The sequence below is a fragment of the Mauremys reevesii genome, linkage group 2, assembly GCF_016161935.1.
Source record: "Mauremys reevesii isolate NIE-2019 linkage group 2, ASM1616193v1, whole genome shotgun sequence".
Taxonomy (NCBI): domain Eukaryota; kingdom Metazoa; phylum Chordata; order Testudines; family Geoemydidae; genus Mauremys; species Mauremys reevesii.
The window spans coordinates 212,462,961-212,535,049 of NC_052624.1; the positions used below are offsets into that span (position 1 = coordinate 212,462,961).

Here is a 72,089-nt window from a genome sequence, read left to right on the forward strand (position 1 = left end):
TGGGTCCTGCCACAAATAATTATCACCCTATGCTATCACAAGTTAATTTTTTTTATAAAATAATTTAAACATGCTCTAAAAACGTTTCAATTTTATCTGTAAAAAGTTTCTACAGGATCAGTCATTATCAAATAAGAAATTTCCCATCCTGTCAAGCTGTGAGGTCAACATGGGAGTAATACTGTACCAGATACTTCAACTAATGCTTATTTTTTCTAAATAGAATTCATTGAAGGAGCCACATTCCACAAAATACAGTGCCTAGAAGGGGGGAAAAAATTAGACAACCACACAGTCTTTAGAACATTATATTTCAAAAAAGACAATGATAAAAAAGTACAAACATTTTCATGAACAAAACAAAAATAAAAGTATGATAGTACACAGGAAATTGCCAGCAATTGTTTCAGTGCAGTTTTCAATAAGCTTGCCTCAGCTACCTCTAAAAATAAAATCTTAAGTACACTTCCTCTTGCTGATATGCAATGTGTCCTTTTAAATTTTTATATTTGGCTTGTTTGTAATCCACTATAAGACTAATATTATTTTAAACAGAAGAGTACAAAAATAGCCTAAAAGATCTAAGAATAAACATTTTGCATTCATTTGTCAATATATTCTTGGTTTCAAGGATAATATTTAATTTTATATTTTTCTCATTGTAATTTAAAATATGACAGATGGGAAGGAAATTTAGATGAAAAATATCCGCTAGTGTACTGACTGGACTTGAGACACTGTTAGTGTTTTTATAGCATTTCTCTCTCAATTTGTAAAACCCTTTCAGCATCTCGAAAATATTTTTTCTATATGTCGTGTCCTCTGTTGAGGAACAGTCAAATTTGCTGTCTGTCAGGAACCAAAATGCCAGCATGAATTCTTTTCTGTTTTACTAGAATTAAGCATGTTATCAAAAGGAATGTGCATAGTTCTCAGCTCTGCACTTCATTTCTTTTGTTTGAAGGCACTGTTTATGTTAAAGTCTGCTACAGAACAGTACTGGGTTCAGACAGAGTGTACACACATTATTTTGGTGTAATATCAATAATAAGATGGCAGCCTTTAAAACTTCCTGACACTAAAAGGGACGTATCTGGCAAAAGTGATTGGTAAACATCTTTCTTAATGTAAGCGGTGTCAATTTGGGACATAAGTAGTTTGTGTCATGTTAAATTAAAGAAATTACAGTTATGCCTTGTTAACCCATTTATATATATAATTGTGACTATGTATTAAATCACATTTTCTCTCTCAGACAGTACATGATTAATCAACACTTAATCACTTTGCAAAGTTCCAGGACTTCGGCTGAAGAATATTCATGTGTATTTTTTAAATGCACCAGGAGATATTAAATAACTCAAATCAAACATTCATTTCACTGGATGTCTTCCAAATGCATAACTGAGAAATGGACATGTCAATAAAAGCATGCTGGAGAAACAAGGCACAAACCTAAACTACCAAAAGATGCATCACAAGCAAAGGTGCTAAAATTGATGGCACTGAATACCAGAAAACACTTCAAAATAAAGTTAGACATTTAAAAACTATTCCTTTTAACAATCCTGAAGGAAATGTGTTCAGCTAATGTGACATATGAATATAGCTGCTTATTTAGTATACTAGTTATTGAGTTCACATCTACTCATCTGCCTCTCAAAATATTCAGTATGCTCAATTACAGAAATATATCAAGTAGTAATACAAAAACTCAAGCATGCTTATTTTAAGGGTTTGTTCAGTTTATGTTAATCTTTTGTTATTTTTCCTGTACATTAAATCTAGTCAATATAGTATGCTATAGAAATTATTTAAAGATCATTCCAATACAATATGAAATATCTCCTACCACCTGCTTTCAACTATGTCAATCAAATCAGTAATTACCACCTTTCTGCAAATTATTGGAATGTCTACAAGTATACTCACAATTTTCATTAAAGAATGGCCAGCGGCACAACTTGCTGCTGGGATGGCCGTAAAAGAAAAGGTGCTAACAGCAAACACACACCTGCATCCCACTATCTGCTGTGGTAAATCCAGGAGGCACACAAATGGGCAGTGAGTTTAGATTGGTGTTTCTTGTCAGCACTCTTGCAGGAACACTATATAATAAATAATTTATCAATACACTGTTTTTTATTCTTCAGGGGAGCAGAAGAAAGTCTTTGGTTCCTAAATCACAGAATGATTATGACAGTCACAAAATAATCTCATAGATCATCTTGGTCAACATTTAACTGATTTGTGTTGCATTAACAGAAAAAATAAGTGTTTCAAACTACCTCCTTACATCATATTACCTATGGATGTATAAAAATATTAGGCAAAGATAGTGTTTCTGAATGAGATGCTATTAGATAGCATAACAATATAGGCAAAGCAAAAGGAAAATTAAGATTTATGATGAATAAAAACAGAGAGGCTAGATATTCATGCATTTAATACCACAAAAATAGACAATTATCTGGGATCTATCCTGGTCAGTCCTGAATACCCTCAATTTCACTGCAAGTCATGGAGTTGAGGGTGCTTAGCACTTTACAGGAAGTGCTCAGCACTTCAAAGGATTAGGCCCTTAATATCTATGCTGATTAATATATTACAGGGAGATTTTCAAAAGCACTCAGCACTGGCTTAATTCTGGTCCCATTGATCCTATTATAATCAATGGAGCAGTTAGGCCAACAGTGTGCTTTTAAAAATCCCACTTTACAAAGTTTAGGAATATATTTTGCTATCAATTCTTTAAAAAATTAACCTTAACATTTGTCTTCCAGTGAAGATACATTTTTGGCTCTTCTGATTCTTGAGGAATAAAAGTGCTGTTTACTAGGAATAAAAAAGAAGATACTACCAAACTACAATACACAGACTTGAACACTCTGTTTTAGGCATAAAATCCCTGACAGTGACACTAGTGGCACATGTGGAGACAATTAAAGTAAGAGTTCCTGTATATCATGATATGCAACAACCTTAAGATTTTTCTAAAATGCACATGCAATATGCATAAACTATGATTTAGATGGCAAGCAGGGAATCATAGGATTTTACTAGTAATAAGTAAAATTAAAAGCTTTCCTCCTAGCAAGCTTACATGTTAAATTAATTCTTCTATACAGATATGCAGCAGGCCTAAAGCTCAAAACTCGTATAACAGTTTACAGTCATAGCTGGCCATCAATTACTGATAGTTCCATCATTTCATACAAGGTATAAACTTTGTTTAAACACAAATATTTACATTTGTTCTTTCATGCTACTGAACACAGAATGAAAACAGTAACATACCTAAATATATACCGAAGCATAATTTACCATATTTAAAAAACTATTTAAGCACATTAATTTACATCACATATTTACAAAACACATTTTAAAAAGGAAACAAAAAGCATTCGTTTAAGTTACAGTTTTTAACTATAAAAATTTCCTGGGAGAAAAGGCCTCTCTCTTGGCTTCCAAACAAGCTACAGATCTGTTTTCTGCAGTATATATAGTTGAGTGGCTTAAGATAGAGAATATGGTGAAACAAGGCTTAAATATAGTAGTCTCATGCTGTAAACATTGAGTAGTAGCTGCTGGCATTTCTTTTCATAATAGAATGCATGGTAACACATGCAGTCATTTTTCTTCTCTTCCCAAACATCCTTCATCAAATAGTCAAAAAGACCTAATTTAAAGTCTTTTAATAGGTCTCTAATTTGTATTTTCCAGTGTTACAAGTTTGAACTCCAGGAGTGTAGCTTGCCACTTCACTTCCATCAATAGTCTCTAACAGGAGCTAGCTCTGGTATGAGGTTTACAGTTATATTTTTATAAAATCTACTGACGAGTATTTTAGGAGTATATATTAAATTGTTCAACCCATCAATGTACTGACGCTCTCTGGAATACCTCAGGAGTTTATACCTGTAGGGTAAGGGGAGAAGGAACAAGGAAAAAGGTTTGTAAAGAAACATGTCAAATTGGTATCAACTGTGTTATTGTAATTAAAGACAGGTCATCATTTATTTTGAAACCCCTGTTTTACAAAAACTCACTCTGGGAGCACTTTGTTTATAGTAATTACAAACATCAGCTTTAAATGCATGAATTTTTGCAGTTTTATAAATTAGATGGACATTCAAGTACTGTTCATATTCCTAGACAAACTACATTGAGATTGACTACACAGCCAACATATGATTGTGATTAATGCATATTAAGGTTTGTGGTCTCAAATTAAGAATGTCTACATTACAACTAGACACCCGCAGCTGGCCCATGCCAGCCGACTTGGGCTTGTGGGGCTCAGGCTGTGGGGCTGTTAAATAGTGATGTTGACTTTCAGGCTTAGGCTGCAGCCTGAGCTCTGGGACCCTCTCATCTTGCGGAGTCCTAGAGCCCAATCATAGATGTCTAAACTGCAATTCAACAGCCCTGCAGCCTGAGCACTGTAAGCCTGAATCAGCTGGCTTGACTCAGCCGCAGGTTTTTAATTGCAGTGTAGACAGACCCTTAGTGATACCTCTGTATTCCTGCCTCAGATCCCCAGGCAGTGCTGCCTCACTATGGCCTGGTCTACACTACGAGTTTATATCGAATTTAGCAGCGTTAAACCGAATTAACCCTGCACCCGTCCACACAACGAAGCCCTTTATATCGCTATAAAGGGCTCTTAATACCAATATCTGTACTCCTCCCCGACGAGGGGAGTAGCGCTGAAATCGGTATTGCCATTTCAAATTAGGGTTAGTGTGGCTGCAATTTGACGGTATTGGCCTCCGGGCGGTATCCCACAGTGCACCATTGTGACTGCTCTGGAGAGCAATCTGAACTCAGATGCACTGGCCAGGTAGACAGGAAAAGCCCTGCAAACTTTTGAATTTCATTTCCTGTTTGCCCAGCGTGGAGCGCTGATCAGCACAGATGATCATGCAGTTCCAGAATCAAAAAGAGCTCCAGCATGGACCATATGGGAGATACTGAATCTGATCTCTGTATGGGGAGATGAATCTGTTCTATCAGAACTCCGTTCCAATAGACAAAATGCCAAAGCATTTGAAAAAACCTCCAAGGCTATGATAGACAGAGGCCACAGCAGGGACTCAACACAGTGCTGCGTGAAACTTAAGGAGCTGAGACAAGCGTAATGGAAAGCCAAAGAATCAAATGGACGCTCACAGAGGGAGGGAGGGGGGACTGAGGACTCTAGCTATCCCACAGTTCCCGCAGTCTCCGAAAACCATTTACATTCTTGGCTGAGCTTCCAATGCCTGAAGGGTCTAAAACATTGTCGCGGGTGGTTCAGGATATATGTCGTCAATCCTCCCCCCGTGAAAGAAAAGGGAAAAAAATCGTTTCTCGCCTTTTTTCAATGTCACCGTATGTCTACTGGATGCTGCTGGCAGATGCAGTGCTGCAGCGCTACAAAGCAGCATCCCCTTGCCTTCCTGATGGCAGACGGTGCAATATGACTGGTATCCGTCGTCATCATCATCCCGTGAGTGCTCCTGGCTGGCCTCAGTGAAGTCGGCCAAGGGCTCCTGGGCAAAAACAGGAATGACTCCCAGTCATTCCCTTCTTTAAGCTCTGTCTCCTGAAGGTTCAGTCCTGCCTCAAATACCATAGCAGCTGGAGGCTGTCTCCCCCCCGCCCCCAACATTTTATCTCAATAAATCAGTGTTGTTTCTTATTCATGCATTCTTTATTATTTCATCACACAAATGGGGGGGATAACTGCCACGGTAGCCCAGGAGGGGTGTGGAAGGAGGGAAGCAACAGGTGGGGGTTGTTGCAGGGGCACCCCCTAGAATGGCATGCAGCTCATCATTTCTGCGGGATGTCTGGGGCTCTGACCCGGAGCGGCTGTTTGCCTCTCTGGTTCTTTAGTAGACTTGCCTGATATTCTTGGCAGGACTGACTCTACCTTTAGACAAAACTTAAAGAAGGGAATGACCTAGGGAGTCATTCCCATTTTTGTCCATGCACCCCTGGCCGACCTCACCGAGGCCATCCAGGAGCACCCATGACAGCAGCAGATGGTACAATATGACTGGTAACCATCTCTGATAACTTGCAAAAGGCAAGGGGATACTGCTGTGTAGCACGGCAGTACCATGTCTGTCAGCAGCATCCAGACATACAGTGACAGTGAAAAAAGGCTGAACGGGCTCCATGGTTGCCGTGCTATGGCGTCTGCCAGGGCAATCCAGGGAAAAGGGTGTGAAATGATTGTCTGCCATTGCTTTCACGGAGGGAGGATTGACTGATGGCATCTACCCAGAATCACCTGCGACACTGTTTTTTTCCCCCATCTTGCATTGTGATCTCAACCCAGAATTCCAATGGGCGAGGGAGACTGCGGGAACTATGGGATAGCTACCCACAGTGCAACACTCCGGAAATCGACACTAGCCTTGGTACATGGACGCACACCGCCGAATTAATATGCTTAGTGTGGCTGCGTGCACTTGACTTTATACAATCTGTTTCCAAATACTGTAAAATCGGAATAAACCTGTAGTGTAGACATACCCTATGAAGCATGGCCAAGCCAGGAGTGCCACGGGGAGGCTTTTAAACACTGATGCTCTAACTAGCATACAGCCACCACATTACTTCAAAGGAACAGTGACAGCAAGTGCCAACTGACCAAAGACAACTCCTGAGACATGGGTTCAGTTTCTCTCATGACACTAAAACTAATTTTCAAGTTATGACTCTGTTCATTTTATTGAGTCAGAGAGAGAGTGATTGCTTGGATTTTTTAATGCCACAAGAGTCCCAACTAATAGTGATATGGACTGTTTACTTAGATTTATCTATGGTCTATAATCATATATATTAATCATTAGCCTAGTTTAATTACAACCTGGTATCTGAATGTTCCTGATGCACAAAAGGTCAATGATTTTTAATGATATGGAGTATTTGAAAAGAGTGGTATTTCATTGTTCAGATAATTAAAGTTGAAACACTGTGCTAAATTTCTTAAAGAACCCATTTTAAATTAATTTTAACTCACTATTCAACAAATATATTTGTACATTCTCCTAAAAAATAATTCAGTACTCCGAGAACGTACAGAAATGTTGGTAAGGATACACAGTATTTTTCATATATAAAAGGGAGAGGGGAGGAATCACTTATGTGCAAAAAACTCAACTCAACCTTAACTATGAAGCCATATTAGTGTTTCCAAAATAAACCATGGAAAGCTCTTTATGCATATACTCTCCAGAAGCTCAAAAACCACATCACTTGTACTTGTACTTCCACCTATACAAATAGGTTCACTGAGACACATTGTCAATGTAATCAGGCTTTTGCCAGCAATTTTTTAAGCAGTTATTATATGAAAGATACCAGACTGCTATAGCAAACAGGTTAGAGGAGAGTATTTTCTTTTCAGTTTACTTTCTTTGTTCACTGTACTTTGTGAAGTCAGCTTTGTTGTTTCCCTTATGTAATCAGTATCCCCTGTTGTGTGAGTACCACACATTAACAGTGGGCTGGTGGGGAGAGTGGGGAAACAAAAACTAAAAACAAAACCAAACAGGAAAATGTTATTGTAAAACCACAGAAATCAGCAGGACCTCCCACAGTAGATCTCTCACCTGAGTTTAGCAATTTTAAATAAACTATATTTGAAGTTTATATGTCCCTTGAAAAATGGAATGTATCAAAATAAAAGTCAGTATAGCACCTTACAAAAGGCTCAGAAGTTTATTAATAGTTCTATATCATTGTGTGTGTGTGTGTGTGTGTTTGTGTGAGAATATGTTCCAGATAAAAATCTTCTGTATTCCTTAGGTTTTAATGTTTGAACACATTGCCCTTTTTCTTACCGTCCTAAAAATTGGACTTCACCTCTGTGATGATGAGGAATGGACTTGTACTTCCCTAGGTCTCCCTCTGGTCTTGTTACATTGTATCCAGAATAATGAACCCTACAGTACAATAGTTAAAGATAAGTGTATGAACAAAAATGAATTTATAAAAAAAAATTAAGTGATTTACAGAAAAAGTGAAAAAAATAGCATTAGTGTTCAGATCTTAAGCCAACTCTTCCATTTGCTGACAACCTTTCCAATAAAAGATATGATCTTTGCTTTACTGTTTTTAATTTTTAATTTAAACAAACAGTGCTATATATAGTGACAAATAGCAACTAGGCCCCTGTCCCAAGCACTTTCCAACCTACTTCACACAGCAAAGAAAGATGACAGAGTGGGAGCATATGGAAATGATGAGGACTACAAGAGTAGAAACTTGGGATATGCTTTTGTTACGACTGTTCCTTTTAGAACTACATAGCTGTCAGTTTACAGCTAATTTAATCATAAAAATTAGCAAATTAATAAAAATAACTTTTAAAGTTTGTTTACTGTGAGCATTTAATGGTGTTTTTATATAGTCAATTTCACCGTTCTGTTGATGGTCAACTACAACTCTGTGTCATAGGACAGTATGATGTCACTCACACTGCTCTTGGACATGGAAGCAACTTATGTGCTAGCTTTTCCCCAGACACTGTAAGAAGGTTTTTAGTAGCAACAGCAGCAGCAAAGCTGTGGGGAGAAGCACATGCACAGAGAAAAAGGAGAGAGGAGCACAAATATGCTTGGTGTTATTCCTATTGTAACACTCATGCCTAATAGGGAGACATCTCTTTAAAAGACCCGGGGGGGAGGGGGAGAAGGAAGGAATGGTGTCTGGGTCATTGTTGCTAGGCAGATGTACAATCAGCATTCATGTCCAGAACGTTCTGGAACTTGGTGTGGTAGTTTTGGGCATGCCTAATAGGCTTCCTGTAGCTGGACTAAAACTCCATTGAGTCAGGGCAAGTAGTCAAGGCAGCTGTGTGGTGGCTAGAAAAAGCTCAGCCACAGTAACAGAAAGCAAGCTGTTTTCCCCCAACTCTGAAGCATTTTGCAGCAGGTTGGTGATATTGTTAACTTTCCAACAGGAAACCAGCAGTGTTAGTTATAGGAGAAATTTAGAAGGAAAACTTAATTTTTTAATTGTATAACTTGAATGTTGTTTTAGTCAAATTGTCTTAATTGGTATGGTTCTAAAACTCTTTCCTCAATTAAATGTGTTGATGGGGAAAGAGTCATACATATTTTCCTATTATTGCAGTGCTTTTGACTCATGAGACTATATGGAGTTGATAAACAAGGACTGTAACTAAGACTCTCAACCTAAGCTTTTGGACCTCTCAGGTACATCTCACTGTCTTTTTGTGGGGCAAACCTTTTAGATTTAATTTTTGTATATATATTTATGTATAACTATGAAGATACATGCATGTGGATTATGAAGTAATCTTGTTATTTAGTAGAAATTAAGATAGTTTCTTTATCATTATAAATTTTTATAAAGTTGATACTAAAGAATTAAGCTAATTTCTCCTCTTCTTTTTAGACTTGATTGTGTGAGGGAGGTTTACTCAGTGCAAACCTTGCTGAAAATCCTCAAGGAATGCATTCTGGGTCTCCATGTGCTTTTCTATAGGAGTTGTGTTGAAGCACTAGGAAAGGGGCAATACATTCTAGCCCATCCAAAGGTTACACTACTAGGCACACCCAAAAAAAGCCTTTTAAACATCAGCAAACCAAGCATAAAACCCTTCCTAGATATTTTTTTAAAAATTCAGAACATATTATTTAAGGGGAGCTATATCAGAAACATGATTTTGAAATCAGAACACTTCAAAAAAATCTAATTAGCACTGTTCCATTTAATTACAGTTCTTTTAAAAATAGCTAATGTCGTAATCTGGCTCTCCCCAGCACACATTGTACATTCACCTAGGGGGAGATATTCAAAGGTAGGAAGAACAAGTACCCAAATTCCATTGAAAGTCAATGGGAGTTGGCCACTTTAGGCACTTCTGAAAGTCCGTCCCCTGGAGTTTAAGCTTTTCAGGGCAGAGACTATGTTTCTTTATAAAGCAAACCAAATACACACCTTTTAATTTAACAAAACACACTATAAAGAGTCAATAAACACCTGCTAACTCAAATACGCCTTCTGCAAACTTTTCTTAACTTAGATATTTTAACAGCAAAAAAAATGGATCATCACTGTTCAGGAGCTCATGTCTTACACCAGGGGTCGGCAACCTCTGGCATGTGGCCAGTACATCCCCTCGGTCCGCAGCGCTTCCCGCTGCCCCCATTGGCCTGGGACGGCGAACCGTGGCCAGTGGGAGCTGTGGTCTGCCAAACCTGCTGACGCGGCAGGTAAACAAACTGGCCCGGCCCGCCAGGGTGCTTACCCTGGCGAGCCGCATGCCAGAGGTTGCCAACCCGTCTTACACAATGTACTATAAACACTCACCTATTCCAAAGATCGTCATCTTCTCCTCCCCATCCCCAGAAAGCATTTGGAAATCCATTGATCTTTTTGAATTGTTCCACTGTCAGTCCACTGACACCACCAAAAAACTCATTGTATGGAAGACTGAAAATGAGAGAAAGTAAGTTTTATTCTATCGATTGAATTTAGAGAAGTGAAAATCCTGTTTGAACAACTGTTTCCATATCTTGCAGGAAAAAAAAAAATCTAGTGTATGCATAGATGTTCAAAATACCTATTAGGAAAAATGCTTTACAGATCTTTTACAATGAAAGTTGATATTAGCAAAGAATGTGGAAACTAAATACACTTCTACCTCGATATAATGCTGTCCTTGGGAGCCAAAAAAACAATCTTACCATGTTATAGGTGAAACCATGTTATATTGAACTTGCTTTGATCCACTGGAGTGCGCAACCCGCCCCCTCATCCCCCAAAGCAATGCTTTACCGTGTTATATCCAAATTCGTGTTATATCGGGTGGCATTATATCGAGGTAGTGGTGTATTTGTAATAAGGGCTTTCATTTGCGGAACAGACAACAGCAGCTTAACGCAAGCTTCAGGTAGCCGGTTTTAGAAAAAAGACCAACTTACAGCTGAAGGGACTGTAAAACAAAGCTTTCAAAATGTGGTATTTTGACACTATTGAGTTGAAAAAGTTCTCTTCACCTGAGTCAGAAGGAAAAGCTCTGATATGTCAGTAATATTTCCAGTCCATTAATGTATTCTACAAAACAGGGAAAACTGAAAAAAAAATCAAGCAGTTTAACACCTTATATTAGCCTATTCTGGAGTATTTTTTAAAGTAATGGAAACTCCTCCTTTGTTTCAGTTTTTGGAGAGCATAGCTAAGCACGTTCAAGCTTATTTTAATCCTTTTTGCACCAAGAGAATATTTTTCTTGACAGTAAATGCATGTTGACTACCATTACACTGTTACATGCATGTTGACTACCATTACAATGTTAAGTAATAAGCAGCTCCCCAACCTGTACAGCCTCTACAGCTACATAGCTAAAATTAAACTACTGTCGGTCACTCTTTAAATTTTAGGAATTGTAATTTCCTGATTCCAAACACTGTATGCACAGTGAAAGAAAATTAGTATGGATGTTCCCTTTAGCTGCTGCCTCCTATAGTTACTGGACCAGATAGATCATCCCACTCCCACAAGCTATCACAGAGGGAGGAAGTTTCCAAGGATCCTCTTTCAGAAATGTTTGATGATTTAATCCCAACCAGAATAGCTGGGTTTGCTCCCCAAGTGGCTCCTCCAAATATGGATTCTGAAGGAGGTGAGGACCATCTGCAAGGAGGCCCGGCACCTCTGCACCAGGATTCCACTGGTATTGTGCTAACAAGGCTTCTTTCTACCCGTAGCTGCCTCTGGGATGTTGTGGGAGAGGAAGCTGCTTGGTGGAGAAAATAATATAGCTCTACTTGTATTCTAGATAATGTGGGAGCAAAGAATGGACAGTAAGTGGACAACTATTATCCCCACATACCAATGAGCAAACAGACAAAAGAGTAAAATGGACTCAATCTCCTGACTCTCAATCTCTACTAATTTTGGATTGTTCTACCTTTCATGTACTAAATTAATCATTCTCAGTGGATCACTGATGTTCTGAAAAGCCTTAACACCGTGACATTTTCTGTAGCACAGGTCCAGGATTTTCAGGGTTTTCAATGGCTTTTTGACACTGAACTCCAAACACAGCAAGCGCGCATGCACACACGTGCGCGCACACACACACGTTGGAGAAACAAATTACAAAAGTCATCTGGAGCAATTGGAACTGTGGGAGTTGCAGACAAGTTGATATTTAGAATTAATAATGTAAAGGAAAAATATTACCAATATAAAATTGCTGGGGAAGTGACGTAATCCAGCTGCAGCATCCATATTACATTAAACCTTAATATTGCCTGAATACATGACGGGAAGCAGTCTATCAGGTGGGGAGAAATCCTTAATTTAAGAAGTGATCCGCAAAGTTAAAATACGAGACCCTCTGTATTAAATAGTACATTAATGCTAAGTTGAAGTGGGAAACAATTTCTACAATATTGCCAGTATTCCTACTTCTCCTACTCCAAAATAGTGATATTACAATGATGGTAAGAGACATCTCAAGAAGGCACACATTAGAAGGAAATAAGTATTGATGCCCTATTACAACAGTTAGATAGATGAAAACATAAAGCTATTTAGGAAGCCAATATTAAAAGTTTATGAAAGCAACAGAGACCTTTTGAGAGCTGTAATTACATCAGGGTAGTGAACACAAACCCAACACTAAGAATATTTCTACAAAGGTAGACTAGCTTTTCCACAAAGCAGAAATATATTACCAAGAGCAGCTAGCCTTCATTGCCACATGTATTTTATATAACCCTTTAGTAACAAAGAGGGTGCTAAAGGAGGTGGTGTCTTTATACTAGTAGCTTCTCAAATATAAAAAATTAAACTTTCTCTTCTGTTCTTTCCTTTTATGATACTGTCAGTTAATAGTTTGTACAACATTTACAGTAAGAAAATGGCATATCTGTTGGTTAAAAGCTTAAATTTTTGTAGGTTGAATGTTAACTATGGCTAAGGTTTTTTTATGTGCACATATACTTTGATATTCTGCAGCTTTTAAGACAGGAAAGGTGAACTGCATTACTTACATGTACATGTATTTGTCCAGCTTTGCTGCAAAATGACGTGGCATCTCTCCACATCCATAATAATTTCGGTCATTTTCAGGTAAATGATCCACATCATGAAAAATTACACAGTCCCAGGCAACATCCTTCATAGCCTCTTTGAAGCCAACATTAAAGAGCATTGCACGGTTAAAAGGTTGTGTACCACTCTTTATGCGGAAACAAAGGAGAAACCGAATGAGGCAAGAGCAAGTAGATGCTACTTTGATATACAGGAAATTTACCAGCCCCCCCTTGTACTAGAAAGAAAAAGGTGTGTTGATACTGAGGCTTGTTATGCTTTCATTTAATCACAGCAGCAGCAAGAATAGTAGTATTTCACCAACTCCATTTTTATGCAATTAAAGAAAAATTCTTCCTCTAGAATTCCTGCCCTTGAAGAGCAAGAACTTAAAACTTCTATTTAGTTTACATTAAGTAACATTGCACCATATTAATCATAAGCACCAACACTATAAGGAGCACTGATACTTGTGTTCAAGTACAAGTTGTAGTTAAGTTTTATGCCAAAGTATAAATGCAATACCAAATCACTAATGCAATACCAAAGTTGCAAACAATATTTAACCACTCAATGTATCTTGTTAAAACAAATCACACAATATTTATGAATTTCAACTAGTATGAAATATTTTGCTACATGTTTACAGTAAGTTAACCTTGTGATAGGACATATGTCCACAGCCTGATAAAATCTTGTTAGATAATTTTATTAAAAACCTTTTTAAAAATGTTCAACATTATTTAATCTTATTAAATCAAAAATGCAATTTGAAGAGCAGCTCCCTGAAGACTGAAAAAATTAGTTTACAAGACTTTTTAGTAGCAGAAAATTACCATGTAATCAGATCTTTTTAAGAACACCCATTTCCTCACTCTCCCTTATTCTTTTTCCATTAAAGACTGAATGTATGTATGTGAAAGATGCAGAATTTACTGTCCTGGAAACCTAAATCATGCAATTAGTGTATAGATCAGCTATGAATATAATACGGCCAAGAGCAGAGCAAATTCCTCACAAACTGCCCCACCAATGTGCCATAACCCTGTTTTGAAGGGATAGAATCTTCAGGGGGTCAGTCATTCTCCAAACCAATTGAGGTCTATGCATTTATGATGAGACTACCTGCCAGGGTACTAGCCGGTACCATTTGTAATGTGATCACATATTCAGTAAGAACTAGACAGAGTCCACCAATTCATTTAATGACAGCCAAATGGACAACTTCAAATGATAACTACTTTTGGTAACTATAGATTTGAGTTAGATAAGAATATGCGATCTAGAGGTGTAAATCTGTGTAGCCCTTTATTAGTCTGTGCCCTCATATCCCTTTGTAAATATCAATTTTTAATTTTTATAGCTGCAAAGATAATGGTTTTGCACTACAAGCCTTAACTTTGTATACAATAGATTCAATGAGGTTAATGTTAACAGCTATAAAAATATTGCTCTATATTTTGAGAGAAATAAGATGTCACTGATAATAAATCTGAGAAAAGAGTTGAGGATTTTTTGTTTGTATTTTACTCAATGGATTAGAATGCAACTGCTTAAATATTTAGTTTCAGAAGTTGAGATTTCCCGATTCACAGAATATTCAATAGCAACATCAGACCCCAATCACTGAGGAAGTTCCAAGGAGTTAATTTTGATATACTATTCTAATTAAAGACTCACCTGTTCAACAACATAAAAGGCAAATTCCAACCGTTGCTTCTGTAACATAGGTATGAGGTGCCGGAAAAAAATTGGAAGATGTTCATGGCGATTGCGAAAAGGAATGAGGATTGCCACCTGCAAAATAAGTCAGATTAGAGAGAGTAATGTTAAGATGATATGAGTATTTTAAAATCATAATGGGTTAAATTAAATCTGTTGTTATGGATTTTTCAGTGTTTTAGCCTTAATGCTGAATTGATGAACTCTTCTACAACTTTTTGTGCTCCTCTAGAAAGCAGCAAAACAAGGCAATACTTTTTATATACAAAACTATGATGCATTTTTCTAGTGAATGAGTCTACAAGTGAATTTAAGGGGTAATGCTGATGTCCAATCACAATTTATTGTAAGCAATTTATTGAACCAAAGGACTGAACATACTTGGAAGAGTCACCACTGATTAAGGTAATACCTTTTTGACTACATTCATTATTCTCATGAGAAATGTTCTAATCTGTGTATATTCACATGATGGGAACACTGAAATAATGAATTCATGTTGATATATCGGGGTGGCCAAACTGGCTCATGAGCCACATGCGGGTCTTTTACCATTAAAGTGCAGCTCGCAGAGCCACCCATGCATACCCCCATTTCTCCACTACCAGAGTGGGGGGGACTTGGAATCTCTGCCTTGCAGCAGGGTGGTGTGGTAGAGGCTTTGCCCAGTGAGGAGAGGGGTCTTGGGGCTTCAGACCTGCTGGGCACACCTGCTGGGGGTCAGGGCTTCAGCAGGAGCAGGGCTGAAGCACCGAGCCCCAGACCCTGGCAGGTGTGCCCTGGCTCTCGAACTTCTGAAGATTGTCGTACACAGCTCAGAAGGCCAGTAAGTATGGCCACCTGTTATATATTAAAATGTCTACACAAATATCAAAATGTCCTTACCTTCTCTGTAGATATGTTTTCAAGTACTGAAATTTTGTGAAGGTTCATGACAATATTTAAACTACCCTTCTTGGATCAAATAACCAGCACAAAGATTTAAATTTCTAAGAATGGATGCTTGTAGTTTTCAAATATTCTCAATAAGCAGGAAAACAATTAGTAGAAAGGACATCAGTAAGGAACTTTGTCTCACCTTCCATCGTGGTTTACAATCTTTTGGTTTCCAATGACCACCTGGCTCAATGTCTAAATCCTTTGAAAATACTTCCTGAATTTCATCAAAACTAATTTCACTCATGTTGACGCTGATAAGGCCTCCTAATGTAGTGAGAAATATGAAAAATATTTATTCATTGTAATTAAGGTGTATAAGTCTGACAGTGTTTTTAATTTGTTCCACCAGAGACACTGTACAGAAGTAATCCAAGAAATGGTTATTTTGATTACCTACTGGTAAATAGAGTCCAAGTTCTGACTCATTTCTTCCAGAATATTTAGTGTATATAAGAATGGCGTTTAGTTTTTTCTAAAGAAATTAAAAACATATTCCTCTGCAAAAGCCTGTAAAAGAATTCTGTAATTTTGTTTTTACAGAACATTCTACAATAGTTAAAATACAGCTAAAACGTCTAATCAATATTGATACATTTTACCCAAATTTTGCAACAAGACATTTAGTAGACAAAGTAAACTTACCATAAGTGTGTCTTCTCATAATAAAGAATCACCTTCTCTAGAAGTCACAGTAGTTAGTTAACTGTGCCCACACTACCACAGACACAGGCACTAATCTGATACTGTACTGAAATTACAGGTATACCTCTACCCCGGTATAACGCTGTCCTCGGGAGCCAAAAAAATCTTACCGTATTATAGATGAAACCGCGTTATACTGAACTTGCTTTGAACTTCTGGAGTATGCAGCCCCGGCCCCTAGAGCGCTGCTTTACCAAATTATATCCGAATTAGTGTTATATCGGGGTAGAGGTGTACCTTCAAAGCTCTCCTTACATAGAAATACACAACATCTCCATTCTCTAAACTTCTGAAGTTTTAAACCTAAATAATTACAAACATATAAAAGTATATGCTACCTTAGGGGAAAATATACAGACTCTTCCCTGTTACAAGACGACATTTACAGTAAACTGAATTTGCCTAATCCCTCCATACATTCATAAACCTCTAGTCTGGATCACCATAACTGATGAAAAGTAGTAAGCAGACCACCCAAAAAAGAGGAAGAAAAAGTAGAAGGAAGTGAGACAAATTAAGGAACAGTAGCAGAGTAAGACCCAGAAACAAAATGTAAAACAATCTGATGAAGCTGTGTTGTTTCACAACATCTAAGTTGTGTCACTTCTCTGTCAGATGTTGCCGCTTCAGACAGAATGAAGGATGACTTTTCCCAGGAAGAAAAGACCTTAGAGTTCTCAGCACCACCATGTCATTATGAAACACAGAATAAGGTTCTTGCATTGATAATACTGCCAGCTCTGATACCTGTCTAGCTGGTGTGATAATGACGAGAAAAAAATGGTTTTTATGGACAGAAAGAAGGCAGGTCGAAGGTGCTCGACGGAATGATCTGTTAAGCCTTCAAAACCAGTGGTAGATCCCATTTTAGGAAATTGACCTGATCGTTGGCCTGGCCAGCCTAACAACCCTGAGGAATCTGGAGATCTAGGAGTTCTCTGCCAAGGATCCTAAAGACCGCATGAAAAAGGCGCAGCTAAGAACAGAAACCTAAACTTGACACACTGTGGTGCTGGACTGAAGGCCCTTTTCTACACCTTTCTGGAATAAGACCAAAATGGCTGGAATCCCCAGATTCCTGGGATCCATACGGTTTGCACCAGTCACTGAACCTGGACAAGATGGAAGAGTATGCGTTTAGAGTTAAGGCTCTCCTGGATGCTAGCAAGGTCTTGAGGACTTTGGAAGATACATCTAGGATTGTTAATGCTTCCCTTTCATTAGCCAGACTGGATCTGACTTGAGAAATGGGCCTTGGGAGATGATAAACAGTCTCCCTTGGGAGAAGATAATTATAGTGGAGATTCCGGTATCAGGTCCTATCAGGTTGGAAAACCATGTCTCCTTGGTCAATAGGGAGTTATCAACAGTTTGACCTGCTCCCTTTTTAGTTTCTGAATCACTTTCCCTGGGATGGGAAAAGGTGGTCATACATAAAATAGGCCCTCTGGTTTAGTACCTCAGCCTCTGTGTTTCTGCAGCTCACAAACAAAGCTGCTGAAGGAAGACTGAACATCCTCAAGATCAGTCCAAACAGCTCCTCATACAGGCATCACTCCAGATTGTTGAAGAGATTGCACTGCCCATTTCATTATTTCCATTGCTTCTGTGTGTAGCTTTGGGCTTCTTGCCCCTTCTTTGTTGTTTATGCATATGACTGTAGTTGTGTTGTCTGACTGAACCATACGTGATTTCTTTCCGGGAAGATCTAGAACTCACATTTCTAGCTTGACTGCTCTGAGTTCTAGAAGGTTCATGCTGTATCTTTTTTCTCCAGGCTTGCGGTTCCCTGGGTGGTTTGAAAATCCAGATGAACACTCCAGCCCTCCAGTATAGCATTTGTAGTAAGGACAAGAGGCTCTTGAAGACATTGGGCAGGCCTTTGCAGACATTAACATGGAAAGTCCACCACTCTAGGGAGCTGAGTATCTGGATTTAGACTTGCACTTGGTCTTTCATGTGTTCCAGCAAGTTGGTGCATGTCCTCAGGAGAAAGGTTTAAAGGCACCAGATGTGCAATCTTGCCCAAATTCCTATTCACGATATCAGAAGGCCCAGAAGCTAAAGACGCCATGCTACACTAGGACATCTACAGGTTCGCAAAAAACTGTTAAGATCCTGGATTTTCTGGAATCTTTCAGGTGACAGATTTTTACTATCAGGGTTTCTGTATCCACTCCCCGGTGAGAGATGCTGGTTGAAAGAATTAGGGAGCTCTTTTTGATGTTGATGACGAAGCCATTAACTTTCCGAAAGTCCAGAATCAGAGCTGTGGCTTTGTGCACTTCGGCTTGGGAAGGGATGTGGTCGAGGAAGGGACATAGGTGGATATCCTGTGCCCTAAGCCTGACTATGATCACTACCAGCACCTCTGTAAAGACGCTGGGGACCGAAGACACTCCGAAGGGGAGCATTTGATTCTGGTAATAGTTTCTCCATAAGTAAATCTCAGGAGTCTGTGGTTACATGACATTACGAGGATATGAAAACAGGCATATACTGACATCAAGGAGTCTCCCTGAAATAAGGACGACAGTGCTGAGGCCAAGGTCTCCATTCAGAACTTTGTCTCTCTCATCCATATGTTGAGCCTCTTGCGGCAGAAGATGGTCCCCACCCTGATACTCTTCTGGGTATACAGAAGATGGAGTAAAACCCTAAGGCCTGGTCTACACTAGGACTTTAAGTCGAATTTAGCAGCATTAATTCGAACTAACCGGTCAACCGTCCACACCAGGAAGCCATTTAATTTGAACTAGAGGGCTCTTTAGTTCGAATTTGGTACTCCACCCCGACAGGTGGAGTAGCGCTAAACTCGACATGGCTAGCTCGAATTAGGCTAGGTGTGGATGCTAATCGAACTTAGTAGCTCCGGGAGCTATCCCACACTGCACCACTCTGTTGACGCTCTGGACAGCAGTCCGAGCTTCGATGCTCTGACCAGCCACACCGGAAACGATCCGGGAAAATTTGAATTCCTTTTCCTTTCTGGACAGTTAGAATCTCATTTTGTGGTTGGACATCGAGGCAAGCTCAGCAGCACCGGCAGCAATGCAGAGCTCTCCAGCAGAGGAGTCCGGGCAATCCAAGAATAGAAAGAGGGACCCGGCATAAACTGACCGGGAACTCTTCGATCTGATCGGTGTGTGGGGCGAGGAGTCTGTGCTTTCGGAGCTGCGCTCCAAAGCACGGAATGCAAAGACCTACGAGAAGGTCTCCAAAGCCATGATACAGAGAGAGGATACAGCCGGGATGCAACGCAGTTCCGTGTGAAAATCAAGGACTCCAGACAAGGCTACGAAAAAAATCAAAGCGGCAAACGGACGCTACGGAGCCTGCCACCAGTGGCCCACCAGTGACCATGGACTCTGATGATGGGACAGTGTCGACGGACAGTTCCTCGACGATGTTCACGGACGGGGAAGATGAGGAAGGGTTTGTGGAGGACGAGGCAGGCGACAGCACTTACAACGCTGGTTTCCCGGACAGCCAGGATCTCTTCATCACCGTCACGGAGATCCCCTACCAACCCTCCCCGGCCATGAACCCGGATCCTGAATCAGGGGAAGGAGCAGTCGGTAAGTGCTTTAACCATGTTAACTTTTATTATTAATGTAACAGGAATCTTAAGTGTGTGAAAAGGAGGTCTCTCTATATATGGGGATAGAACAGAAATCCTCCAGGGAGATCTCCACGAAGCTCTCCTGGGGTTACTCGAAAAGCATCAGCAGGAGGTTCCTGGGGAGAGCTGCCTTATTGGGTGCTCCGTGGTAGCACACTTTTCCACGCGAGGCTTTCATTAATTACTCATGGAGCACTGCCTTCCCGAGCACGGCTGCATCGGGCCCTGGTTCGTGCTAGCTTTCACGCAGCATGCGCTCTCCATCTCCTTCAGTGACCGTCCTCAGGGTGATCTCGCTCGGAGACTCCTGCATCTATTTAGGGTAATTACTGTAATTTTACGCCTGGTCCAAAGTATGTTTAAAAAATCTCCAGACAGACGGCATAGCAGAGACTCAGCACGCAGCTGCGTGACGAGCATAACGGAAAGCCAAAGAATATCATGGACGCTCATGGAGGGAGGGGGGAATGAGGACGCAAGGTATCCCACAGTTCCTGCTGTCTCCGCTAAGCATTTGCATTCTTGGCTGAGCTCCAAATGCTTCTAGGGTCTAACACAGTGTCCGCGGTGGGTCAGGGCATAGCTCGGCAATTTACGCACCCCCACCCCACCCCCAGAAATGAAAGGGGAAACGGTCCTGTGTTGACTCTGTTAGATGTCACCGTATCCGTAATGAATGCTGCAGATACATGCAATGCTGCAGCACTGAACAACGACATCCTCACTCCCCCCCTGCCATGGGTGGCTGACGGTGCAGTACGACTGATATCCATAGTCATCCTCAGCCCATTGGCACATGGGGCAGTGCAAAAGGACTGGTAACCATGCGTACTAGCATCGGTCAGGTCGATCAAGGGCGCCTGGCCCTAATTTTTCCTGGTAGATGGTGCAGTATGGCTGGTAACCGTCCTCATCATAGCAACAGGGGGCTGAGCTTCATCAGCCCCCACCCTTCATGTGTAAAGAAAAGATTCAATTGCCCCTGGACTAGCAGCAGGATGATGGTCTCCTTCATCCACAGTAATTAATGTCCTGCCTGGACTATCATTGCAGCTGGAGGCTTCCTTCCACTCATTTCTCACAAACAAGTCCCTGTGTCTTATTCCTGCACTCTTTATGACTTCATCACACAAGTGGTGGGACAATGGTATGGTAGCCCAGGAAGGCTGCGGGAAGGCCGGAATGAGCAGGTGGGGTTGTTTCAGGATCACCCACTGTGAATAGCATTCAGCTCAAAATTTATGTATTATCGGACACAGAGCAGCTGTGCTCTCTGGTTCTATGATACAGAGGTTCTCTAGTACACTTGCCCATATTCTAGGCAGGACTGATTCTATTTTTAGATACCAAAAAGGAGGGATTGACTCAGGGAGTCATTCCCAATTTAACTTTGCGCCTGGCTGATCGGCCAGGGGCACTTATGACAGCACCACATGGTGCAGTGCAAAGGACAGGTAACCATGAGCATCTTATTACCATCTTCTTACCAATTCATGGTATGGTAGACGGTGCAGTATGCTTGGTAACCATCCCTGCTGTCATGCAAAAGCAAAAGCATGCTGCTGTAGCGCTGCTGGCCCGCCTCTGTCAGCGGCATCTAGTACACATACGGTGACATACACAAAAGGCAAAACAGGGTCCATGGTTGCCACGCTATGGCGTGTGCAAGGGCAATTCCGGGAAAAGGGGCTCGATAAGATTGTCTGCCGTTGCTTTCCCGGAGGAAGGATTGAATCGCGACATTTACCCAGAATTCATCGCGAAAATGATTTGTGCCCCACCAGGCACAGGGGTCTCAACACAGAATTCACAGAGACAGCCTAGACTCAGTTATTTGTTCGCAAAAATGTATCTTTGCAAGGAATTCACTCACTGTTTCCCATCTCACAGCTTCCACTGTCTCCAGACCTGCCACAGCATCCACCTCGCAGAGGCTGGCAAAGATTAGGCGGAGAAAGAAAAAGACAAGGGACAAGATAGTCGATGAACGTATGGGCTGCTACCTAGCCAAGGTGGACCAGCAGAGCCAGTGGAGGGAGACCATCTCTCAGTACCAGCGATCACACAGCGAACGGGAGGAGAGGTGGCGTGAGGAACACAAGCAGGCGACTCAAACGCTGCTTGGACTAGTGATGGAGCAAACGGACACGCTCCGGCGCCTTGTGGATGTTCTGCAGGACCGCAGGAGGACAGAGCCCCCTGCAGTGTATCTTCAACCGCCTCCCGCCACAAAGTCACATACCCCCTCACCCAAAATAACCTGGAAGAGGGGCGCCCGGGGCCGTCAATACTGTCAGTGCACCCCAGCAGAGTGCTCAAGTACCCAAAAGCTCTCATACCCTACATTTTCAGAAGTCCTTCCCTTCCTGACTCACACAAGTCCCAATCCCAGTCCCATCACCTAACTGTCTACTTAAGTAATAAAAATACTTTGCTGTTAATTAATGTTTCCCATTTTTTTTTCACAGAAGACTGTGTTTGAATGGGGCGGGGAAAGGGGTTGTTAATTGCATAGGACAGGCACCTTTCCCACGGTACAGACACGGGGAAGGATCAGCAGCGGTCACACACACAGTGCAGTCAGTAGGCAGCCTTGTCGGTATGGGAGGTGGTTTCCAGGTTCTGAGTGGGCGATGGGGATGTGACTTTGTAGCGGGGGAGGGCGGTTACAGATCTTATACAGCGGTCCTTGTCCTTGACCGCAGAGTCACGCAGCAGAGGAATCTGTATCCGTCCTCCTCCGCCACAAGTTCAAATATCCCCAGCACACAGAATTCGAAAGAGGATGGCAGGCTCCGTTGAAAGAAGCATTCGGCACTGCGGACCGCTGTAGGAGCAGGAGCCTGTCATTTCTTGAGTTTAGAGGCGGTCTTTACATCAGCGCACACCCTACCCAACACAGTCTGCGTCCCAGTGTCAAGCCTTTAACGAAAAGTCATGAATAAAGAAACCTCTCTTAAGTAACAGTGTGACATGTATTTTATTTTTACACGTGTGTTGGAAGTGGGGGAAACGGGGTGAACGGGGTATGTAACCGAAGAGGAGAGTCAACAGTAACTGGGTAAAGAAACAGGGGCACGTTCAGCTTCTCTGTAAAAAAACTGACCAGCCACAGGTCACGCTGCTCGCTGATCGCTGGGATTAGAAGAGTTCCTTGTCGCTGTCCCAGGCGCCTGTATAGGGCTTCATGAGCAAGTGCATTAGCGGGCAGGCTGGGTCACCTAGGATGACTATAGGCGTCTGCACATCCCCAACAGTTATTTCGTGGTCCGGGAAGAAACTACCTTCCTGCAGGCGTATGCGCAGCCCACAGTTCCTGAGAACACACGCATGACGAACCTTGCCCGGCCACCCGACATTCATGTTGGTAAAACGTCCCCTATGGTCCCCCAGTGCTTGCAGCACCATTGAAAAGTAGCCCAATTGCTCAGCAGCTGACTGTGGAAGAGGTGGACGATAAAGTGCGAGGAGGAGAAAACGGCGATGATAGCAGCGGGCTCCATGCTTGCAGTGATGTGGCTATCACTGACCAGAACAGTGCACGAAGAGATTGCCCGCAGGCGCTTTAAGGGAGGGAGGGAGGGATGGCGTGATTGACGGTTCAATGACGACAGTTACCCAAAACCACCCTCGACACATTTCTCCCCCCAGCAGGCATTGGGGGCTCTACCCAGCATTCCAATGGGCAGCGGGGACTGCGGGAACTGTGGGATAGCTTCCCACAGTGCACCGCTTCCAAAGTCGACGCCAGCCCCGTTAATGTGGACTCAGAAATTCGAATTACTGTATTTAGTGTGGATACACAAATTCGACTTCATAAGGTCGAATCCACAAATTCGACTTAAGTAGATTCGAAATAGTCTTGTAGTGTAGACAAGGCCTAAGAATCTCTCTTCTGAGAGCACACTTTCTAATACTCTTACTTCCACATAAGAAATCTCATTCTGGATCAGCTTGTGTTTTATGGGGTCTGAATGAAGAAGAGTTGAGGGCTCCATCTCATCCTAAGGGAGTACCTCAGCTCACTATATCCTTCACCCACTTGTCTGCTATGGATGCATACCACTGCTCTGTGAAGTGAGAAATTCTGCCTCCTAGCTTCAGCCATGGGTGTGGGCACATCCAATCATTGTCATAAGGTGGCCTTGGAGGCTGTGGAGCAGTCTCTGGGCCTTCTCCTAAAAACCTTGATTCCAGGACTTACTATTGGAGAAGCTGCTGTCCCTTCATTGGTACTTCTGCAAGGAAGACGGATGAAAGATGTCCCTATCTGAATGTAAGTTTGTATTCTCTCCTAAGGGCACTTACTGAGGCTGGGAGGGTCTACCCAGATTTTGCCATGTTTTCCACCACCAGTTGCTCCAGCTTTTCCTCAAACAGGATGGAGACTATAAACTTTCCTAAGCATAGATCCTGTTTAGAATGGGAATTCATTTTTCAAGGCAGAACCACACCTGGCACCCATCTGCTGAGCTATCTTGCCATGTCTCTAGCTGACAAGCTTGATACATTCACTGAACTGTGAAGAGCTACAAATGCTGTTGCTAAGGAGGTTTTTTTTTTTTTAATTTTTTTTTTTTTAAGAGTAGGGCTGGAATCACGGTGATCTCTGTCCCTTAGAGCCATGAGATCCCAGCCAGAAGAGAGATGCCCTAGTAAAGCATGTCACTGTCAGAGATGGTCTTTCAGGTAGCCAAAGAGGCCTCAAAGTCTTTTTTGAATGTGTCCTCCACTTTCCTATCTGTGTGATCCTTAGGGTAGAATTTTCCTTGAGGGGATAACCACACCCCTTACTAGGGCTTCAATAACAGCATTGACCTTTGGGACCTCAGCAATGGAGCTTTTTGGCTCCTGCAGTCCGTAGAACTGGAGGTCATTTTTACTGATGTTTGCCTTTGTCAGGCTTGTTCCCACTCCTCTATGATCACATCCTCAAAGGAGGAATGCAGAGGAATATGCCTCAGAAGAGGATTCTGAGGGCAGGAATTTGCTTTCAGGCTTGCTCTCAGGAACTTGTTCAGGCTATATCTGTATGGTGGACACAAACTTTTTAGGGAGTAAGAATCTCTGTTGTGTCTCCCCTGCTCATATTCAGAGCCCCACAGTTGTTCTGTGGAGGAGGGGGAGAATAAAGAGTAAGAGTCAGAAGGCACATGCCTCCTGTTTGTCTTCTCTTTTTTGATTTCTCTGCCCTTGTAGCCTGCCTTGCAGGACAAGGAGCTGTTGTGGCTCTGATGAGGTCTTTTATAGCATGCCTTCCAGAACATCTGAAGAACTCTATAGAGCTCTCTGTCTCATTCCTCCCCTACAGGGTCTCAGCCCCTAGAGAAGGCTCAAATTGGGAGTGAGAAGGGCTGTTTATTAGACCTGCTTCTTTCCCCAGGGAAAGAGTCATTTTAAGAGTTGGCGTAGCCCCACAAGGCTGTTCTCTTCAGAGTTTCAGGAGTACCCCAGGCAGCTGGATGGGGTCCTCCTCATCCTTCAAGCCTCTCCCTGCTCAGTTCTGTGGCTCCAGGTTCTGTTTTCCCATGTGAGAGTTGAGGCTACTGGGGCAGGTAGCGGACCCTGTAAGCCTGTCCAGCTCGAATCCCTGTGCCCTAACGGAGCTAAGGTTGGTAGACTGGGTGCAGGCAGGGCACACCTCACTGTCTGCTGAGTCTGTGAAGGCTGCCTTGCAAATAGAGTGATTTTTGGACTTGAACTGGCGCTTCCTTAGCTGTTCTGCCATGCCAGGGAGGGAGGGGAGGCAGAGAACCTGGCAGCGTGGAACTGCTGTTGCAGTTTAGTCACCAAGATGCCGAAATTCAACCCAGGCAGGAAGAAAAAGGGTTAGGTAGAAGATCCTGCCTGCTACTACCCAAAAACAGAAGAGAAAAAAAACAAAAGAAAGCAGAAGCAGCTAAACTGACCAACTGACCAATTGCCAACTGACCAATGCCATGAAGGCAGAGAAACTGGCAGCAAGCAAGAGCAGAAGGGTGTGACTAGCACACATGGAACAGCAACTATGGATTGCCTTTGTGAGCTGCAGCGTGGATAGGAGCAGCCCAGATGTCTTGGAATTGTGGAAAACACTGAGCTGCAATAAGATATTCTGTTTCAGGTTATGCTCTAATACAGAAGTTCTCAACCAGCTGTTCTAGAGGTCACCAGCTGATATCTGCAAAATCCCTGTGTGTATTTTAAGAGCATAAGTTTGGGGCAAAATATGATAGGACAGTATCTCTTCCAGGATCAGGGTCCCCAGGTTAAATTCAGGTAGGTAAAGTAAGACAACTGACCTAACTAACCTGAAACTGTGTCAAAGTGCACTTGATTCCAGGCAAAGTAGTCTTCACTGCCTGTTTCAAGAATGATTTAGTGAGGTGAAAAGATGAAGATGGGTATGTTAGAGTAGTTTAGCGAGATGATTTAAATCATGTTTTAAATCAATTTGATTTACCACCCTGTACATTTACAAAGTTTTATCATTTTTTTAAGGCAGTTCAGTTTTAACATTAATTTATCAGTTCAGTCTCAAACATACTTTTCATTTAGCTAAATTCCTGAAGTCATAAAGTAGTAATTTCAATTAGGGTAATATTAGTACCGTAAGGTAAAATTAAATCATTAATTCAGTCAGAATGTGTTCTTTAACAATAGATAAAACATTATTTTTCAACTCATCTCATTTTTCAGTAAGAAGCAGTTTCTGTATTTTTAACTACTGACTTGCCAAACATGTCCTATGTACTTGTATTGATTAGTCCTTTTATATCCAATCTATCTTTAAAAATAGTTAACTATTCAGAAATCTCAGACTGTCAGATACCATTTCATGTAATATGGATTTGAGAGAATTTAATATATTAATGGATGATCAGGAGGGTCAAAAAATATGTTTTTAGCCTTGAAGACAAGTTGAGAGACTTCTGAAAGTTAGCTTGGAATTTCTTTCTTACAGATTAAAAATTTTTATTAAAGCTAATGTTAAAAAAAATATATAATACATAGGTTGAGAAAAGGAGTATCTGTATATCTGGGTATAGTGCTTAGATTAAAAACAAACTTTGTATTTGTGGCTAAAGTCATAAGATACATATAGTGCATAATCAGCAATAACATTTTGATATTATTGAATCATAAGAGGTAATTGAAATATTTTTCTAAATTAATATTTAACTAGTGTACAATGATATCATGGTCACACACTAACCCTTTCCTGTGTCAAACTTTTTAGAGAGATGTTGTGATAATTAGGCCTACAAATTTACTCTAGTTGTAAACTCAATTGTAAAAACATAAGAACAGCCATAGTGGGTCAGATCAATGGTCCATCTAGCACAATATCCTGTCTTCCAACAGTGGCCAATGCCAAGTGCTTCAGGGGGAATGATCATATAATCATCAAGTGATCATCCCTGCGCTTCCCAGGAAGGCGGGAGCCCGGGGCGGTGCTCTCAGGCACTCTGCGCCGCACACGGGGCCCTGACCCTAAAAGCCAGAAGGGTGGGGAGTCCCGGCGGTGCTTACCTGGGGCGGCTCCCAGGAAGCATCCAACAGGTCCCTCTGGCTCCTAGGGTTGGGTTGGGTTGGGTCAGGTCGGGTGGGGTGGGATGAGGGGTGCGGAGGGCTCTCTGCCCGCGGCTGGCACCTGCAAGCCCCACCCCTGCAGCTCTGATTGGGCAGGAGGGAGCCTGTGCAGCTCGCAGAGACCCCCTCCGCCTCTGTGCCTAGGGGCCGCCAGTACAGCACTGCAGGCTCCTGCCGGGAGCTGTCCCAGGAAGCGCCGCTATGCCAGCCCCGGCACTTTGGCAGTGATGGCGAGTGATCCCTTATATCGGGACAAAGGGTGTCCCAACTGATGTGCAGTCGGGACGCAGGACAAATGTGTTAAAATCGGGACTGTCCCGATAATATCGGGACGTGTGGTCACCCTAGACCCAGATAACACTGCCACTTCTAAAACTCCAGCAGAAATTCAAGCATGACCTGGAATGAAATGGGATCGGGCTATAGTTGTGGTTGTTAGTCTATCTCAACTAATGTCTTCTTTTTTCCCCCCAAAGGGACAGTTATTACAATCTTTTATACATCTCAGAGACCATCAAACAAGAGGAGGTTTCCTTCTAAAAATTCTCTCTAGCTAAAGGGAAAGGGAACAACGGGTGCTGTTAAAATGAAAACTTTATTTAAAAGTTTGTTTTTGAAATGCTTTAACTGTTTTTTCTTTATCTTTAAATAAAGGTTAAAAGGATTTTTAATGGTATGTTTGCCATCGTACTAAGCAGGCTGAAGTCTCTGTATACCAAACCCCGAACCTTGTTTAACGCTGTTCAGTGTTGGACAGTGACTGGATTATGTTAACACCTTTGGCCCCTTTATTCTAGCTAAATAAATACAACAGAATGTAAGATAAGATTTTAATCTAATGCTAAAAGATTTTGAGTGTATATACACGAGAAACGAAATAAGGTTGCATGAGCAACTTTTGTTGCTTTTTAATTTCTAAGTACTTCACTTTGAAACCTTAATCTTCTTAACTTTTCATATAAATTATTTTCATGTTTTTTTCACATTTTATGAAACTGTTGCCTGCTCAGTTATAACAGGATTTAGGACTTTTTTACCTTCTGAAGCACTCACTTTGCTATCTTATGCAGCTTCACAAGTGTTGGTGCAATTCTGATTAACTGATGAAAATATAGGCAACTTGTTTTTGTCTCATTCAGTTTTCCACCAAGAATACTCTCACCTCCAAAAATTCTAGGTAACAATTCTCCAAAGCCTCTAATTCAAGAAAGCAGATGCACTCTAACTGTAGGTGTTGAATACTGTCTTAATTGTGGCACAAATGCCAGAACGCATTTCACAGAAGAAAATGCATATCAGAACATTAGGTATTAGTCAGAATATTGGGCCAAATTTTGCTAAGCATTATTACATATGTTCAAGTGAGTTTTATTCAAGAATTCTGGTTAACAGTTTGCATTCTGGTTTAACAGAACCAGATGTAATAGATAAGGATCTAAATTAAGGTAAGATTATAAACTTACTCATGTAAGGCAGCTTTTCTGGACAAGCCTGGTAAGGAGAATATGTGAAATTTTCTGGAAGATACATTGTTGTTTGAGCAAGGTAGTCACTGGAATTGTTGCCTTCAGGATAATCTTAAAGAAAAAAAAACAAAACAGTTTATTCTTGTAAAAATGAAAGTTTCCCAAAGATTTCTCATCAATATATCACTACGCTGGCGGCGGGGGAGCGGGGGGAATTGTTTTGCATCTTATCCTGACATCACTGCATAAACTTTATGTTTGCTGCAAGTTCCGACAGTGAAGATAAAAACATTCTCTGAACTTTTATCAAGTTGATCCTCATGAATTCTGATCTATTTACCCCAGCTCTTGATAAACCTATTTCTTAAAGAAGACTTAACTTCAGTTTCACAAGTGACTTTGTAAAGAGTAACCAATCTTCCCTTCCCTATTACTCCTCAAAGTTGGGAGAGTATTGGGGGGGAGGGGTGAATGAAGGGTGCTTAGATCTAGGTTTCTGTAAACCTATGTATAAGCAAGCTATGTCATTGTCATGAAGAAACGGACCACTTGTTTTTAATAATTAAATAGGAAACATTCTTACCTGTGCCATTCACAGTAGCATTTTTATTAGTGTACAATCTGATCAGATGTCCTATTGTTTTCACGTTTTCTCTCAACATTATGCCTCGAGCTTGCACCATAAAGAGATAGGTGTTTGCTGTTAAACACAAAAGTGACTATTTCATATTAAACTTAATTCAATAGTATTTCATTTTATTTTGTATTTACCAATGTATAATGTCATCAAATCAATACTGAACAATCTCAGTGTTCAAGGTTAGCCCTCAAAAACCTATTAGACCAAGAGTAGGATCCACAGAGTAAAACCTAAAAATATTTAGGGTAAAAATCAAAATAAAGATGAGGAAAAATATTAATTCATATTCCTAGACCTAACTGAAAGGATAAAAATATAAAGTTAAGTTTCAATTACTATTTATTAACACAGTTTCATTTTCCTCCACCCTGCAAAAAACCTATTAAGATACAGCATTAAAAATCAATTTACCCCTAGTAAGTTATATATATTTTAGAGGAGAGAGAGAGAGAGAGAGGTATTTTTAGAAGAGAAATAAATGTAACCCACAAAAGCATCTATTTCCTACTTCTTAACTGTTTGTAAGAGTATGCTAAGATTTACCTCTGTTCATTCACCACCAGGTGGAAGTATTAAACAGCAGCTATGCCATTTTACAATTATAGAACACCAATCATTGAAAAATCTCAAATTACAGTAGAATCTTGTTTACTGGATCCTCCATTATCTGGCTCTCCATATTAATCAAGGAATCAGCACACACAGGTTCAGAAGTGGGTGATCTCCTGTGGTCTCTAGATAGTGCTGCAGCCTCACACTTTCCCATTCTTCAGATTACCTGAACTTTTTATTATCTGATCTGGGCTCCAGTCTCAATTAGATCAGCTAAACAGGGTTCTGCTGTACTAAAAGTCAGTTTCTCTGTGAAGTAGTTATTAGAGACATTCCAGGTTGGTAAACTCAGGTACAGAAAATTTAACTGATTCACACAAGACGACAGCACATCAGTAACAGAACCAAGAATCCTGCTCTCATATCACTAATCAAAGCCATATACAGAGCTCATATAATACTATCTTTGGCCTGAATAGAAAAGCGAGAAGGACACACAAATCTGAAAGATAAAATGTTCTGTTGCCTTCTAAATAGGCATAAACCTAAACTGGATCCATACGACTTCAGTAATTTACAAGTGGATGGACAAATTCCTTTTGAAAATCAGTTTTCATACCTGGTAGCAAAGTAGATCATCTCTGTCCTTTCACATATGCCAAGCATGCAAAGACTCATGCTTTTGAAAAATGTCTCTACTGACTACTTACAGCATAGCAACATAGTGTCACTAATAAGGACTCCCCAATAAAAGCTTTTGAACAGTGGTTCCTAACCTATGGTCCACAGAACACTTTCTGGTCCACAGAAAGCTGGCTGATCACGTGGCACTGACTCATATTTCCAGCTGTTAAACTGCAATAAAAATAGCTAAAAATCCATTTTCAAAGCAAACCAGTTGAGAATTCTATCCATCATATTATTCACATCTATATGAATTTGTTGGCAGAGGTGATGATGGGCAGTACACAAATACCAAAACCATCATCTCCTTTATGTCAAACAAGCACCATCAGAGGAGGAGAACGCTTTGAAAAATCTTGCCTTTATAACATTCACCACTCTCAGGGGCCTCTCCCCTCAGATTAGGGAGCATAACCGAGCATCTTGACCATTGATAGATAGATAGATGGATGGATGGAAATCAACAAAGATTTTATTTTTCCGTGACTGACAGCTAAATTTCATATTTCCTTCTTTCCTGGTTGGACATTTCAATGTAATTTTACCATAAAACTGTTCAGTCCTCTTTGACATCTGTATGTACTAAGTATAACAAACTTTAAGACAATGTGTGTTTATTGACTGACCAATACAGGAATCAGGTGGCAAAAGGCAAGAGGCCACAAGCACATTATAATTGATTTAAAACATACACCTTCATGTGTCTTAATGCAGTGGTCATTTAAAATTATTAATTGCTATTTTGACCATATGATTCCACCAAAACAAGCACAACAACATATAAAATTTTCTCTTCTTCCTTTTTGCTGTAAGCCTGATTTCTTTTCTCTGTTGCTCTGTACTCCATACTCAAAAATTAAACCTCCAGACCCTGAGAGGAAGAAAGAAAATCCTTTGTCATACACCTTCAAATATACAGAACAACAAGGTGATTAGTTTTCCCTTAAGAGTGAAAATCCTGTGATGATGGTAAGCAATACAAGGAACATGTCCATTTAATAAAATGATCAGTAATGCATACTGCATTAGAAAGCAAGGAAGATAGAGGTCAATGCTATACAATCAGTGTTTTTTGTCACTGTTATTTTGTTTTGGGTTTTGTTTGTTTCATTTTGTAATTTAATAAAGAGGGGATCAGATGCCTACAAGCCACCTGCAATGCAAACCCAAAATTTAAGGCTGCATCCGCATAAAAGGAAGAATAAAAAATAAAAGTTTGGCTAGTTAAGAAAAAGAACATCCTAACAAAACCAGGTGGGATTTTGAATCCCTCATCATTAGGGGGAAAGTTATGAAGGCCTGCAAAGCAGAGCTAGCAGGATTTTTTTTTTTTTGACATTTTTCCACCCCCAATCAGAAAGCGTTAGGTCATCAAAACCAAAACTGTTAATAGAAAATAGTTTCTATAAATTTCCCATTTTGACTTCTAAACAAAAAGAGGTCATTTTGAGAAGTCAAAATTACTTTTGTTTCAAAATTTAGAGTTAATTTACATTAGAAAAGTGTTTAAAAGAGTCAAAATCCAAATGAAATGTTTTGATGAACCCATTAAAAAAAAAAAGAATGAAAATTTTTTAGATTGACCTTTCATCCAAATTCAGGATAAGAATTTTTTTTTTAAATCTATTCCCATGGGATAAGAAAACCATTTGCCACTTGGTTCTCTCTGAAAGAATAAAGAAGGGTTCAACACTACAGAAGCATAAATTTGATCTAGTTGGTATTACTGAAACCTGGTGGGATGATTCACACAATTGGATGTTAAAACCAATGGTTATAACCTATTTAGGAAGGATCAAGCAGGCAAAAGGGTAAGGACAGTGGCACTTTATGTCAAAAACTGCCTTACCTGTTTCCAAGTCACTGATAATTCAAAATGCTTATGAACATAAGAATGACCATATCCTCTGACAGTGGCCAATGCCAGATGCTTCAAAGGGAATGAACAGAACAGGGTAATTATCAAGTGGATCCATCCCCTCTCATCCAGTCCCAGCTTCCGGCAGTCAGAAGTTTAGGGACACCCAGAGGACGGGTTGCATCCCTGACCATCTTGGCTAACAGCCATTGATGGAACTATCCTCCATGAAGTTATCTAATTCATTTTTGAACCCAGTTATGCTTTTGGCCTTCACTACATTCCCTGGGAATGAATTCCACAGGCTGACTGTGTATTGTATGAAGTACTTCCTTTTGTTTGTTTTAAAACTGCCTATGAATTTCATTGGGTGATCCTTGGTTCTTGTCTTAAGAGAAGCTGTAAACAACACTTCCTTATTCATTTTCTCCACATCTGGCATTGACCACTGTCAGAACAGAGGATACTGGGCTAGATGGGCCACTGGTCTGACCTGGTATGGTTCAATAGTCCAACAGATATAAAGCAAAAATGGGGTATTATTTCATGTCTACTACAGACCACCAAATCACACTAGGGAAAAGGATGACCACCTCCTTATGCACCTTCCTATAATATTTAAGACAAAAAACTGTGTAATCATGGGGGACTTCAATTTGAGTGACATTTGCTAGAGCTCTCACACTGCCAGAACTAAAACATCCTGGGACTTTCTAAACATTACAGATGATACTATCCTAACACAAAAAGTGTAGCAACAAGATGGAATTCCTTATTAGACCTTGTTCCTAACAGATAAAGAGGAACTGATCACAGAACTAAAAAATAAATGGCAGCTTAAGTACAAGTAATCAAGTTTTGATCATATTTATAATGTGCAAGCCCAATAAAGCCCAGACACTTAGGCTAGGTCTACTCTGGGGGAGGGGGAGAGTCAACCTAAGATACGCAACTTCAGCTATGCGAATAATGTAGCTGAAGTCACGTATCTTAGGTCAATTTACCTGGCCGTGAGGACGGTGACAAGTCGACCGCTGCCGCTGCCCCTTCGATTCCGCTTCTGCCTCTCACCGCGGTGGAGTTCCGGAGTCGACGGCAGAGCGATTGGGGATCGATTTTATCGCGTCTACACTAGACGCGATAAAATCGATCCCCAATAGATCGATCACTACCCGTAGACATACCCTTAGTGTTTTAATAGAGCCATTTCATAAAGCTGAAAACAATTTTGAGCCAAATCTGCTAGGAGGAAGAATTTAATCAGAAAAATGCAAATGATAATTGGAAGTCATTTAAGAACACCTTACGAGATGCCCCAAAAGCCACAATCCCATAACTGAGGAAGATGGGCTTGCTTGTTAAAAAACTGACCTGGTGTAGAGGGAAAGTGAAGGCAGCTATACATTTTTTAAAAATATATAACAAATGGAAGAAAGGACAACTTGATAGTAATGAATATAAATCAGAACCTAGAAATTGTAAAAAAAAAAAAAAAAAGATAAAGGAAACAAAGGGACATAAAGAGGAATCCATGGCCAGCTGAATTAAGGACAATAATATATTTTAAAAAATCCTTCTTAAGAACAAAAAGGATCTTGACAATGGTACTGGTCCATTTCTAGATGGAAATGGTAGAATTATCAATAATAACGCAGAAAAGGTAAAACTATTAAATAAATATTTCTGTTCCACATGGGGAGGAGAGGAACAGAGGCTACAACCTCAATACATGGTGATAACACTCGTTCCATTCCACTAGTATCTCTAAAAGACTACAAACAGAAGATACTAAAGTATTTTCAAATCAGCAGGTACAAATAACTTGCATCCCAGAGTTTTCAAAAAACTAGGGAGGAGCTCACTGGACCATTAACGTTGATTTGGAGCACTGGGGAAGTTCCAGAAGGCTGGAACAAAGCTAGTGTTGTGCCAATATTTAAAAGGGGTAAATGGGATGACTCAGGTAATTATAAGCCTGACATTGATGTCTGGCAAGATAATGGAGCGGCTGATACAAGATACAATTAAAAAAATTAAAAGAAGGTAATGCAATTAATGCAAATCAACATGGGTTTATGAAAAATAGATCTTGTCAAATTAACTTGATATTTTTTGAGATTTCAAGTTTGGCTGATAAAGTTCTGTAAGGTATTTGACATTGTATCACAAAATGTTTTGATTAAAAACAGTAGCGAATATCCCCATAAAAACTTAAAAACAAAAAACAAAACAAGAGTAGAGTGTTATCCCACTCCCAACCCCCAAACAGGAGGGCTGGTGGACTGCCTTTAGGCTGGCTCTTGTTTGGCATGGGTCACCATACCAGGTGGTCATGCTGCCACCAGTAGAGTTCTCAGGGTCATGGGGCATGCAAGCCTTCCCATTGTATTGAGATTTAGTCCATGGGGAAGGATTCAGAATCACTAGTCACACTGAGAAGTTTTTGCCTTAAGTTTTGGGAGTTCCCATCCATTCTCACACTGAAGGTCTGAGACCCAAGAGTGAGAATCAAATTCGCACCAGGAGCATGTTTGAAGTTATGGTTACTCTACCTCTAATATTCTTTAAAATACCAAGGAACATTACTTTAAGTGGTCAGCTTTAAAATAGCACTTTTGTATTCCACCTGTTCAAACTGGTGCTTTTCCTACTAGCTTCTCTGCTTTGTCTGAAGCTTTTGTATCTAGCCTTTCAAGTAATCTCTAGAGACTATTAATTCCCTGATCTTGTATTTAAAAGATTTTCCAATTGATGAAAACTTTTCCCTAAGAAACCAATGTAAAAATCAATTACATGAATTAATAATTCAATGACAACTCTTTACCCTTAAGCAAGTAACTTGTTTTTAAATTAGTTTTCCCTCAGGGGTCAGTCCCTCAAGGTTAAAATGAACGTTTTAAAAACATGACTCCTATAATAAAACGTTTATTTTTCTGGTAAAAATGGGATGAGATTACACTAGAAGAATCTCAGAGCAGTTCTTTCAAAGCCCCACCATATTCCCAATCTGCCCCTCTTTCTCCTCATGATCATATGGCTCCTTCCTTGGATACCTTCATATATTCCAACACTACAAGCTAAAAATAATGTGATGTACTTTGGTTTTTGAACTCCTCGCTTTGGATATAAAGTGGGAGGAACCAAGCTAACTCTCCCACAAGATGTGTTCTGGAACTCAGTAGTGGACTGTTTTGAGCACTACAACAAGAACTGGCCTAATCTGATGACAGTTTGTGAACAAAATCATCAAAAAATAGATGGCACTGTCACAGCCAAAGTTCTCAACATTGGGCTTAAGAGAAATGTTGAACACATGCCGAGAAACCTGAGGCCTATTTCTGTAGCCTTGAACAAAATGCAGGGAAATGGCTGTTTTATTGCTGACACTGTTGAAATTTGGAAGGAACTGAGTGAGATCTTAAAAAAGAGAAATATGCAATGACGGAGTTAAATTGCAAGCATTAAAAAAACGAATGGGACAAGCACTATCTCAAGCTTATTTTCTTGTAAATAGTCCCAATATACTCGGTACCAGGGACAAACCTTAACTGCTGAAGAAGTGGAGTTGGCTATGACATGGACATCCAGCCATAATGCCAACTATAATAAACTTCAGAGCTAAGGGTGAAGAATTCAAGAAATGTATATTTGCTGATGATGTTTTAAAGAAAGTCACACCAGTGAACTGGTGGAAGTCACTTAAGCACTTGAATTCAGAATCTGTTGAAGTGATAATCTCACTTTTAACAGCAGTAGCTTCTTCTGCTGGTGTAGAAAGAATATTTTCTTCCTTTGGACTAATTCATTCCAAATTGAGAAATCGTTTGAGATTTGAAAAAGCAGGAAAGCTTGTTTTTCTTTTCCAGATTATGAACAAACAGGAAAATGAAGGTGAAGACAACTGAGTTAGCTGCAGAAGCCAGTATTTTAAGTTGGCTGACATAATCAATCTAAATTTTTTTTTAAATATTTCATTTAACTATTTTAGTTAACAATTTTAACAAAAACAAACCTGATTTTAAAAAACTTGAATGTTTAACTAAATTCAAAAATTCATATGCTTGTTTTGTTAAAATATTATATATTTGCTGTTGAAGAAAAAAAATCCAGAATACTTAACGTTGTTGTTTTAGTTAAAACAAAACAATTTAAATGTCTGTCTGGTGATGTTCTCCTCCTAATACAGCATGGCAAGAAAATCCTCCAAATATTAATGATTAACCTGTTGAATTGGAGATAGTTCACCTCCCAGTGACTTCATAAATATCTGCTTCAATTACCTTTGGTAAATTAAATAACCAATCATTCATTTTCTGACATAGCTGTAAAACTAATCTGAAAATTTTTCAAAATAAATCACTTAAAAATGTGTAATGTGTACCTTCTAAAAATTAAACCTACATCTGAGTTATGAAGAATATGTATTAAGGTTAACACAACCAACAAGAATGCTCTTTTATGTAGAAATCCATGATTCAATTGAGTCTTCCTGACTAGGATTAAATCAAATCCACCCTGTCATGGGATATTTTAAAAATAAATTCATTAGTCTTTGTGAAGCACTCAGAACTACAGTGATGAGAACCATAGAAAAGCTCATAAAGGAAATTCTATAATCAAAGCAGTAAATACCGGTAATGCATGAAGCCACATGATGAACAATGAAGATAAAACAGAGATATTGCATATCCGCTCAGTGAGCGCTGTCCCTTTTGAGCACTGAATGAGGCAGCGATCCCGTGGAAAAAAAATCCATGTAAAAACCCATATGCAGAAGAGGCCAAATTAAGATGGCAAAGGCAACCTTCATTTTGGCATTTCCTAACTTTTGAGTGCTTGACTTACAACCTTAATGTTCTTTTAATGTTGTTTCTTGTGGATAATATAAATAAAATACTATTGAAGTACACCTCTACCCTGATATAACGCGACCCGATATAACACAGGTTCGCATACAACGCGGTAAAGCAGCGCTCCAGCAGATCAGCATGTCAGCTCTCAGCTGCGGTGCTCCACTTCCCACCGCTGGTGAGTGCGGGGAGATTGGGGAAAAGGCGCCCCCCATACTCACCTGCGGCAGGGAGCTGGTGGAGCGGAGCGGGCTGGGGCTAGGCTGCTCTGCTTCTGCCGCTGCTGGTGAACGCAGGACCTTTCCCCAATCCCCCACACCGCCCAAACGACATGGCTGGGGCTGGTGCAAGGAAAGCGGAGCGGCCTGGGGCCACAGCACTCCGCTTCCCGCCACAGGTGAGTATGAGAGGCGTCCTTTCTCCAACCTCCCCGCACTCACTGGCAGTAGGAAGCAGAGCGCCGCGGCTGGGAGCTGGTAGAGTGGAGCGGGCTGGGGCCAGGCTGCTCCACTTCCCGCCACTGCCAGTGAGTGCCTGTCAGGGGGCAGGGTCCTGGGGGTGATTAGGGATGGGGGTCTCTGGAGGGGGCAGTCAGGGGACAAGGAGCAGGGAGGCTAAAGCAAGTTCGATATAACACAGTCTCACCTATAGCGCGTTAAGATTTTTTGGCTCCGGAGGATCACGTTATATCAGGGTAGAGGTGTATTATGTATTTAGCAGAGAAATGCTATATCAATATCGCTCCCTTAGTAGGATGTCTCCTGGAGCTTGATTTATCTTAATGAAAATAAATGGTAATTATTTCTGTCTATTGGGAATAGTAGCATTAGCACAAAACATCTATTAAGAAGAGCGCAGTAGTTTAACCAGTTTTTAAATTCTTAGTGCTGGTCTTTTGGTAAACTAGTTACCCTAGCAAAAATTGAGAGACATGTTTTCCAGGGTATTCTAGGAGTAATGAGACAGAGAGGAAGGAAGAGAGAAGACTGTTTCCAAAGAAAGGTGTAGTGCCAAATTTGGGGTGAATAATATTCCCAAATTGGTTTTGCCAACGTAAAAATGTCACTTTTCCCCTCCATAAGTAGAAAATTGATAATACTTTTTCATTGTTGACAACTCTTACAATTTTATCATAAGTTAAGCAAAATTTGGCATTTTTCTTAAACCCTAGCTTTTGGAAGCAAGAAACTGTAGATGAAAGCTGCGATTTCTGAAAAGCAGAGCTTTTAGTCTTCATGGTAATTGAGAAAAGCTTGAAAACATAACCAATTGCTCTCTACAGGCTCAGAAATCTGAAGACAAATGAAAAGAACCCAAAATTTATTTTTTAAAGAAATATCATGAGTGTTTAGGGCCTTCCTTTTTTGTGTGTGTGCTTTGGTTTGGCAATACTGCTGTTTGCCTATGTAACGGCTCAATGGTGTGGCCCAGTAACTTCAAAGTGTTTTTATATGTACATAGTGGCAACAATGATGACTCTTGGAATTTTGAAGAAACATATTGGAAACAATTTACACTGCTGAAATAAGATTATGGTAGCACTCCACTGACATGGTGCAGACATTTCAGAGCTACTATTATCTCCACTGTAGCAAGCAAGATTTGATTTCAGAACTCAAACACTTTTTTAAAGGTTCAAAAGACACTTTTTCATCTCCAACAACAACTAACTTATAAACGTGCTGAATCTACATCAATTCACCTGAGATTTGATACCTGGTCCTCAATTAAGTGAGAATATTTTTGCCAATTCTTGGGTGGTAGGAAAGTAAGAAATTTCATTTGTGAAAGTCTTCAGTGACTTTTTGGAAAAACATATAAAAATATTTGATTTCTTTCTCTCTCCTAAATTTGAAGTAGTGCTTTTGAATATTTTTAGAAAAGCTGGATGCTGTAAGCTTTCAAGTTGTGTGCTATGAACACTTGGACTTCTGCATTTGGATGCATTCTTTGTAAGCTTTATAGGCACTTCCACATGCTATTCTGCAGCTTCTAAACCCAGTGGAGGCTCCTAGAAAACTAGTAAGTAGAAATGACAAGATTATCAGAAGTTAAGAAATCTACAAATACAGTTTTGAAAACAATTTTGGTACAACAGCAAAATAAAAATCAGAAGCAGGAAGCATGCCAAATAATCAGTGGGGACACTGGACGATCGAGGTTCTAATGTAGTACTCAAGGAAGATAAGGCAACTGAGGAGAAGCTAAATGAATTCTTTGCATTAGTCTTCACTGCAGAAGATGTGAAAGATTTCCACCCCTGAGACATTCTTTTTAGGTGACAAATCTGAGGAACTGTCCAAGATTGAGGTGTCAGTAGAGAAGGTTTTGGAACAAATTGATAAATTAAACAGTAATAAGTCACCAGAACCAGATGGTATCCAAGAGTTCTGAAGGAACTCAAACGTGAAATTGTAGAAACACCAACTGTAGTATATAACCTATCCTTTATATCAGCTTCTGTACCAGATGACTAGAGAGTAGCCAATGTGACAATTTTTTAAAAAAAAAGGCTCCAGAGGTGATCCTAGAAAATAAAAACCATTACACCTAACTTCAGTACCAGGCAAATTGGTTGAAACTATAGCAAAGAACAGAATTACCAGGTACACAGATAAACACAATTTACTGGGGAAGAGCCAGCATGGCTTTTGTAAAGGGAAATCATTCCTCAACTATCTATTAGAATTCCTGGAGCCCGGAGTATTTGTGTGTGTGTGTGGGGGGGGGGGGTGATACAGGAGAGGTCAACAAATGTTGACAAGGGTGATCCAGTAGATATAGATGTATCTTTTCATAAAGAGCCTTTGGTGAGGGACCTTATGCAGAGTAAGCAGTCATGGGATAAGAGGGAAGGTCCTCTCCTAAATCAGTAACTGGTTAAAAAATAGGAAACAGGGCAGGAATGAATGGACAGTTTTCAAAATGAAGTGACGTAAACAGCAATGTCTCCTAGGGATCTGTACTGAAACCAGTGCTGTTCAACATATTCATAAATTATCTGGAAAAAGGGGTATACAGTGAGGTGGCAAAATCTGCAGATGATACAAAATTACTAAAGATTGTACTCTGCTTTGGACCTAAGAATTACAAAGGGATCTCACAAAAATGGATGACTGGCCAACAAAATGGCAGATGATGTTCAATGTTGATAAATGCAAAGTAATCAACACTGGAAATTGAATTCCAACTATACATACAAAATGATGGGTCTAATAAATGGAGATAAATCTATTTCATAGAACTGGAAGGGACCTTGAAAGGTCATTGAGCCCAATCCCCTGCCTTTACTAGCAGGACCAAGTACTGTCCCTGACAGGTTTTTTGTTTGGTCCCAGATCCCTAAATGGCTCTCTCAAGGACTGAACTCACAACCCTAAGTTTAGCAGGCCAGTGCTCAAACTACTGAGCTATTCCTCCCCCTTATATTAGTTGTTCGGTCTAAATTAGTTGTTACCACTCAAGAAAGAAATTATAGATTCATTGTCCATCATTCTCTGAAAACATCCATTCAATGTGCAGCAGCAGTAAAAAAGCTAATAATGTTAGGAACCATTAGGAAAGAGATAGCTAATAAGACATTAATAAAATAAGACAAAGTATCATAATGCTACTATTTAAATCCATAGTATGCCACACCTTGAATACTGTGTGTAGTTCTGATCACCCCATATCAAAAGATATATATTAAAATTGGAAAAGGTACAGAGAAGGACAACAAAAAATGATTAAGAGTATGGAACAACTTCCATATGAAGAAAGATTATAAAGATTGTGACTTTTCAGCTTGGAAAAGAGATGACTAAAGGGGCATATGATGCAGGTCTATAAAATCGTGACTGTTGTGGAAGACAATAGGAAAGTGTTATGTGAAGGAATAAACAACACAAGAACCAGGGCTCGCCCAATGAAATGAATAGGCAGCATGTTTAAAACAAACAAAAGGAAGTACTTTTTCCACACAATGCATAATGAATCTGTGGAATTCATTGGCATAGTTCAAAAAGAACTGGATAAGTTCAGGGAGGATAGGTGTATCTATGGCTCTGAGTGTTCCTAGCCTCTGATTGCCAGAAGCTGGGAGTGGATGAGAGGGGATGAATCACTTTATGATTGTCTGTTCTATTCCTTCCTTCCGAACCACCTGACATTGATCACTGTCAAAAGACAGTATACTGAGCTAGACAGACCATTGGTCTGACCCAATATAAACATTCTTATGTTCTATGCTACCAAGCTGATCACCATTAATTAGCAAAGATGACATCAAGATTTACAAACTATTTCAAAAATGAAAACAATTCTGGATGATTGTGTTACCTCCTACCTTACTTTTTCTATGAAGAATTTTGAATAATTTCCTTACTGTAGGTGGTATCCCTGTGAATGTATTTTTATGACAATTGATTAACAGCATCATTATTGTGGGGAAATTTAGAAATTTTCGTTTCCCTCTGGTTTCCACCTCCTATTTCATCTATAAAGAACACAGCCAGAGTGTATAAGAAATATGTTGGGGTTTTTTTGTCAGTGTTCAACTAGATTATATTTGCTTGACATTTATTGTCCATCTAAAAGACACTTGAAATATGAGACAAACAAGGTGGTGAGGTAATATCTTTTATTGGACCAACTTTTGTTGGTCAGAGAGACAAGCTTTTCAGCTTACACAGAGCTCTTCTTCAGGTCTAAGGAAATTTTCTCAGTGTCACAGCTAAATACAAGGTGGAACCCATTGTTTAGTATAAGTAGTTAACACATTTCAAGAGATCATTCAAGGTGAAGTGGCCTGTTAACACTCTCCAATCATAGGTGGGAAAGGAGAGAAAAAAAAAGGTGTGTGTGTGGGGGGTGGGGATTTAATAGGTTATAGATTGTTGTAATAAGCCATAAATCCAGTGTCTCTATTCAGTCCATGATTTTTAGTGTCTAGCAGAGTCATTAATTTAAGCTCCCAGGCTCATCTTTTGAAGGTGTTGTGCAGGTTTCCTTTGAGGATGAGGACTAAGAGTCAAATATAGAGTGATTGTTTTGTGAAGCATGTAAATAAGCAGAGATTGTGAAAAGTAAGTTGGATTACTAGAGTTCTTCCTATTTTAATAAACCACGACTTTTTTTCCAAAAACAGATGAAGATTTTTTAAATATTATTTTTAAAATTACAGGTTCCCTTGTAACAACCAATAAGTTATTCTTCACAGAATGTTTAAATGGAAAATACCTCATTCAAAATAATCCATTATGATACATGGATTATGAATACAATACAGTTGTAATAAATCAATGTTTGAATTCTGCAAGTGGTAATTAATCATTATCCTGGTTTAAAGTATTTTTAAAAAGCTAAATTCACAATAAGGGCAAAAAAGAAATTAAGTACAAGCTATTGACATCTACCATTTGCAAAATACAGACAGTGTTCTTAACAGTATTTTAGAAGACCAAGACCAATAAGAGAAATGGCTCAACAGATACTTGTATGATACAAAACTAAATTAAAATGACAATTATTCATTTTCCAACTAAATGCTATACATACAGAAGGAAGAGTTAACTAAAGCACGCAACATACTAAAATGTAATCAGGGACTTAAAACAAGTAAAAAAAAATCAACACCGCAACAATTATGGAGACATGAGGAGTGATTTCATACTTAAACTTGCAATTAAAATCGGAACGTAAAGTAAGAATAACAAAATCCTTGCTTCACACTTTAATTGAACTTAGTCTCCAAATTTGTCATGATTACTCTTCAGGAGTAATTAACTTGGTCTTATTTTTTAGGAAAATATTTCCTCTGCAGTTAGTAAATATTTTTACATGCTTTCTTTTTGTAAACTTTGTCCTATTTCTCATTTTTCTTTGGTTTCCTACGGCTAATCAATCACACCTCCCCCTGCCCCAAACTCCACAAATGAAATCTTTAAAATAGGCCTCTTTGATTTTAAAATTAAACAGTTATTCCCTTTATTCTGGATAACTCAACTGAACTACACCAAGAAAAGCCAATCGAGCTGCTCGGATAAGTCAGCTACCTCCAAACCGCTGAAATGGACCTGCAAGTTCCCAAACTGGCAACTTGGATTTCAACTCTACCTCTCTCATTGCTTCCTCCTTCCCATTACCTATTTAAAAAAGGAGTCATGAAGGAGACCAGAATAAAGGTAGAGAAGAGATGGGAAGATGAAGTCCAAATTGTCAGATACTCCACTTGCAAAGGCAGCTACTATTTCTGATGAAGCACAGGAATTTTTTTTAGAAGTTCCAGTTTGATTTATCAGAGAAGTCTCTCAGACTAGGGGCTTTTCTACGCAGTGCTTTAACACTAGCATATTGTGCACTAATTAGCCTGTGCGGACCATGCTAGAACACACTAAAAGTTTCCAATACATGTTAACACAGCACTGTTTGAAAAGGGACTATGTTAACATGCATGAGGGAACTTCAGGATCCACACAGGCCAGTCAGTGCTTGACATGCTAGTACAGACTAAAATTTATACCCCTGTGGTACAGACTAAAACATCATGTGGACAAGCCTGAGGACTCAGTTGCTGGGCTAAACAATGGGAAGAAGGGGTTATATGTTGAGCAGAAACGTGCTTAATGGAAAAAAATATACGTACGTACGTGTGTGTGTGTGTGTGTGTGTGTGTGTGTTTGTGTGTGTGTGTGTGTGTGTGTGTGTGTGTGTGTGTGTGTGTGTGTGTGTGTGTGTGTGTGTGTGTGTAGAGAGAGAGAGATTAGCAGTGATTGGATGACCATGCCAACAGAGCATGGGTGAGCAGTTTAACTCCCAACTGCCTTCTTGATTCTTAGAGACAAAATGAGTGAAGTAGTATCTTTTACTGGACTAACTTCTGCTAGTGAGAAACACAAGCTTTCCAGCTACACAGAACTCTTCTCCCTGATTTCTGTTACTCACCTGGCAACAGCTCCACTCCATTGCCTAGCTCCTCAGCCCCAATGGGCAGCCCCTTCTTCCATGCTCCCATGATCCAACTCTCACAAGCCACATTTCAAGTACAGTAGAACACCTCAGAAATGTTCGTAACTCTGAACAAAATGTTATGGTTGTTCTTTCAAAAGTTTACAACTGAATATTGACTTAATACAGCTTTGAAACTTTACCACGCAGAAGAAAACTGCTGCTTTTAACCATCTTAATGTAAGTGCAACAAGCACAGAAACAGTTTGATTACCTTGTCAAATTTTATTTTTAACTTTCCTTTTTTTTCTTTTTTTTTAAAGTAGTTTATGTTTAACACAGTACTGTATTTGCTTTGTTTTCTTTTGTCTCTGCTGCTGCCTGACTATACACTTATGGCTCCAAATGAGATGTGTGGTTGACCAGTCAGTTCATGACTCTGGTGTTCCTGAGGTTCTACTGTAGAAAGATTTTTCCCACCTTTATTTATGCAATAACAACTAATGAAAAAATAAAAAAAATAATTTTCTATTTTGAATTGTAACTATTTGAGGGAAGGTGGGGAAACCTTCAACAAAATTAGGGAGTCTGCCCACTGTGGACAGAAAACTGGATTCTAGAAGGGAGCTTGTGACCAATGGACAACTCTGATACTAATCTCTGTGCCTGTCCAACATTATCCATAGCCCTCTACAAATCAGAACTCATCTTTTATCCACACACTCCTGCATTTATGCATGTGGAAGTTTTCCCAGTTTTTCTTCAGTTCAGGACTCCCCCCCTTGCAAACCACAGGAGGGTCTCCAGAATAGGTAGCTGTATTCCTGATGCATCTTCAGATAAAATCTCTCCCATCTCCTAACCCCTCTCCATCACCCTCATGTCCTAGATTTTATCATTACTAAGGCCTGGTCTACACTACGCGTTTAAACCGATTTTAGCAGCGTTAAACTGATTTAACGCTGCACCCGTCCACACAACGAGGCCCTTTATATCGATATAAAGGGCTCTTTAAACCGGTTTCTGTACTCCTCCCCGACGAGAGGAGTAGCGCTGAAATCAGTATTACCATATCGGATTAGGGTTAGTGTGGCCGCAAATCGACGGTATTGGCCTCTGGACGGTATCCCACAGTGCACCATTGTGACTGCTCTGGACAGCAACCTGAACTCGGATGCACTGGCCAGGTAGACAGGAAAAGCCCCACGAACTTTTGAATTTCATTTTCTGTTTGCCCAGCGTGGAGCTGTGATCAGCACGGGTGGCGATGCAGTACCAAATCCAAAAAGAGCTCCAGCATGGACCGTATGGGAGATACTGGATCTGATCGCTGTATGGGGAGGCAAATCTGTTGTATCACAGCTCCGTTACACAAGACGGAAATGCCAAAGCATTTGAAAAAATCTCCAGACAGCGGCCACACCACAGTGCTGCGTGAGAAGCGTAACGGAAAGCCAAAGAATCAAATGGACGCTCATGGAGGGAGGGAGGGGGTACTGAGGACTCCAGCTATCCCACAGTCCCTGCAGTCTCCAAAAAGCATTTGCATTCTTGGCTGGGCTCCAAGTGCCTGAAGGGTCAAAAATATTTTCCCAGGTGTTTCAGGGTGTATGTCATCAATTTACACCCTTTCCCCCACCCCTGAAAGAAAAGGGAAAATAATCGTTTCTCTCCTTTTTTTAATGTCATCCTATGTCTACTGCATGCTGCTGGTAGACGGGGTGCTGGAGCGTTAAACAGCAGCATCCTCTCCTCTCCTCTCCCTGGTGGCAGACGGTACAGTGCAGTAGGACTGGTATCCGTCCTCATCAGCCCGTGAGTGCTCCTGGCTGGCCTCGGTGAGGTCGGCCGGGGGCACCTGGGTAAAAATAGGAATGACTTCTGGTCATTCCCAGCAGATGGTACAGAATAGCTGGTAACCGTCCTCGTCATAGCAACTGGGGGCTGAGCACTATCAGCTCCTCCCCCCCCCCGTCATGTCTAAAGAAAAGATTCTGTCCTGCCTAGACTATCATAGCAGCTGGAGGCTTCCTCCCCATCATTTTATCTCACTAAAAAGTCAGTGTTTCTTACTCCTGCATTCTTTATTACTTCATCACACAAATGGGGGGACACTGCCATGGTAGCCCAGGAGGGTTGGAGGAGGAGGGAAGCAACAGGTGGGGTTGTTGCAGGGGCACCCCCTAGAATGGCATGCAGCTCATCATTTCTGTGGGATCTTTGGGGCTCTGATACAGAGCGGCTGTGCTCTCTAGTACACTTGCCCCATATTCTAGGCAGGACTGACTCTATTTTTAGACAAAACATAGGAAGGGAATGACCCAGGGGGTCATTCCCATTTTTGCCTATGTGCCCATGATAGCAGCAGACGGTACAGAACGACTGGTACAATGGCATGGTAGACGGTACAATATGACTGGTAACCATCTCTGCTATCTTGCAAAGGCAAATGAATGCTGCTGTGTAGCAGTGCAGTACCGCGTCTGTCAGCAGCATCCAGTACACATAATCTGGCAGTGACAAAAGGCAAAACGGGCTCCATGATTGCCATGCTATGGCGTCTGCCACGGCAATCCAGGGAAAAAGGGCGCGAAATGATTGTCTGCCGTTGCTTTCCCGGAGGAAGGATTGAGTGACGACATTTACCCAGAATCACCTGCGACACTGTTTTTGCATTGGGATCTCAACCCAGAATTCCAATGGGCAGAGGAGACTGCGGGAACTATGGGATAGCTACGGGATAGCTATCCACAGTGCAACACTCCAGAAATCGACACTAGCCTCGGTACATGGACGCACACCGCCGAATTAATGTGCTTAGTGTGGCTGCGTGCACTCGATTTTATACAATCTGTTTTACAAAACCGGTTTATGTAAAATCGGAATAATCCCGTAGTGCAGACATACCCTGAGTAAAGCTGGTCAGGAAGAAAAAAATAAATAAATAAATAATTTCTGTTCCATGAGAAATTCTGATACTGATTGTTTTTGTTCCAAATTTTAATTTGAGAATATTTAAACTCTTCATTTCAAGATGACAAACACATAAGTTTTTCTATATTACATATAAATATTAATATTTTAATATAAGACAAAACAAAATGAATCAAAATGATAAAATTGAAACAAATTGTTTCAACTCTCTCCTGTTGATTTTGATTAAATTTTTGACACGTTTCCACAAACCCTTTGATTTTGACAAAACTGCATTTTTCAATGGAAAACTGTTCCACTGGAAATTTTTTAAACCAGCACCACTACTAACAGAAGCAGGAAAAAGGGGAGAGTTACAGCTTTGTATGACTCAAATTACTAGAAGTTTTGTGGTAGAGAAATCTTCTCCCTAGAGAGGAATTCCATTCTAATGACCTGAACAGGTCTGTCAAACTTGAATTCCTTCTAGAGAAGGCTAGGTCTTCCCAGGGAACCTGTGGAACTCCTTGCCAGAGGATGTTGTGAAGGCCAAGACTATAACAGGGTTCAAAAAAGAACTAGATAAATTCATGGAGGATAGGTCCATCAATGGCTATTAGACAGGATGGGCAGGGATGGTGTCCCTAAGCCTTTGCTTGCCAGAAGCTGGGAATGGGCAACAGGGGATGGATCACTTGATTACCTGTTCTGTTCATTCCCTCTGGGGCACCTGGCATTGGCCGCTGTTGGAAGACAGGATACTGGGCTACATGGACCTTTGGTCTGACCCAGTATGGCTGTTCTTATGTTCTTATTATGTTCTTATGGAACATGGGAAGGCAAAAATGCCCTCTTCTTCCTCAACTTTCCCTGGTTATTCTTCCTTCTCACTACATCACCACCCCATGTACAACCCAACCTTTTCCTCTTCATCCAACCCTCCTTCTCTCTTGCTGTTAACCCCCTCATATCTTTCTGGTCTCAAAAAGAAGGAAACATGTCAGACAGCAACTCTACTACAACAACCTTCTGTGGTAAGTTAGAGTTGCCCTCTGATGAATCTCTTGTGGTTTGCCAGAGAAGAGCTCCATTCTAGTGAACCAGAGGAAGTTCACCACAGCAAAGTTCCATTGTGATGAATGCATTTATTATTCTAACATACAGATATTATACAATTTCCATCTGCATTTCCACATTTAATATACCAACTGTAGAATAATTACTAACATAGATCACTCTTTCACACAAAAGTTTTCCTAAATATTATAGGAAAACATATTGCAGACATCATTTGCAAACAGACATTTCTCATTTACACACACTAATAAAAACCTGTGTATTCACAAACATGATAATAACCAATAAACACAGTTGGAGTTGAATTTCAAAAGTTCTCATTGGTTACCTAAATTTTAGGGAGAGATGTACTTGGTGTGGTTAGAGAAAGGGAAGGGAGATAGCTGGTGAAGAAGGGGAATTGGTTTGAGTGCAGCATTGATGGGGTGTTGAATGACAACTAAACACAGCTTTGCTTTTTACAATTCGCTGGTGGGAGATTCAACCTAGCATTTTTAATATTATTAGAATGGATCTGATCTTAAAGCCAGGAATCGGGGATAAGAGTCACACCAAAAAAACAAAAAAACAACATTTTAGATGGAAATTTAACTGAAAATCGTTGTGGCTTTTGCATACTGGCTGGCTCAGAGGACTAATGATAATAGGTCAGATGGGAGCAGGGTGAAACAGATTGGCAGAACCATATACAGTTTTTCCACACATTCAAATCCAGTCTATGTCAGCAGTGAAAATGTTTTCTTAAGGCTAATTGGATGTGTGACCTAAGTTAAATGACCTTGGGCTAGACCAACAAAGACAATTCAGATTCATCATTGCAGCTCCTAACATTTAGACATGTTTCCACCTAATGGAATCCACATTCCGAAGTTACATCACTAGGCTTCACATACAATGCCTGGGGAAAGTTAGGTGCCTAAGACTATGTCTATACTTAAAATGCTACAGCAGCAGAGCTGCATTGCTGCAGGTGCGCTGCTGTAGTGCTTCAGTGTAGACACTTACTATTACAACAGGAGGGGTTATTTTGTCATCATAGGTAATCCACCTCCCTGAGAGGCAGTAGGTAGGTGGACAGAAGAATTCTTCCATCCAGCTAACACTGTCTACATGGGGGATTACGTTGGCTTAACTATGTCTCTCAGGGGTGTGGATTTTTCACACTCTTGAGAGACATAGCTATGCCAATGAATGTAACTTCTCGATGTAGACCAGCCCTAAGTAATCCTCACAGCACTCTTATGAGCTAAATAAATATCATCCTAATTTTGAGGATGAGGAAACTGAGGCACAAAAACTGAAGATTCTTTAGTGGGGAGAGGGATAGCTCAGTGGTTTGAACATTGGCCTGCTAAACCCAGGGTTGTGAGTTCAATCCTTGAGGGGGGGGCCACTTAGGGATCAGGGGCAAAATCAGTACTTGGTCCTGCTAGTGAAGGCAGGGGGCTGGACTTGATGACCTTTCAAGGTCCCTTCCAGTTCTAGGAAATAGGATATTTCCATTTATTTATTTCACATAGCACACTGATTGCAGAACCAGGAATAGACCCACAGAGTTCTGGCTCCCTATCCCCTGCTGGAGCCACTTAAATTAAATACACCTCTTAAATAGTAAATATGCTCCCCTGTACTTGATGACTGGTACAAATCAAGAGCCAGGCTGATTTTTTTTTGCCAGAGGCTGTTCTCTTCTGTCACTGAGCAGCCTCTCAACATGTTTGTACCATTTTTCTGAAGTCCCATTTAAATGAAGAACAGTATCAGTACAAGAAACACTAATCTTAAGTAACTACAGAAGTCTGGGTAAAACTGATAAGAAAAAACACTGATTCGTGCGCTGCTTTTCTAGTCTGCATTCCTATTGTCTTCAGCGTTCTACCAGAGGGCTTTTAGCTTATTAGATGATGCTTTATAGCACTGGTTGTTTCAACTCTGTGAGGTAAGGAGGGAAAGATTCTTTCATATCATACTGACATGTCAGACAAATTATGCCAATTGTGACTAACATTTTTCCAACAAGCACCTATAGACTTTTTCCTGTTATGCATGGTAGAACCATCCCAAAATATCGGCAAAGCCACTTCATTGCATTCCTTGAAATTCCATCTTAAAACTTTTCCCTGCTGAGATGTCAAAAAACAAACTCCACAATGGTTAGGCAGTTACCCTGCTGTGGCCACTGTGTACAGGCTGACACTAAAAAGTTAAGTCAATCCATCTACATGACTCAAGGGTGTGAAAAATCCACACCTCTGAGCAACATAATTAAGCCAACCAACCCCTTGTGCAGCCAGTACTGGGTTGATGTAAAAGTTCTTCCATCAGCCTAGCTACTTCCCACTGGGAAGGTGGATTAACTAGTGATGGGAGAATCTGCAGCGATAGGAGGCAGAGTGTCTACATTGAAGCATTACAGCAGCTTAGTAGGGAGGAGGGATAGCTCAGTGGTTTGAGCATTGGCCTGCTAAACCCAAGGTTGAGAGCTCAATCCTTGAGGAGGCCACTTAGGAATCTGGGGCAAAAATTGGTCCTGCTAGTGAAGGCAGGGGGCTGGACTCAATGACCTTTCAAGGTCCCTTCCACTTCTAGGAAATTGGTATATTAGCTGCACCGTTTTAAGAATAGACATAGATTATATGTGTATAAAGCATTTGAAAACCTTGAATGAAAGGTGCAACAGACATATACTGTACTATCCTTCAATCTCTCTCATCATCCCTTGAAGGGAATGTCCTTTAGTTTTAGACCTAAATTTACTTCCATTCAATACTATTTTTGTGGCACCTCTCTTACTCTGAAAGATCTCCCCAGTGCTGTATTATGCAAAGCCCATTATTATTTAAAGCCTCTCCCAAAACAGACTCGCTGACAGTCACTCTTACCTTGGGCCTCTGTCCCAATTACATTCCTAGCAAGTTAAGAGATGTATAACCCGCCACCTCACCCGCCCGCCCAAGCGGAGATCCTCCCTGCTTACCTATCCCAGGGGCCACATAGATGAAGTAGAGGCACGATGAGGAGAAGGAAAAGAAGAAGATAAAGGCGAGGATGGAGCGATTGGAGACCCGCAGCACCTTCCCGAGCAGTGACATCCTCCTCCTGGACAAGGGCTGCTGCCTCCTAAGCCCAGCAGTAGCCAGCGGCGGCGGCGGCAGCACTTCCCAGCGGGAAGGCGCAGACTCCCATGAGGCGCACAGCGGGGCCAGCCAAGGGAGAGGGCCTCAGGCGAGCCGCCGGCGGCGGGAAGAGGCTGGGGCTGAGGCTGGAGCGGAGGGATGCGGGGAGTGTCTGACAGCAGGAGCTGACCGGCGGGGGCTCGGGAAGCCGGGGGGGGGGGCGGGGGTTGGTGTGAGGGAAGCTGGCGCGAGTGGCTAGTACACGAGGGTGCTATCGGAAGGGCGGGGGCTCCGGGTGCGCGCTGGGTCTGGGGCTGCAGTAGCGGTAAACACAGCACCGCGCAGGGGAGGGGAGCGGCTCGCTGGGGCTCGGGGCTCCGTTCCCCGCCGCGCAGGTGACACGGGGGCGCGGAGACGGGCGGGAGGGGCTGCGAGCCGGCCCGGTTGTTCCTGCCCCTCACACAGCGGGGTGGGGTTAATCCGCCGGCAGTGGCAGACCCCGGGGCTGGGCCGAGGGGGGAGGGGAGTCCTAGTGCTGCCGCGGGCGGGGCTGCGGTGGCTGCTGGGTGGTTCGGTGGCTGCTCATGCCGGCGGGGGTCACGGCCGCCTGCTCCCTTCTCACGGGCAGCGGCAGCAGCATCGCCGCCACCAGCGGACAAAGTCACCTGCGCGCCCCGCCGCTCCTTCCTCCCGGGCCGGCGGCGGGGAGCGCGCTGCAGCCGCCCCGCCGCTCCTTCCTCCCGGCTACTGCGGCGGTTGGGAACGTGAGCGAGCCTCTGTGTGGCTGGCGACCAACTGCAGAACTTCGGCGGGCGCGCGCGCCCGCCCACTCAGGCCGCGCGAGCTGTCTCGTCTGACACTGTCAGCGGCTTGCAGCAGCGCCAGACAGCTCGCGCGGTCTGAGTGGGCGTGGACTGCGCCGGCCCAATAGGGGACAAGGGAGAAAATAATCCGCTTTCTTGATTGGCTGGTACATAAACTACTTTATCATGGGGGCAGAGCGTTCTAGCAGACTCTCCGGCGGCTATTGTTCTCCTCCGGAAGTGGGGATCCAGGGGAGCGGGGCAAGGGGAGAGACTATTAGTGGTAGGACAAGAGAATGAGTGGCTGGGGAAGGGGCATGGAGGGGAGGCACAGCAGCCGTGGACCCTGTGTGAAGAAGCCTGGCTGGAGCCTTTAGGCTGGGCTCTGTCTCCCCCTAGGTGTGGTCCAGGGCCGGATGACTAGAGCAGTGGTTCTCAAACGTGTGTAGTGGTGACCCTTTCACATAGCAAACCACTGAGTGCACCCCCCCCCCATAAATGAAAAACACTTCTTTATATCTTTAACACCGTTATAAATGCTGGAGGCAAAGTGGTGTTTGGGGTGGAGGCTGATAGCTCACAACCCCCCATGTAATAACCTCATGACCCCCTGAGGGGTCCCAACCCCTAGTTTGGGAATCTCTAGACTAGAGCGATAGCAGCTGGTGCCCTTTGGCAGCTGAATCTGGCAATGGTACGAATGGACTATTTTTTAACAGGAAGATGTGTGAGTGCTAGAAGCAGCATGGCAAGAGGATATGAGGGGCAGTAGCTGCATATTGTGGCAGAGGGAGATGAAAAGAAAGAAATGGGGTAATCTGTTGGGGAACTATATTATGTATAACTTTACATCCCCTTTTGCCTGCAGCTCAGCCAGGGCTCAGACTTTTCAGGACTTTGAGAGAGGTGGGGGGAAGAAATTTGCACAGTTAAATGTTATTCAGAAATAACTGTATGGCACCCTCTCCAGTTTAAGAGCTGTAAACTTCTGCTATCAGCATATGTAACATTTCAGTACAAAATATATCTTTGTATACCTATATCTGCATATTGCCCTCCCATCTTGTCATGGATATAACTTCTCACTCTCTGTGGTATTTCAGAGTGGGAGGCTATGTTAGTCTGTATCAGCAAAAACAATGAGGAGTACTTGTGGCACCTTAGAGACAATTTTATTTGGGCATAAGCTTTTGTGGGCTAAAACCCACTTCATCAGATGCATGGAGTGGAAAATACAATAAGAGTATATATATAAACAATACATGAAAAGATGGGCGCATGGGGAAATTAGTTTTTGTAGTGACCAATCCACTCCCAGGCTTTATTCAGGCCTAATTTGATGGTGTCCAGTTTGCAAATTAACTCCAGTTCTGCAGTTTCTCGTTAGTCTGTTTTTGAAGGGTTTTTTGTTGAAGAATTGCCACTTTTACGTCTGTTATTAAGTGTCCAGGGAGGCTAAACTGTTCTCCGACTGGTTTTTGAATGTTATAATTCTTGAAGTCTGATTTGTGTCCATTTATTCTTTTGCATAGAGACTCTGGTTTGGCCAATGTACAAGGCAGAGGAGCATTGCTTGCACATATCACATTGGTAGATGTGGAGGTGAACGAGCCCCTGATGGTGTGGCTGATGTGATTAGGTCCTATGATGGTGTCCCTTGAATAGATATGTGGACAGAGTTGGCAATGGGGTTTGTTGCAGGGATAGATTCCTGGGTTAGTGTTTTTGTTTTGTGGTGTGTAGTTGCTGGTGAGTATTTGCTTCAGGTTGGGGGCTGTCTGTAAGTGAGGACAGGCCTGTCTCCCAAGGTCAATGAGAGTGAGGGATCATCCTTCAAGATAGGTTGTAAATCCTTGATGATGCGCTGGAGAGGTTTTAGTTGGAGGCTGAAGGCAGTGGTGAGCTGGAGTCGGTTCGCACCAGTTCGCAAGGACCAGTTGTTAAATTTAGAAGCCGGTGTAGAACCGGTTATTAAAGGGGCCGTCGGGTGGACAAACTCCAGTCTGCAGACAATATCTGGCCCACGGGACCGTCCTATCCAGCCCGCCTGAACTCCCAGCTGGGGAGGCTCCCCCGAGCCCTCCCCCGCCGCAGAGCCCCAGCGCACCACACCGCCGGCACCAGCACTCTGGGCAGCTCTGCAGTTCCTGCCACTTTGAACAGCATGGTAAGGGGGTGGGGCTGTGAGCTCTAGCAGGCCACGTGGCACCAATGCACGCTGCCCTGAGCAGCATGGTAAGGGGGCTGGGCCAGGGCTGGGAGGAGGGGTTGGATAAGGGGCAGGGAGCGGTTGGAGGTTCTGGGTGGTTGGTCAGGGGATGAGGAACGGGGGGGTTGGATAGGCGTGGGAGTTCCGGGGGTCTTTCAGGGTGGTAGTGGATGGGGTCAGGGCAGTCAGGGGACAGGGAGTGGGGCAAGGTGGGGTCCTGGGGGGACAGTTAGGATGGGGAGATCTCAGGAGGGGGTGGTCAGGGGACAAGGAGTGGGGGGTTGATGGGTTGCAGGTTCTGAGGGGGGCAGGTGATGGGTTGGGTTCAGATGGGGGGGAGACAGGCACGTGGGGCCCAGACCCCTTACCATGCTGCTCAGGGCAGCATGTATCGATGCCGCGCAGCCCGCTGGAGCTCGCAGCCCCACCCCCTTACCATGCCACTCAAAGCGGCAGGAGCTGCAGAGTTGCCCAGAGTGCTGGCACCGGCGGCGTGGTGCGCTGGGGCTCTGCCAAGTGGGAGGACCTGGGGAAGGGGCTGGGGGAGCCTCCCCACACGGGAACTCAGGCGGGCCAGCCAGGACGGTCCCGCAGGCCAGATGTGGCCCGCGGACCGGAGTTTGCCCTCCCGCCGGCCCCTTTAACAACCGGTTCTACACCGGCTTCTAAATTTAAGAACCAGTTCTTGCAAACCGGCTCCAGCTCATCACTGGGTCAGGGGTTCTCAAACTGGGGGTTGGGACCCCTCAGAGGGTCACAAGGCTATTACATGGGGGGGTCAAACTGTCAGCCTCTACCCCAACTCCCACGTTGCCTTCAGCATTTATAATGCTGTTAATATATAAAAATATTTTTAATATATAAGGGGGGGGGGTCGCACTCAGAGGCTTGCTATGTGAAAGGGGTCATCAGTACAAAAGTCTAAGAACCGGTCCTCTATCCTCTAAAGTATTCTCAACTCTCCCTAGCATTGCGTTCCCCTGCTGTAGGTGTTTGTCTCTGTCTGAGGGATTGGAGCAAATGCAGTTGTATCTTAGAGCTTGACTGTAGACAATGGATCATGTGATGTGGTCTGAATGAAAACTGGAGCATGTAGGTAGGTATAGCAGTCAGTAGGTTTCCGGTATAGGATGGTCTTTCTGTGACCGTTGCTTAGTTGCACTGTAGTGTCCAGGAAGTGGATCTCTTGTGTGGACTGTCCAGGCTGAGGTTGATGGGGTAGAAATTGTTGAAATCCTGATGGAATTCCTCAAGGGCCTCTTTCCCATGAGTCTAGATGATGATGATGATATCAATGTAGCACAAGTAGAGATGGGGTGTTAGAACAATGCTTCCTCAGCTCTTGTCCCCTAAGTCAGCTATAAAAACGTTGGTATACTGTGGGGCCATGTGGGTACCCATAGCAGTGCTGCTGGGGGTGGATGGGTCACTACAAAAATTAAATTTCCCCATGCTAATTTCCTCCTACTGTTACTCACACCTTCTTGTCAACTACTTGAAATCAGCCACCTTGATTACCACTACAAAAGTGATTTTTCCTCCTGTTGATATTAGCCTGCTTTAACTGAGTTGTCTTGTTAGAACTGACCCCCCACTTGGTAAGGCAACTCCCATCTTTTCATGTACTATGTGCTATATCTTCCTACTGTATTTTCCACTCCATGCATCTGACGAAGTGGGTTTTAGCCCATGAAAGCTTATGCCCAAATAAATGTATTAGTCTTTAAGGTGCCACAAGTACTCCTTGCTGTTTTCTCTGTAGTGTGTCTTCAGAAGTGCATGTCCCCTCTTCTCCTCAGAACCAGAGGACAATAGCAGCTTCACAGTTCATGCTGAACTCCTGAAAATTGCCTTGGCAAAGCAGTCCAAAGATTCTTACAACCAGCAGCAGTTCCTATCCTGGAGTCAATATTAAGCCAGTTCTTCAGTTTTCAGGTACATCGGGAGTCCGGCTGCTTACTAGCACAGGCTCTGGAATGCTATTCTGATAGCAGACACACCTTAACCCTGGGATGTCCAACCAATTAGTATATAAGGCTGTCTTCAAACTCCAGCTCCCTCTAACACCTTTTCCTCACTGACCTCAAATGGTGGATGTTTGCAAACGGTTTGACCTTAACGGAAACCTTCTACCAGTTTCAGAGACACCCACTGGTCATGCCCAGTAACTACCACACACCTCTCCTCTAGAAGTCTCCAGGCCCTTGTAACTAAGACACACCTTGTTCTTTACACATATGCAGAGACAAGATTCAGCATAAATCCATGTCTCTTCCCCAGTGCTTTGCTCCCTGTTTTAGGCTTTAAAAAAATAAATCAAATGCTGCACTATATTCATGTAGGTTATAAGGGTACCCTAGGACAAGTTTTCTGTCCCTTTTCCAGGGTTTGGACCATAATTTAATTAGGCCATGTCAGCATAATTTATGCCACTCAGGGGTGTGAATAAACCACCCCCCAAGTTACATAAGCGCTCATGTGCATAGCGCTGTTGGGGAAAAGGTTCTCTTGCCAACATAGCTTGTGCTGCTCATGGAGGTGTTTTTTTTTTATGCCAATGGGAGAGCTCCCTCCTCTCAGCATAGACCATCTTCACCAGACGTGCTGCAGCCACACAGCTGTATCAATACAGCTGCACCACTGCAGTGCTGTATGTATAAACATGGCCTAATAATTGTGTTATGGACACTCCCACTCATTTGCAATTGTGTGTTCTGCTCTTCTTTCCCTGAACAATCAGTACTATCCTTGTGGCAACTGTAGCAAATGCTTAGATGGAAAATTTATTTTTAGCAGCTTTTAGTGCAATACACATCTGTAGAAACAGCTAGAAATGAGGAGAGTTTGATTCATTAAACCTAAGGTCTCCCCAGAGCACCACCAAATGTTTAGTGGATGACAGTTTGAAAATTAGATTAAGCAATCTTCTAAACACTCTAAGTGCATGGCTACACTAGAGTTTAGTTAATTGTTTGCCAATTCCCTCAAGTTAGCTAAAATATTTGTACATGGTAATCTGGACACACCACCAATGGTTGTGGTTTACCCTTTAACTAAATCCTTGTGAAGAAATACCCTAAAAGTGTGCAAGGCAGCACTGGGCTGAGCACCTGTTCTCCCTGTTTGCTTGAGCAACCCGATGCTGGCTACCAGCAAGCCATTGGGTGACTGGGTCAAATCAACACTACATTCCTCTGAAAAGAGCTGTAGATGAAATGCTGTGTGCTAGGGGTGTGGCTGGGTGCACTTGAGCCAGCTATTGGGCTCAGTTTTCACAGGAGTTTAGTTCCCTTTTGTATGCGCTGTGTTTAATCTGGAATCCTGGAGTGCTTGAAGGAATGAGAAAAAAAATGCACATTTTTTCAAATGTGTTTTTCACTCAAAAGGCCAGCACTGTTTTAATGGTGCTTGAAATAGTTCTTGAATCTTGGTAAGTTCTGCAGTCAGCACAGTTAGTGTTCAGAAGCATTGCTCAAACCTTACTAACAAGCTCATTTTAACTGAATAAAAATGTTTGGGGGCAAAGCCATTTTGATATGGAGTACCCAGCAGTGATAGCTACAGCAAGGACAGAAGTTTTCCCTCAGAACAGAGGATTATACAATTTGTTTTTTTCTGAAAGGACTAAAATGTCATTTTCTGCAATCAATGGCAAACCATCTGGTCTGTTTTCTTGCATTTCAGTATTTTCATTTTAAAAATTTAAAAAATGTATGACAATCAAAAATTAAATGTAGAAAGGAACACAGTAATAACCCAATGAAAAATGTTAGCAACATCACACTTATTTGGTAAATCAGTGGATAATTAGGTAAATAATTCTCACTAATGACATAACCACAATTTAACTGAAAGGGAATTTTGGTAAAATAGACGTGAAATAAAGGGAGTTATAGTGCAACTAGTATCCCATAATATTGCTACATGTTGAGAGGAACATTCCTATATATTATACTAGTCATAATTCTATAGCCATCCAGGAACTTCAGTTATTATGCTTAGGCTTGACAGAATCAGATGTGTATGTTTTATTATTTCAATGGATAATATCAATATTTAAGTTTTTCTTCAATTTGTAATCGATTTTCAATTACAGCAAATTTTAGGGGCATGCATTACTTAATGACAGTAAACAGATTCAAAAAGTTAAGGTTTAACTGTTAAAACACAAATTGTGAAAATATCTTTGTCAAATTTAATATGGTCTCAAACATTTCTTACTTTGCCTGTCTGTAAATCTTGATAATTAGCAAGAGATTTTTTCATCAGTTTGTGTACAGTGAAATGGAAGTCTACCGACATTTACAATAAAAACCTAATCCTTCCAAGCCTAATTATGCTGCACACCATGGCTACTGGAATCTCCTGGCAACAGCAAGGAGAGAACATAGCTCTCTGCTCCAAAAACATTAGACTTCCTACTTCTTGAGCCATTCAGTACTATTCTAACTAATAATGAATTCATTATTGTTGTTAGTTTTGGGTAGCTGGGGGTGTTTGAGAATATTTGTTTTGTCACAAAAACCATGAGAGCTGTAGATAATGTATCATCTGAGTTTTATTAAGCAGAATATAAAGGAATAATACAATGGAAAGCACTAATAGACAAAAATATACAGTTGTTTACATTGACTTTTCTTGCAGGTGTGCATAATATAAGGCCATATTAACTTAGCAGCAAATGTTTGCATCATTAAGTGAAAATATATCTTGCTGGTGTGATGTCTAACTTCCTATTACAAAACATGGGCCATTTGAGCTGTGAATAAAATTTCATTTGTATATGATACAATGTTTATACTATTATTCTGTATTAGCGGGTGTTTGTGCACTATATTTAGGATTTACTTCTCTTTATGTTTTGCTTTTATTTTAATATTGTCAATATTTTGGTAGATTTTTAACATTTTATTTGGTATACACTAATATTCTTCTTCTATATACCAATACAAACACATCTTGCACTGTCCATCCATGACAAGAGCAGGACTTGTGGGACTAGGAGAAAATCTTCCCTAGCCTGACCCATGAGTGTCAAAGTCCCACCCACAAGAGTTAAGACTTACTACAATTCTTACTACCTTCAGGACCTAACACAAAGCCCATGTCTTGTGCACAGCTTTTCCCTAATGTTAATATTAGTTTAATTAAATGTAAAGCTTCAAGTGCAAGGTAGGAGGAAGTATACTAAACAGAGAGCTGTTTAGACTGGCTGTTGTAATAATATAGTTACACAGTTGCTCAAATAGTACCATGATCATCATAGAACAACATGCTGGACTAACAGTCACCAACAATATGGACAGACATCCTAACTTGGAAACTTGTATAACATCCAAAGAAACAATCCCAAAAGATAACAGAAAAGTTTCAAATAGAGGAACTTTCACCTTAGCATTAGTAGGTTAAAGAACACATGGTAAAAAGGAGACCAGTTGTTTTATAATTTTCTATAGTCCCCCATCACCACCAGCTGTTTTTATTATTCTTTTAATAGGAGTGATGTTTTTGACACCCAGTTTTGCCATATAGAACTGAACTAACACTAATGTAGATTAGATTTGGCAGCAATAATTAGATAGACTAAAAGTCTATTTAGGATTGAAAATACAAAGTCTCAACATCAGCAAGTGTCACTAAAATTAGGAAGGTTTTGTTTGTACTGGATTACATATCAGTAAAAAATTCAGCATTTAGTCAAATGTATTTTCAGTAGCACCAGTGAAATTATTTGTGTTGCAATTCATCTCCATGAGAGGGCAATATTTACAACAGTTATTTAAATTAGATAGTTGGTTAGCCTTTTCAAAAGGGCCTTCTGATCAGGGCTGGCTCTAGGCACCAGCAAACCAAGCACGTGCTTGGGGCGGCACATGTTCAGGGGTGGCATTCCAGCCATTTTTTTGTTGTTGTTGCTTTGGGCTGCAAAAGCCTAGAGCCGGCCCTGACAGCAGCAGCGTGTTGTGCGCGGGGGTGCCCTGGGGCCGCTGCGGTTTGCGCTGCAGGGGAGCAGCGCCCACACCTTGTGGCTCCAAGCAGGGGACACTTGGGCTGGGGGCTGCCCTGCGGGGCACACTGAGCCACCTGCAGGTGCCGCAGGGCGGCCGCCCCCCAGCGCCGCAGCCGGGGCTGGGTGAAGCGGCCCAAGCAGCCCAGGGACTGCGGCAGGGCAGCCAGAAGCAGCAGCAGGGCCATAGAGGGCGGGGCACTGCCATGCGGGGCCCGTGTCCTGCTCTCTGGGTCTCCGCTCCCTCTGGGGCTACCCTGCCCCAGCTCCTCAGCCCCCTGCTGAGGTGGTTCCCCGGCTCTGCCCTCCCGGGTCCTGGCGGCGGGAGTCCCGGCTGGATGGACCCTGGGCTGAGGCGTGGCCCAGGAGCCCCACTGCTTACCCCAACCCTGCCAGCACTGGACCGGCTAAAGGCGAGGGGGAGTGGGTAGAGTCAGCACTGGTGGGGGGGAGCACCCAGGGCTCAGGTGGCAGGGGGTCCAGGTGGTGGAGGGCACTGGTGGCGGGGGGGCAGAGCCCAAGGCTGGGGTAGGGGGCAGCCAAAAAAAAATTTTTTTTGCTTGGGGCAGGAAAAAACCTAGAGCCAGCCCTGCTTCCGATGATGGATTGAGTGATAGCTTCCTCCAACCAGGGGTGGCTCCAGGCACCTGTGCACCAAGCACGTGCCTGGGGTGGCCTGCTGGTCACCGTAAGTACGCCGAAGGCACAGGACCGGCAGACGTCCTGCAGGCGCACTGCTGAAAGCCACCTGACTGCCGTGCTTGGGGCAGCAAAGTACATAGAGCCGCCCCTGCCTTCAGCCTTACCATTGCTGGTTAGATGAGGGCGGGGTGGGGGAAGGGTATCCTGTAGAGCAGGAATCTGCAACCTTTGGCATGTGGCTTGCCAGGGTAAGCACCCTGGTGGGCTGGGCCAGTTTGTTTACCTGCCACGTCCGCAGGTTTGGCCAATTGCAGCTCCCACTGGCCGCGGTTTGCTGTCCCAGGCCAATGGGGGCTGCGGCACGGGCTGAGGGATGTGCTGGCCGCCGTTTCCCACAGCCCCCATGGGCCTGGAGCTGTGAATTGCTGCCAGTGGGAGCTGCAATTGGCCAAACCTGCAGATGTGCTTACCCTGGTGAGCCGATTTTTCAGCAGGGATTGGCAGAGTGGAACTCTTACTGGCAAAGCAGTGTGTCCAAATAGTACAGCCAAGTTTTCAGAAATCTTGGGAGTCCAGAGGCATTTGATACTTTTCTGAAGCAGACTCCAGAGAAACTGCAGTGAGGGGAGGATTTGTAAATCCCAAATATTAGGCTCAAGTTGGATTTTACAGGCATAGTTTAGGGGTTTTTGTTTTTAAGTGGGCCTGTAAGCCTTTCTGTAGGTGGTTTAATATTTATAGAGACAAGCCTGTTTTCAAGACAGAAAAGGAAAAATGAAGCCTACCCAACACCTGTGTAGGACAAGTTCTTTCTGAAATCTATAAATCACCTGCTGTATTGTTGATTTAGCAACTGGTCCAATGTAGGATAATCAATCAGTCTTAGAAGAAGAATTCTATCTCAGACAACATAAAATTTGACAGGCACCTTTAGTGTTTTACTCTCCCATCACCCAATGGTAATTGCAGTCCTGAAAATGCTAGTCATCTCAGATTAATATTCTGATAACACTATAATGGGGGCTGTGCTGTACAGCAATAGGTCTGTGCCAGATTGATAAATCTTGACCTAAAGAACTTACAATATGAAGGCAAGGAAGATTCTATTGGGTTCATCACACTGCTGCCTTTGATCCATGACCTTTTTATTCTGCACAGTGACACATATGATACTTCTCTTGGAAGAAAGTTGATGGTTTTTTTTAAAAAACTGTAATTATCTAGCCCTTTTAAAGAATATGAAAGCAAAAAGTAGGACAACCACCTTGCAGGGCCGGTGCAAGGATGTTTCGCGCCCTAGGCGAAACTTCCACCTTGTGCTCTCCCCCGTCCGAGCCCCCGCCCTGAGGCGCCCCCTCCTGCGGCAACTCCCCCCCACCCTCAGGCACCCCCCACCCCAGCTCACCCCTGCTCCGCCTCCAACCCAAGCATGCCGTCACTGCTTCACTTCTCCCGCCTCCCAGGCTTGCGGCGCCAATCAGCTTAGGCGCCGCAAGCCTGGGAGGCGGGAGAAGTGAAGCAGCCACGGCATGCTCAGGGAGGAGGAGGGGCAAGGGTGAGCTGGGGCAGGGAGTTCCCCTGCGTGCCGCCCCCCAGGGCCACCCAGAAGGGGGGCAAGTGGGGCAATAAGCCCCGGGCCCCACAGGGGCCCCCCATGAGAGTTTTTTGAGCCCCTGGAGCGGGGTCCTTCACTCTCTCCGAGGGCTCCGAAAAAAAAACTCGCGCGGGGCCTGGGCCCCCAGAGCTTCTTCCGCTCTGAGTCTTCAAGCGGCAGTTTGGCGGCGGAGGGTCCTTCCACCCTGGAGCAGAAGGACCCCCCGCCGCCGAATTACTGCCAAAGCGGGACCCACCGCCAAAAGTGCCATGAAGACCCGGCACTTTGGCAGTGGGTCCCGCTTCGGCGGCAATTCAGCGGCAGGGGGTCTTTCTGCTCCGGGACCTGCAGCCGAAGCCTCTGAAGCCCAGGCCCCCTGAAACCTCTGGGCAGCCCTGCTGCCCCCGCCCTTACTTGCTGCAGGCGGTCCTCCCTGCGCTCCCCTGCCCCAGTTCCCTCTGCCTAAATGCCGGTGGCGACCGGGGCGGACGAAGATCTGGCCGCTGCGGTCGCTGCCAAAGAAAATGATGCCCCCCAAATCCTAGAGCCCTAGGCGACTGCCTAGGTCGCCTAAATGGTTGCACCGGCCCTGCCACCTTGGCATTGTTTGGTCACTCATAGCAGCAATATAGAAGAAGGAAGTAGCCAGTATAAAATGTAACTTTGTAAACAGTGTACTTGGTAAACTTGCTTATATCCCCACATGCAAACAAGCTAGTTCAAATTTTTCAGTTGTAGAGAAGAAATTAAAATGTTTGCACCAGGCACTTTATAGAAAGGCATGAGAAAGAATAGTTTGTACCTTCAGACCTGATCCTGCAAACACTCCCGCATGTGGTTAATTTCATTTATGTTAATGGAATGACTCATGCTTAAAATTAAGTACTCATCAAGTGTTTGCAAGATAAGTGCCTCTGACATTAACTGCTTTTAAATGATAAAGAAGCCTTTTTTCCCTTTCTGGCTTGGTTTTCATGAATTTGGTTCACTTTCAAAGAAAGAAAAACAAAAGGATAGTGATGAAGCACACTTTTTGCAGGTGTCCATAACATTTTGACTTTCAAGGAAACTAAAGGCCCAGTTCTGCTCCATTTAAGTCGGGGGTTGTGGGGGGGAAGAGATTTCAAAGGAAGCAGATCAGGGCCTACATTTTCAGAGTAGTTTTATTTTAAGAAAAATAAAGTCTGCAGTATCTTGTTCTAATTTAAATAGAATCTCAAAAACAGGAAGTGACATTAATCAGCATTTGTCTACAAAAAGAAAAAGGCCTAATAAAAGAATATTTTGGAAAAACAAGCTTATTTTTTTCTTAAATGCTAATGAGTGTTTGTCCCTTTCCAAGATAAAAAAAATAAAAGGTGGTCCCATAGTCTTTAATTTCATGTATTCTAACAAACAATTTGAATCTATTTTTCCCCCTAAAATGACTGTCAAGCCTCTTCATTCTGTGTTTTCTGTCTTCCTTTTACATTTAGCCATATTTTTAACAAAATCTGGCAAGTAAGCCTTTTATTTATCACTGTTAGTCCCATATGTAGCACTAGAATAATTTTCTTCTACTTTTGGATACCGGTATTTGTTTGTTACTTTGGTTGACTTGGTTTTGGAGCTGTTTACAACAACTTGAATTGTTATAACACTGTATTATGTAGTATCACAGCATTCCAAGACCTTGTACAGTAACTAACATCAGAAAATAGTTGGTTGTTAACCTGCCAGGAGGGTTAAAGTAAACAGGTATCTTACACAAGTATTTAAAGGGCATAAAAATATTCTACTTTTAATTCTTAATGTGAGTAGATAATAAGCTCTAAGACAATGCATGGTGTATCCAGTATTTGTTAGTACTTAGTTAGTACTGGCTGGAGATAAAGCAGTTGATTTAAGCTGGTTATCTAGAGGTTAGAGTGTAATTTAGAAAGGTAACTTGGCTCTGTTTGCGGAAGAGCTCTAACAGTCAGTGTGTGAACCTTGCAACTAATCAAAAACCTAAACAACAACTGGTAGAATTTGGGCAAGACTGTGATCGTGTGATACCAATCATAATCCTACTATTCAATTTAAAAGTAAAGTACCATAATGATAGAACTTAATGAAGTCTTTTTTGCAGTTATACTGTTCACTCTAGAATACGTTTTCTGTTGTCTTCACCTACCTGTCCAGTTATCCATATATTTTTAAAAAGAATTCAATAGTATAGTAAGCTATTTGTTAATTCCCTAGGAAGAATATCATTTGGACAGGTTGATTCTGTCATTATGTTTTCATACAGTGATAGATATTTTATTTCCTCCAATCAGACATAACTCACTATTTTTTAAATTCCACAAATTTTGTTTCTCAGTTCTAGTACCTTTGTATTGGTATATTCTGCTAAGCCATTCCTCACTATACTCAGTTCAAGTAACTCATGCTCATTGGATCCAATTTTTCTATTCATCTATTTTCCTGAGACAAATCCTCTTTCTTGATGTGCAGGAGATCCAGCATGGATTGTCCTATAGTTAATGTCTCCCTTGTTGGCTTCATGAAGTTTTTCCCCCCACATAGCAGTAGAACTAAATCTCTGCAAAGTCTAATGGACTCTGCAATGGCATATGCTTGGTGGAAGCATTTTCCACAAATGAACATTGGTGAGTGGTAGGGTGCATTCACCTCTCTCAAGCCTATGTGCCTGAACATTCTCTCTGCTTTGTGGTGAGTCTTCCTGGGGGATGTGACCCAGCTTTCTAGCCAAGTCACTTCAGACACAGTCTGTATGCGAGATAAATCAAACCCCTTCTGGGATGTAAGTCCCACAGGGGGCCAATCTCTGTGCCCGCTCTCAGGTCCCTTCATCTGCAGTCCTATCCCTGGGCTCACTCCTCAATCAGTCCAGCAGGGCCTATTCTAGTACCCTTCTGTGCTCCCTCACATTTTTCCTGCTCTTCAACCAGTCCTGACCCTGTTGTGGGGCTGCATCCCTCAGGAAGAGCCCTGCCTGGGTACAAATTCATATCTGCAGAACCACAGGGCTCTCCCAGGAACTGCAACAGCAAAAGGAGCAGAACATGGGGCCACTGTTCCCAGGAGCCAGTGCTCCATGCCAGCAGTTCCTCCGGCACAGCTGTACCACCCCCAGCACTGCCTCCGTCCTTTCCATGCAGCTGTCTGCCTCTCCTGTCTGGGGTGAGTATAGCCATGCCAGAGGAGCTACCAGCACGGAGTGCTGGTTCCTGGGACAGGTAGTCCCACATTCTGCTCCTTTTGCCACTGTGGTTCCAGGGAGAGCACTGCAATTCCACAGATACTGATATATATATCCGCAAATATAAATTTGTATCCACGCAGGGCTCTACCCCCAGGGATCCCTCCCTGGAGACTCTTTGCCTCTCTGGCCTCAACTCTTCAGATGGGCCACTAAAAGAGTTCAGTTCCTCTTCTTGGGAGTATCAAAGTCCAGGCCACCTTCCTAGTGCTTGGTGGGGGCTGGGGGGGAAGGGACCCTGGCCCGCCCTCTATTTTGGGGGTAAGACCAGGGACCCAATAGATAGAAACCATCTCCCTCACCCCTTTAAATAAACTGCATTGCTGCTACAATTCCCTGGGTCACTTCTGTGGCCCCAGCACATTCTTCACCCTTAGCTCAGGGCCTTGTCGTGGTGGAGTCCCAACAGCCAGCCCAGTGTGCCTTCACATTTCCCACCCCCAGCCTCTGCCAGCACTGCTCTGTCCAAGGTCCTGTAGCTCCCTCAGCCAGCTAGGCCCACTATCCACTCTCTTCTAGCTCTAGCAAGGAACTGAACTCTGTTCTACACTGCAGCTCCTTTTATATGGGCTTGCTGGGCCCAGATTGGCTACTCCCTGCAGCCCCTCTGATTGGCTGCATCCTATGCCGCCATTCTAGGCCACTTGGAGGACTCTCTCCACTGCCTGTTTCTGGGGTGAGGTGTGTGGAAGGGCTATGAGGCCTCCAGCAGGGGGCCTCAGGGCCTTGTCCACCCTATCACAGTGAGACTAATATCCCAAGCTGTTTCTGGTAAAAGTAGTAGGTCATGTTAGTAAATTTCAATTACCTGATATTATGAATGCTACAGTTATAAACAAAATCTGATCTCACCTACTGCTATCCTCTCAGGGTGCCTTCATTTTGTAGAAGGCAGACAGAGGTAGCCCTAGCAGGCAGGGCAGGATTGCAAGACATTTATTGTCTTCCTCATCTCCATCCTAAGTGAAACAAATTCCCTCATAATCAGAGCATTAAGCAGAGGAACCTCCTTAGGATTTGGGAGAATGTTAGAGAGATTATTCTTTGACATACATCCCAAACTAATAGGCTCACTTTGTAATAGATGGGTATATCACCATCCTTGTAAAGCTTCCCCTGCTGGATACTCAACCAGTCTGCTGTATGTGGGTCCTACCAAGCTGGACTCATGTGCTCTTAAGCTTCCCTTGGTCTGGGTAGGCTCTTGCATGGTCTTTCTTTGGCCTCTCTAACGGTTTCCCACACAGAAGTAGGGCCTCATGATCCAGCTGCCCTAGGCCCCATGGACCAGGGCTGACCCCCGTATCACCCAACTATCTTAAGCACATCCTTTCACAGAACTCCAACCTGTGAGCACTCTAGTTTTCTCTCCAGAAACACATGATAATTGAAGCACATAACACACAGACTTAGTAAATTCCTCCTTACTTTGGATATTGCTAGTAATATTTAGATCTAGACACCACACACACACCTATTAATCTTTATAATTTGTATTACTATACTGCCTGGAAGCCTTAATCATGGACCAGGTGTGGACCCTTCCCTGCTCAGTTTCCTCACCACTCTTGAGCTTTCTTTAGGATTTGGTCAGAGTTCTCTGGGGTGTCCTGGCTCCCTCCTCCAACACATGGCTTCTCCAAATTATGGAGTCTGAGTATATGAGTGACTATATCTCCTTCTCCTCTCTCCCATAAAAATAGAATGAGAAACCCACCCTTTCTTTTATAACTTCCAGTTCCCTTTTGACAAATGACCCCAATCAGCCTCTTCCAGTGATCAAATTGCTCATCCAATGGTGCTTCTATTTGAATAGAGGGTCGCCAGGATTTAATAACCTTCCCTTGTTAGCCCTTTATCATTACCTCTTGGAATTTTGGTCCACCATAGAAGTAAAAAGACAGCAGAAAAGGCAAACCAGCCTTGCAATCAAAATGGTATTTGTAGTCTGATACAGATACATAAAGAGTCCATAGCATAAAACAGAATTGATATGTTGTACATAGACTCCCCAAATCACAGGGAGCTTCATGCTGAAAACTGGAACTTATTTTTCCCGTTCTGCTTAGTGATTGCTTTACATTTCAAGTCTCTTTGCAAGGAAGCGAGCCAGAAACATACCTTTTAAAACATGTCTGTTTCCACCAAATCAGTGAAGTCACATATGTGTGGCCTTTGTGGGACACAAAGGCTAATTCTGGATGTAGATCATAAAGGACAAAAAGGTTTCCATAAAAAAATAACTGGTGGTTGTGTAATTTTATGATATTAAATGACTGCTTATTATATTCTCATTTATTAAAGTTTGGAAGTACATCGATTTTTTAAAACATTACAGAATTCTACATATACATGTCTACCTTGATATAACACTGTCCTCTGGAGCCAACAAATCTTACCACATTATAGGTGAAACTGCATTATATTGAACTTGCTTTGATCCACCGGAGCACTGCTTTACCGCGTTATATCCAAAATTTGTGTTATATAGGGGTAGAGGTGTATTTACAAAGTGTACACTTATCTAAATACATTGCAGCTTTCTAAAACATACAAATGAAATTTGATATGCTATCAGAATTTTTAATAAATATGACTTTTTAAACTTACCACAATCCCTCTGAAATGACTCCTGTTTAATGGATCTTATTAAGTATTTAAGAAGGAACATTTGCATCATCCTGAAACAGAGGAAATAAATACCTTTTCAGTGGCATTCATCATGAGGACTTCATGCTGACAGCTCAGCAGCCTGGCTAAGAGAAGGAGAACGTCACTCGCTATGCCTGCACAGCTGTCATTAATCTGGATAGCTATTGAACAAATCTCTTCCACTACTTGATGCTTGTGTTTTGTACCCATATTCTCCCTCCTCCTCTTGCTTCTAGATCATGACCTTAGTCCTGACGGGAGTTCCTCTGCCAGGAAATGCTGTTGAGTTCAGTTCTCTGTATTATCATTTCTCTTCTGTCATTTAACAATTATTTTTAAACACTAAAATGTTTGTGTCCATATATTCAGTTTAGTTGAATATAAACTGTCACATTCTTTGTTTTTTTACAACTATTAAACTGTAAAATAGAGTTCTCTCTTAAGGCAGTATGTTATTTTAAAATCTCAAGGTTGTTTTATTTTTATAATGAGGGCACTTGCAATTACTATTACAGTGATATCCATCCAAAGGCCCCAGTCAGAAATGAGGGCCCATTGTGCTAGTGCTGTTTGTCCACATACATAGGAAGAAAATAGTCCCTGTCCTATAAAGCAGACCTTACAATTAATTCAATTCTTATTAAAGAATGGGTTCTTATTAAAGAAAGCTAGTCCTGCAAATGGATCTGCCTGGGCACACCCATGTAGAACCCCTGCTGGATTTCTGTGTGCCTCCACATGGATCCATTTGCAGATTCCAGCCTTAAAGCCCCAGTCATGCCACCAAACTGGACCACTGCAGAACTCCCTTGACTTCTGGTGTGTGTGTGTGTTTGTGTGTGTGTGTAACTTTATCATTGTTCTTCATGGTAAAAGACAACAAGATTGCAGTATGCAGTGTTATAGCTGTATGGGTCTCAGGATATTAGAGAGACAATATGGGTGAGCTAATATGTTATTGAACCAACTTCTGTTGGTGAGAGAGACAAGAAGAAGAGCTCTGTGTAAGCCTAAAAGCTCGTCTCTCTCAACAGATATTGGTCCAATAAAAGATATTACCTCACCCATCTCATCTCTCTAATAAGGTTGTTAAAATTTCTGAAGGCACCGGCAAATGGTTCATTAATACTACCTATTGTAGATATTTATAACATTAAAGTAAATTACACAAACTAAGTAGCTGCTATGGTGATAGTAGGGTGACCAGACGTCCCGATATTTGCTTGTTTGTCCCGCGTCCCGACCAATGTTAGGTCGGGACAGTGGACAAACAAGCAAAGGCTCCGGAGCCCGAAGGGCTCGCGCCCTCCCCTGCCCCGACTCCGCCCCCTCCTTCTCCCATTGGATCCTTCCCCAAATCCTCCCCCCCATCCCCGCCCCCTCACTGCCTCCCCAAATCCCCGCCTCTTTCCAAGCATGCCATGCCCAGGAGACTCAGGGGAGTGCGGGGCCGGGGTGAGTGTGAGTCTGGCCTGGCCCCGAGCAGGCAGGACTCGGGCGCGGTACCTGGAGGGAGAGTAGGGGGGCGGCCCATGGGGCTAGGTGGCGGCTGTTCTCCCCACCTGGGCAGGGGACTCGGGAGCAGCCGCTGCTGCAGCTCCCACTGCTGTGGGGGGAGGAAGTGGCCAAGCACGTGGCGCTCAGCGGCTGCGGCTTTGGTGCCCGGGCCCGAACCCCCCGCGCCCGGGCCTGCTGCGGGGCAGCGCGCACACTGCGCTCAGCCCCTGGCCAGTCGCGTCTGGGCTGGCTGCCCAGCTGGTGCAATCCCGTGGCGGAGGCATCGGTAGCCCAGTCCCGTTCGTTCCCCTGCAGGACCCAAGCGGGATGCGGGGGGCTGGGGCCTGCTGCCCCCACTCCGAGGCCGCCCGTGGGATTGCACCAGCTGGGCAGCCAGCCCAGACATGAGTGGCCAGGGGCTGGGTATGCACAGCGTGCGCGCTGGGTCCCCGCAGCAGGCCCGGGCTCAGGGGGTTCGTGGGCGCCAGAGCCGCAGCTGCCGAGCTTGGCCAGCGGCCGCTTCCTCCCCCCGCGGCAGTGGGAGCTGCAGCAGCGGCTGCTCCCGAGTCCTGCTGCCCAGGTGGGGAGAACAGCCGCTGCCTGGCCCTGCAGGACGCCCCGTACTCTCCCTCCAGATACCGCGCCTGAGTCCTGCCTGCTCGGGGCCAGGCTGGACACACTCACCCCGGCCCCGGGCCTCCCTCCAGCGCTTGCGGAGGGAGGAGGAATCGGGGGTGGGGGGATTTTTTTTGCTCTGCTGCCATTTTTCCCCCCTCTGCCCCCATCCCGCCCCCCCCCCCCGGTGTCCCGATATTTGACCTGGGTGATCTGGTTACCCTAGGTGATAGGCACTCTATAACAGTAGTTCTCAACCAGGGGTACACAGAGGTCTTCCAGGGGGTACATCAACTCATCTAGATATTTCCCTAGTTTCACAACAGGCTATGTAAAAAGCACTAACGAAGTCAGTACAAACTAAAATTTCATATAGAATGACTTGTATATACTGCTCTATATACTACACACTGAAATGCAAGTACAATATTTATATTCCAATTGATTTTATAGTTGTATAGTAAATGAGAAAATAAGCAATTTTTCTGTAATAGTGTGTTGACACTTTTGTATTTTGTCTGATTTTGTAAGCGAGTATTTTACGTGAGGTGAATGAGGTGCATTTTAAGTGCTGTGCAAAACAAATCAGACTCTTAAAAGGGATACAGTAGTCTGCAAAGGTTGAAAGCCACTGCTCTAACAAAAACAATCAGATATCTGTGTGTGGAGCCTTGGGCTTCAACAGCTGAAAATATCTGCCCAGGTTTAGTTTTTATTTGACATTGTTTATCACTGTAGCAGCTACTAGAGACTTATTTACAACAATCGAAAAATGTATTACACAAATTATCCACAATGGGTAGTGTTAATGATCTACTACTGCTGCCCACAGAAATTTTAATAACCGTGTAATCATTTTAGCATTGATCCAAGATGACAAAATTAAAACAAAACCACTCAGATAAAAGCTAAATAAACCAGTCTTGCATCTTTCTTAAGACAATTTGTTCTTTGTTGTGAGCAGCACTGCTAGTGCTGAGATGAGGGGGGAGCACAGCTGTTGTACTGCACTAGGGGATTGTGGAAAGGAGTGATGCTTGGGCTTCCCAACCCAATCCAGAGATATAGACATTCCAGAAGATAAAAATAAGATGTTTTCCCACACTCAAACTTTC

The 72,089-nt window shown here is 42.5% G+C and overlaps 1 protein-coding gene and 1 long non-coding RNA gene across 4 annotated transcripts; one reads left to right on the forward strand and one right to left on the reverse strand.

Moving 5' to 3' along the window:
• Positions 1-292: 292 nt before the first annotated feature.
• On the reverse strand, positions 293-52,483 carry B4GALT6 (beta-1,4-galactosyltransferase 6). 3 transcript variants are annotated; one of them, XM_039524961.1, is made up of 9 exons: positions 51,570-52,482; positions 29,675-29,791; positions 29,089-29,202; positions 15,869-15,993; positions 14,749-14,865; positions 13,029-13,216; positions 10,336-10,458; positions 7,839-7,940; positions 293-3,918 (listed from the first exon to the last, which is right to left on the reverse strand). In XM_039524961.1, exons 1-9 carry the CDS (start codon positions 51,682-51,684, stop codon positions 3,771-3,773), a joined length of 1,149 nt encoding a protein of 382 aa, XP_039380895.1. In that variant the 5' UTR covers positions 51,685-52,482; the 3' UTR covers positions 293-3,770. The 3 variants fall into 3 exon arrangements, with proteins under 3 accessions (XP_039380895.1, XP_039380897.1, XP_039380898.1); XM_039524963.1 differs by lacking the exon at positions 51,570-52,482 and adding an exon at positions 29,863-29,961 and having other exon boundaries at positions 29,675-29,764; XM_039524964.1 differs by having other exon boundaries at positions 3,768-3,918; positions 7,861-7,940; positions 51,570-52,483.
• LOC120398037 lies at positions 8,757-14,956 on the forward strand. Its single transcript, XR_005594151.1, has 4 exons — positions 8,757-8,931; positions 9,133-9,215; positions 13,108-13,320; positions 14,799-14,956. It is a non-coding gene; the product is annotated as an uncharacterized LOC120398037 (long non-coding RNA).
• Positions 52,484-72,089: the final 19,606 nt, after the last annotated feature.

Excerpts from the sequence above, each read along its gene's own strand:
- B4GALT6 (XM_039524961.1), bottom strand. The coding sequence starts at position 51,684 with ATGTCACTGCTCGGGAAGGTGCTGCGGGTCTCCAATCGCTCCATCCTC. Across the intron at positions 14,866-15,868 it reads ATTGTAAACCACGATGGAAG|GTGGCAATCCTCATTCCTTT; the intron begins GTGAGACAAAGT and ends CTTATTTTGCAG. Across the intron at positions 13,217-14,748 it reads CCTTTTATGTTGTTGAACAG|AGTGGTACACAACCTTTTAA; the intron begins GTGAGTCTTTAA and ends TTCCGCATAAAG.